The sequence below is a fragment of the Lathyrus oleraceus genome, chromosome 3, assembly GCF_024323335.1.
Source record: "Lathyrus oleraceus cultivar Zhongwan6 chromosome 3, CAAS_Psat_ZW6_1.0, whole genome shotgun sequence".
Lineage (NCBI taxonomy): Eukaryota > Viridiplantae > Streptophyta > Magnoliopsida > Fabales > Fabaceae > Lathyrus > Lathyrus oleraceus.
The window spans coordinates 74,290,448-74,362,536 of NC_066581.1; the positions used below are offsets into that span (position 1 = coordinate 74,290,448).

General features: G+C 37.4%; 2 protein-coding genes across 2 annotated transcripts; one reads left to right on the forward strand and one right to left on the reverse strand.

Annotated features, from left to right (window-relative positions):
- Positions 1-41,918: 41,918 nt before the first annotated feature.
- Positions 41,919-46,528, forward strand: LOC127132658 (uncharacterized). Its single transcript, XM_051061617.1, has 3 exons — positions 41,919-42,572; positions 43,899-44,140; positions 46,078-46,528. The coding sequence occupies exons 1-3, from the start codon at positions 42,108-42,110 to the stop codon at positions 46,322-46,324; spliced, it is 954 nt and encodes a 317-aa protein (XP_050917574.1). The 5' UTR covers positions 41,919-42,107; the 3' UTR covers positions 46,325-46,528.
- Positions 46,529-47,879: 1,351 nt separating this feature from the next.
- Positions 47,880-50,012, reverse strand: LOC127132659 (60S ribosomal protein L18). Its single transcript, XM_051061618.1, has 5 exons — positions 49,890-50,012; positions 49,678-49,767; positions 49,457-49,585; positions 48,976-49,158; positions 47,880-48,279 (listed from the first exon to the last, which is right to left on the reverse strand). Exons 1-5 carry the CDS (start codon positions 49,890-49,892, stop codon positions 48,121-48,123), a joined length of 564 nt encoding a protein of 187 aa, XP_050917575.1. The 5' UTR covers positions 49,893-50,012; the 3' UTR covers positions 47,880-48,120.
- Positions 50,013-72,089: the final 22,077 nt, after the last annotated feature.

Consider the following 72,089-nt stretch of genomic DNA (forward strand, 5'->3'; position numbering starts at 1 on the left):
TACATCAAATTCTTGGAGGAGTAAGATCCAATTGAGAAGTCTCGGTTTAGAGTCTTGTTTAGAAAATAGATATTTCATAGTGGCATGGTTCGTATACACGACAACCTTCAATCCTAACAAGTATTGCCTAAACTTGTCAAACGCGTAAACCACAACCAACAACTCTTTCTCGGTGGTTACATAGTTCATCTGTGCAGGGTTCAACACATGAATAGCATAGTAAATGACATGTAATAACTTCTCTCTTCGTTGTCCTAGGACTTCCCCTATAGCAATATCACTAGCATCACATATGATCTCAAACGGAAGAGACCAATCGGGGGCAAAAACAATGGGTGATGAAATCAATTTGCTCTTCAATGTCTCTAAGGCCATGGTGCATTCTTTTTCGAACAGAAACGCCTTATCCTTAACCAATAGAGTGGGTAGCGGTTTTTCGATTTTTGAGAAATCTCTCATGAACCTGTGGTAAAAACCTACGTGTCCTAAGAAACTCCTGATACCCTTCTCATTAACAGGGGGTGGGAGTTTAGATATCACTTCCACTTTTGGTTGGTCAACTTCAATTCCCTTGTAGGAAATTTTATGACCCAACATTATCCCTTCTCGCACCATGAAGTGACATTTCTCCCAGTTCATAATTAAATTCATTTTTTGGTATCTGTCTAAAACAAGAGAGAGATTAGTTAAACGGTTATCAAATGAGGATCCAAAGACTGAAAAGTCATCCATGAAGACTTCCATATGCTTTTCGAGCATGTCGGCGAAAATGGAAGTCATGCATCGTTGAAAGGTCGCTAGAGCATTACACAACCCGAATGGCATTCTTCGGTAAGCAAAACCACCATACAGGCATGTGAATGTTGTCTTTTCTAGGTCTTCCGAAGCGACAACAATCTGATTATACCCGGAGTATCCATCTAGAAAACATTAGTAATCATGTCAGACTAACCTCTCCAACATCTGGTCAATAAATGGCAAAGGGAAGTGGTCCTTCCTAGTTGTTGTGTTCAACCTTCTGTAGTCATTGCAAACATGCCACCCGGTTATTGTCTGAGTAGGAATTAACTCATTTTTTCATTCCTTATTACGATAGTCCCCCCTTTCTTAGGAACAACATGCACTGGGCTCACCCACGGACTGTCAGAAATAGGATATATAAGATCTTCGTCTAACAATTTCACCACCTCTTTCCGAACTACTTCCTTCATTGCAGGATTGAGTCTTCTCTGCGGTTGGACTACCAGTTTGTGGTCGTCTTCCATGAGAATTTTATGCATACACGCAGTAGGGATAATACCTTTCAAATCTTCAATTTCCCATCCAATAGCATTTTTGTACTTTTCAAGACTTGGATGAGTTTTTCTTCTTGGATGTTCTGTAGGCTCGAGTTTATGATAGCGGGACATTTTCCTTCAGGATCGAGAAAGACATATTTAAGATTCATAGGAAGTTATTTCAACTCCGTTCCCTTCTTTGGCTCTTCATCCTCCTCACTAGATTGAGGTGGACATAAATCCTCCCACCGGTGTGGTCGAGGTCCTTTCCACGGAGGTTGTGCATCTAACAAGGCTAGCACTTCAGATTCCCTGTTGTCCACTTCTTTATCACTATCGAAAATGGACAAACTCAACACTATTTCTAAAGGTGACTGTGGTGCATTCAAAGGACTATCATATGTCCTCACCTGATCCAGAACCTCTATAGTATGACTGGTACAAATATCATCCTTGTACCTCATGGTGTTTCGAACATCGATTTTCAATTCCTCATCATAAACCTTCAAATTCATGGTTCATTCTTCTATGTTTATCAAGCATCTTCCCGTTTCTAAAAAGGGTCTCCCAAGAATGAGAGGGATCTCTTCATATTCCAGCATTTCAAGAATTACAAAATCCACTGGAAATACAAACTTGGTAATTTTCACAAGAACATCTTCAACAATACCATACGGTTTCTTGACCGAATGATTGGCGAATTGGAGTGTCATCCTGGTATCTTGTACAGTCCCTATACCAAGCTTCTTGTAAATGGATAACGGAATAAGACTCACATTAGCTCCCAAATCAATAAGAGCTTTATTGAATGACTTATCTCCAATACTACAAGGGATGGTAACAGCTCATTGATCTTTCTTCTTTATCGAAATCTTCATACCCTGCAAAATAACACTACAAGTTTCGTTAGAATAATCAGGTTGGTGTTGGCGGTTTGCTTCTTCGAAATGATGTACTTCATGAACTTGGCATAAGTAGGCATTTGTTCAAGTGCCTCCAACAAAGGAATGTTTATATCCAACTTCTTGAACAACTCCAAGAATTTTTCAAAGTTTTTCTCATGTTGTCCCTTTTCTTATTCCTAGTGGGGAAGGGAAGCTTAACAACCGATTTAGGCTCAATGACTGTTTCTTTCACAACAGGTTTTGGTGTTACCACTTCTTCACTCACAATGTCATTTTCTTTGATCTCAAGATCCACTTTGATCAATTAATCTTCCTCTTCATCCACCTCCTCGACTACTTCATCCGATTTACCATTTCTTGTTGTCACAACGCTTACATTATTATGCTCTTTAGGATTTGTCATGGTTGCACTCAGTAGAGCACCTTGTGCTTGAGAACTCGAAGCTAATTGCTGAGCGATTTGACACATTTGGACTTCAAGATTCTTTATGGACGTTGTGGTGTTTTTCTGATTGTTCCGGGTTTCTTCTTGAAATTGAACATTATGATTTGCCATCCTTTCAATTGCAACTTCCCAATCAGCTTTCTTAGGAGCCTGTTGTTGTTGCTGTTGTTGATATTGAGTTTGATCTTGACCATGTTTAGGAGCGGTTCCTTTTTTATCTTTCCATGAGAATTTGGGATGATTCTTCCAACCCGAATTATTCGTGTTGGAATAAGGATTATTCTGCTTCAAAAATTTGATTTCCTCCACTTGTTGAGGAGTTGCAAAACAATAATTAGTTTGGTGCGGACCACTACAAATTTCACAACAGAAAGTAGGAGCCAGTTGGACCTACGCCACTTGTTGGGTACCTATATTCATCGTCTTCAGCTTCTTCTCCACTTTAGCAGCTATAGTATCTTCAATACGGATTTTATTAGTTTCCAGCTTTAAATCTATAACCCCTTCTGGTTTTCTTTGACATCTATCATACATCTATCATACATCTATCATACTCGCTACATGTTCGCTTAGAGATGTGCTAGCGAACGGCTGCGGGTTGTGAGTTTAATAATAGTATGATTTCAGCAAGCTCCAAACCCTATGGCATCCATTACAGAAATTACATGGTTAAACATTCAAGATATCCATGCATACTTAAATCCACATGCAAAACCTAAGATACATTTATAAATTCAATCATAATGCCATATGTAAATTGGGAGCATAAAGCGGTAGTGGTAGTGCAAACCTGTTTGCAATTGAATTGCAATGTTGAATTGGCAGATCACTCTTAGGGTTGGTGTCGGATTGAGTTGGGTGGAGGTAACCTTTGTGCAGATGAGTTTCCTTCAGGGTTTCCTTTAGGGTTGTTCTGAATTCTCTTGGTTAGCCTCCAGGGTTTTTCTGGTTGCCTCTGTTAGGGTTTGCTTGTTCCCTCTCTCTCCACCGTCTGTCCCCCTCTTTCTGAGTGAGGTCTTGGTATTTGTAATAGTTTTTGTGACCTAATGGGCTCAGAATGAAGCCCAAAATTTCTGGTATTCGCAAGTTTCGTTAGGCGAGTGGTGCAGCGAAGAGTTCGCTAGGCGAAGGATTTTGCTCGCCTAGCGAGCAAGCCAGTTTAAGTCATTTTCTGGATTTGGCCACCTGTGTGTTGGGTCTTTGTTCCTTTAAGATCAATGTCTTGAAAAATGTCTTGCAAGATTAACGGGCAAATTTTGGGGTATGACAGCTTGTTTGCATCTTCATTCACGTTTCCAGTAAAATGCTTCCTTTCAAGCTGATTAATAGTACTCGGATGCAATTGGAAATTAGCCACGTTCACTGGTTGGTTGACAATAGTTAATCTGTCGGTTGGTGCATTTGCACCTCCATAGTCACCCAACAATCTTTCTGGTGGCGGTGGAGCATCAGCCATAATTTTGATCTCTCTATCAGAACCTGAATCTGAACCTGAATGAATGGAAAGTTGTTCTTCGTCTGATTCCAATTTGGCCAATCAAGCTTGCCTGAGTCTTGCCCGCAAGGTTCTCTCGATTTCTGCGTCAAAAGGAAAATCAGTTGAGGTCTTACCTCGCATACAAATATCAGACACAAATTAGTTGATATAATCGAAATAAATTATTACAATAACGAAAACTAAATTTTAGTTGCAGAGCAACAAAATTTCAATTGAGATAATTTAAACTTATATTTGGCAATCCCCGGCAACGGCGCCAAAAACTTGATCGGGAAAATAGTAAGTGTACTATTTTGCCGATGTAGTAATAATAGGGATGTTTCCCAAAGATCGATCTTGAGGATTGTTCAACAATATATGTGTAAATTGTTACTCAATTGAATAAAACTAATAGTTGGGGTTTTGTAAAAATCACTATAAGAGAAAATAAAACAGAATAAATATTACAGATTATAATAATATGCCAAGGATGGTGTGTGAAAATCTCTTGTAGTGATCTTTAAGTGTATATCTCCTTAATAATGAAAATTGTTTCAATTACCGGATCTTAAGATTGTTTCCCCCTAAGATCTCGGGGGGAAACCTTTGGTATTCAATCTAACCTCTAAGTCCTTAGGTGATTATGATGAAACCAAGTAATTTTAATTTAACAAGAATAACCCGGTAACCACAACGTATCCCTAGTCCTAGGTGATATCTACTAAGGTTTCACTGTATAAAAACCTTAACAATTGCAATCCTGCTAATCGTTAACCATACATCAATCTTGATTTTTCTGATAAAAAAAGCACTACGTAAATTACACAGTGAAATTAACAACAAATAACATGTATTAAGGAAATTATAACATCAGAATCATTACACGATCAATTCAGGGACACCCCCTGGCATTAGGGGGTTTAGCCTCTCATATTATTCAAATAAGATACAAAATAAAATCGAGACATTACAAAAGGATGGGAATTTCGTTGATCTTCAATTGCGTCCGCTCTTGAAGGATCTCCGTTCTTCGCCATTTTGACCGCTTCAATCTTTATCGTCTCCAATTTGTGATCGTAAAAAGTCCCTTCTCCATATTCAAAAATTCCCTAAATAGTTCCTGGTGACAAATTTGATGTTGCAAAAGTCCAAAATATCCTTCGGGATCAGTCGTGCCAAAATATTGCAAAAACTGGAAAATGAGGTGTCCAAGCCAACACTGGTCGTGTCAGGCAATACGACAGGCCGTGTTGGGCTTCTGATGAAAAGACCTTGACACGCCCCTTCAGGGAGGCTGACATGGGCCGTGTCAACTGACACAGGCACCCGTGTCAGCTCCCTGTTTTCTTCTTCCATGTGTCCTCTCCTGACACGGCTCGTGTTGGGCAATACGGGTGGCCGTGTCAGGACTACTGTGTTGCCCAATTTCCTCTTCCGATGGGTCCGGAACGTCCGATTTGCTTGTCTATTCCACCAGTACTCTTGCTTACACCTGCGACCAATAGAACTACCACAAAGAGACATAAAATGGAGTATGATGATGCAAACCAAATGTAATCAACAACTGGAAACAACAATGCAAAACATCTAATTTACTAAACAGAACAATAAAACAAGTAGACTAATGTGTTACCGACTTCGTGAAAAGGTGTCGAATGAGTGTCAGAAAACAAGTAGAATTGGAGACTGATCAATATTCCTTCCACTTCTTCTTACACAACACAAGTGTCTACCTCATATGTTGAAGTTGATATAGATGATGTGCATGTTATTTGTAACGATCATAAAGAAGGCATATGGGAAAATTAACAAGTAAGTATATTAGTCTTTATTCATGATTTATTGTAAGTTATAACTTCTAAGTTTATTTACTAGCAAGTATGATTATTTGAAATTATAGGTGTTTAAAGTCAACATCAACAGACACCAAGATACAATTATTTGATGTAATGATGTGTAAATTATAGGTTGTTTTGTGTCATATTGGTTTTGATGTAATATACAGTTTTTGGATTTGATATAATACAATTTTTGGTATGATACGATTCACAAATGCGTGTTGTTGTTTCTGGTATGATACAATTCACAAAAATATAGGTTAAGAAATGGGAAAATGTATAAAAGCGGAAATATATATAAAAGTTTCACAATGGTTATGTATCACAGTTGTGGTGATAGGTAGCGCGCAATCCAGTTTTCTACAACAAACATTAGACCGTGATTGTAAGTAACACATATACAACCACACGTTATTTAACACCGGATGGTCCTCCATAATTATATAGCTTTACCGACCGTGATTGTATGTGTTTTTCGTAATAGTGTATCAAATATCTTTACAAATATAAACATTATATTACATGAAAAATGACAAATAAAATAAAACTTACAAAGTAAAACAATCCAAGCATATAGGTAGATGAGCACCATTCCACTCCTTAAAACAACCCAACATAGAATCAATAAAACTTCCATCACACGATGTTGAGAAAAAAATTTAAAGGTGCAAAGTTTAGAGGAAAAAAGAAAAAACCTTCACAAAAACAAATAGTATAATCAAAAGGTGAGATCGAAATTGGTAGCGAGATTGGTACCTTGAAGGAAATGAATTATAATGCTTACAAATGTTGGCCGCAAGCTTCCAAGATTAAATTGAAATATCTTATAGAACTTGTGAAAAACATGAAACTTGTGACTAACTTGGTATACTAATGAAATTGATGATTCTGCACAAAATTCAAATGAATATAATTAGTAAGTCACTTTTAAAGACAAGAATATGATATGATTGTTCTAATAAAATATCATCAATGATTAATATTTCTTATAGATAATATTTTCCTTCATTTTTGAGTGATACATACATGCTTGTATGTATTTTCAACTCTCATTACAGTATAAAGAATGCCACCAACTATTCACTTCAACACTAATCCTTAATTGATAGGTAGATTCTATTTAACAATTATAATTCATTTACTGAACTAAACACATTTTCAAACTTTAAGTAACTTTCATCAAAATAATAAAGAACAATTTCATCTAATCTCAACCCTAATTGATGATTCGATGGAGAAATGATTTACATGAATACGCAAAGGGATTTTTTGTCCGCAAGGATCCCATTCCTGAAATTTATATCCCGCAAGAGATTAATTGAAATACACTGTCAGTGTAAAAGGGTTTTACACCATCAGCTAATTATAGACGTTGGATATTAAAAGAAGTTTGACTTTTATTTTAAAAATCTATAAAGTAATACAAACGGGTGATGGTGATGAACCGACGGTGTAAATTTTTTTACACTGACAGTGTATAGTAATTACTCTCATCCCGCAATGCCTTATTTTGGAAAAAAATAATCCAGAATGCCTCATTTTTTCCTTTGGTCTCGCCCATTCAATGGACGAGTGGGTGAAGCGTTGCGTGTGATGGGTAGACTCGGCCAATGGTTGGCCGAGCTTATGAAGTAGATTATTTTTTTATTTTTTTATTATTTTAAATACAATTATATAATTAAATAATCTTATTAAAATTATTATTAAATAGTTTTTTAATTAATTATGTATTTAAATAATAAAAATGATTTTTTTAAAAGTACTAATAATATTTTTATAAAATACTAATAATAGTTTTCTAATTTTTTTTTAAAATATTAATAATAAAAATGATTTTTTTTAAAATACTTATAATTAAACTATAAATATTATAATGAGGCATATAATAAATTGTAATGAGTAATAATAATTTTATTGATATAATGGAAGAAGTACATTTTATTTATAGTGACCGTCTGTTCCACATCTTGTGCCAACTTTTTTGCGTTTTCCCTTGCTCAAGTCTTCTTGTCTTTGTCTTGCGGGAGACGGAGATGAGTCGGAAGACAGATCTTCATGTAGATCTTGTTGTTGATCTTGTTGTTGACTTTGATGTTGTTGTGATGTGTTTTGAGGCATATTCATACCGTCGAGTTCTTGAATTCCAAAAGAATGCATATTCATTAGATGGTCATCGGTGAGGTCAAAGTCGGTAGTGAATATGTGGGTTGTGTGTAGGTGTTGGGTTGGGTGTGTTGGATAGGAGGATAGTAGACATCATCAGGGTTGTATGTATGACTGTGTTGTGCGAATATGGTGTTAAATGTGTGGGGTTGAGAATGAGGGTTTGAGTATTCAAAGTTGGGTTGAGGAATTGGAGTGTATTGTATGGGTAGGCGTAGGTTGATTTGTTGTTGATATTGTTGATTGTAAAAGTAGTTTGTTTGAGGGAATGAAGTGTGGGGATTATGGTGTTGGGTTGAGGTTGAATAAATGGTGTGTTGTTGGGTGGTCTGGGTGTGTCGGTAAGTTTGTTGAGCTGATGATGATGGTTGGGCCCCAAATGGGGATATGTATGTGGGGGTAATGTCTTGATGTGATGGTGATGTTGTTTGGTGGGTTGAAGAAGCTACACGTTGACGGGGATCAGTCAAAAATTGTGTTGGAGCAACGTGCGTAAAAGGAATTGATAAAAACCAATTCATGTATTCTCTACCCGACTTAGACTCACCAATTACCGAGTTACCTTGTAACACCAAATGCCTTCTCCTTTTCCATTCTTTTAGCTCTTCTTTGTTTAAATCTTGCCAATGTTTGTCCCAAGCTTGGACCATAGTCATATTATGGTGTTCACTTAGACATCTTGGTTGAGACGGGATTTGTTGTTCAAATTCAAATTGGAGTTTGACCTGATCCATCTGATGCATCTCAACGGTAAAGAAACATACTATATATGTCGTTGCACTCCAAACTCGGCTGTCACTATAATCAGGCACTGGATATTGTATGTACGACCTCCATATAAACTGTTAAAAGAAATATAACTATTAGAATGTATAAAAGAAATTTAGATAAGTTGAATATTATAATTAACCATTCTTACATCGTTTTCTTCAATGTGTTCAATTGCAACACAGTACCCCGTAGATGGTGACGAGGATTATTTCCATAATGCATACCTCGTTTGCACCATCTTGCATATGAAAAAAATTACCTTAAAGCGACGTATAATTAATTTTCAGAAATATAAATTGCATTTCAATGAAAATTAGTACCTTAGTGCATACGGATGTGATGAAACCTCGTTACTAATTGGGGCTAACAAGGGTATGCGTGTGAATGCACATACACTTAGTAATACAACACAGCCTCCTATGCTCTTGACTTCTTTATGGGCTGCCTTGCACATATGACTATATAGTATCGCCAGACAAGCAGAACCCCAACTGTATGTGTTACATTTTTCTAGGTCTCATACAAAAGGTAACCAAGAAGAATGCAATAAATTGTGACTCTTATCTGGCATTAAAAAAGTAGCAATTAATAGTCAAATATAAACTTTTGAATGAAGAATATTTTCCGCCTCCGTCGGGTTAGAGTTATTTTTCAGCAGTGTTAATATGACTTCTAACCAAACAATTTTGGCAGAAGCCCCATTTTTATCTGAAGCGGTTGGTTCGACGCCCAAATTCTCCATGTAAACAGCATTGGTTATATTTGTTGGGCCATTAACAGCTTTACCATTAATTCAAAGACCGAGTAACATACTCACATCCTCCAGTGTGATAGTATATTCACCCGTTGGTAAATGAAATGTATGTGTCTCGGGTCTCCATCTCTCTAATAATACAACAATTAGTTTAGAATCTACTTTTAAACTTGCTATCTTGGCTACATTTGCAAAACCAGCTAGTTCCAAATACGTTATTATAACTGCACTTGGTTGAATGTAAGTATGAGAATGGACCCGGAACCTAGTGTCTTCCTGAAATTCAAATAAAAATGGTAATGAATATTTGATGTGATACTTACATATTGGATTTGTGAAATAGATTTGAAATAGACTTACATATTGGCGAAATTTAACTACTATCGGGGGGAAATCCGAAGAATAAACAATGACGCTTTATCATGGATAGACAACATCCCTCGGGAGAAGTGGGCAAGGGCATTTGACGGAGGGCAACGCTGGGGTCACATGACAACTAATCTGGCAGAAGCAATGAACTCGGTACTCAAAGAAACCTGAAACCTTCCAATCACTGCATTGGTCCAATCTACATACTATCGATTAGGATCACTATTTGGTAAAAGAGGTCATCAATGGACAAAAATGTTAGTCTCTAGGCAGGTTTTAACTAATAACTGCAACAAGGGGATGGCTGAGGAAGTCATGAAAGCTAACACGCATAACGTCATGCAGTTTGATCGCGAGAGATTCTATTTCATGGTCCAAGAGAAGATTAATCAGAATGATGGTCGACCAACCGGTACATTCAGCGTTGATTTGAGGAAACAACACTGCGATTGTGAGAAATTTCAGGCATTTCACTTACCTTGCTCTCATGTAATCGCAGCATGTTCGAGTATACGCCAGGACTAATCCACTCACATTCCAGACGTCTTCAAAATTCTTAACGTCTTCAAGGTCTATAAGGGGAGTTTCCTAGGATTTCCCCATGAGGAGAATTGGCCATAATATGAAGGATTTACTCTTTGCCACGACGACTCTATGAGAAAGAGGAAGAAAGGGCGCCCAAACAGCATCAGGATTAGAACCGAGATGGACGACGTTGAGAAGGAAAAGAGAAGGTGTGGAATTTGCCGTGAAATAGGACACATGCGTAGAAAATGTCCAAATGTTGCAGGATCATCCAGATGATTATGTTGTTTTTATAATTATCAACTACTATGCATGTACTATATATAAACCATTGTTGATCAGTCACCATTTATGCTAGACAGTCCACTATTTAACCGTAAATAAGTCAGGTAAACTGTGTAAATTGAAGCATTTTTAGTTAGATAGAAGCTCAATTCTATAATATTAGGTGTGTTGTTACTTATGAGTTTCTTGAGGATATTTTACACTTTTTGGTATGTTAGCAGGTAAAAAGCTAGTTTGGAAGCTCAGGAAATCAAATGTAAGATGCGAAATCGAGCCCGAGCAAGAAAACGGAAGGAAAAGCCAATTTTTGGAGAACCTGCTGTCCATACGCGTATGGCCTTGCATGATACGCGTATGGACCTTCCCAGTACGCGTAGCATACGCAAATGACCAGAGGGATGGAAAATTCAGCCAAAAGACCAGCTTCTGGTGATACGCGTACCAGTCTGGGCAATACGCGTACCAGACTGGGCAATACGCGTATCAGAGGCTGTGTACGTGCAGTACGCGTTTGAGACCAGCCAATACGCGTATGGGACAGCTCAATACGCGTATGGAGCACAAAATCAGGAAAAATCCAACTGAAGAGCTATTAAGAGGCCAGACCACGATTTTCCGGGGGTTGGAGATTTTTGGGAGAAAAGACGCGTTTTGAGAGCTGGAGACTCAACGAATATCCAAGGATTCATATGTTCAAGAGTTTTCCGACTATTGAAGATTGATTCCTCACGAAATTCTGTAATGACAACAATATTAATCTTTGTTTTTACTTTTATTATGAGTAGCTAAACCCCCCATTGCTAGGGGGGTGACCCTGATTCTGAATGTGACAGATTTGATGTTTATGAAAGTATTGCTTATTTCTTCTTTTCCATTAATTTGTTCTTATCGCCGTTCTTTGTGCTTTATTCGTCGGACCAACGAATGATGATTAATATGAATAGTGTAAGCTGGACAGCAATTATTCATTGACCTGGATAAGAACTTTGGATAGTAAAAATAACCTAGGACTAGGGATTTTCTATCTGACCGGTAATTCTTGATATGTGAATGCTTGAGTATGAATCTAATTGTTTATGGACATAGTAATTAGGTTACATAATCAAAGGTCTATTACTAAGGACTTAGGAATAGATACCCTTGAGGACCGGAATTAATTTGACAGGAATATTGTCTAAGTCTTCATAAATTATATCTGTTACAGGAAGATTCATTCATCGAACCCTAGCAATCTTCTCTCATTTGTATCTCGTTCAACCTTTTTACTTGTTTTCTTTATTTGAAATTGGTAGGATAATTATTCACCACACAAAAACCAAAGGCTTTTGTCTAATTGAAACAATCTATAAACTCTGTATTGTCAAGCAGTCCTTGAGATCGACAAACGGGGAAATTCCCTTTTATTACTACAGTGAGAAAAATAGTACACTTGCTATTTTCCCATCAAGTTTTTGGCGCCGTTGCCGGGGATTGCCAAAGATAGTAGAGTTTATTAATTTATTTTCAATTAGAATTTTGTTGCTCTGCATCTAAAATTTTATTTATTATTAATTATATTTTTATTATTATTATAACTAACTTCTGTCTAATCTGTGTATGCGAGGTAAGGCCTCAGCTGATTTTCATTTTGACGCAGAACCAGAGAGAACATTGCGCAAAAAGCTCAGAGAAGCTAGAAGAAAGAAACTGGCCAACTCTGACACCGAAGAACCGGTCACACCAGTTTCTGTTCACTCCGAAAAATCTGAGTCAAACACAGATTCACATCCAGACACTGAAAACATGGCTGCAGACCCACCTCCAGCGGAAAGACTTTTAGGTGATTATGGCAGACAGAATAACCCAGCAGTGCGGTTGACCATTGTTAACCAACCTGTTAATGTTGCTCACTTCCAATTACATCCCTCAATTATCCGCCAGTTAGAAAGCAAACCTTTTGCAGGAAAGATCAATGAGGATGCAAACAAGCATCTGCAGAGGTTTCTGACTATGACTACATCATTGAAAATTGATGGGCATTCTGAAGAGGCAAAGAGATTGGTCATGTTCCCTTTCACATTATCTGAGGACGCTGAGGAATGGTTCTATTCACTACCCGCAGGAAGCATTACTACTTGGCAACAAATGGAAACAACATTCTTGAATGAGTATTTTCCTGCTTCTGTGTATATCCGTAAGAGGTATGACATTGTGAATTTTAAACAGAAAGACGGAGAGACACTTGGGGATGCATACAAAAGATTCAAGAGATGTTTAGTTGCATGTCCTACACATAATCTGGATGAAACTGAACAAATGCAGAATTTTGTAAATGGGCTGAAAATGAAAACTAAGCAACTCATTGATACAGCTGCTGGTGGCTCATCTAATTTTTCAACAGCAACCGGTATCAAAAAGATCATCGAAGCTATTGCAGCAAATGAGCATTTGGAATTATATGACCGTACTGTGAATCAGCCAGAGGGAAAAATTGACTTGAAATTAGCAAATCAGGTGGTGAAAATGGAAGACCAGGTTGCTGCTGAGGTCGAAAGAAGATTGAAAGCTATGAATTTAGGTACCCAGACTGTTGCTCAAGTGCAACCGGTTCCGACCATGATTTGTGAGATTTGTAGTGGACCACACTTTACCATGCATTGTGTTGCAACCGCAGAACAAGTGCAAGCTATAAATTACTTGAGGCAGAATAATCCCTACTCAAATACTTATAATCCGGGGTGGAAAAATCATCCTAATTTCTCTTGGAAAGATCAGCAAGGTAATATTCAGAACCAAGGACCTCCACAACAACAACAACCGTACCAACAGCAACCTTATCAGCAACAGGTACCGAAGAAAGCGGATTGGGAGATTGCTATAGAGAAGATGGCAACTCATAATATGCAATTTCAGGAGGAAACCAGGAATAATCAGAAAAGCACCAATGCATCCATTAAAAATCTGGAGATTCAATTGGGTCAGATAGCACAACAGATAACAAATTCCCAAATACCAGGTGCATTACCTAGTGCAACTGTGACAAATCCGAGGGAGCACAATAATGTGAGTGCGGTAACAACAAGAAGCGGGAAATCTGTTGAAGATCTTAAGAAGAAGGATGAAGAAGAAGATCAACTGCTTGAAGTGGACCTGGAAATCTTAGAAAACAAGACACCAACTGAGGAAGAAAGTGTGACACTGCCGGTGGTGCAAGAAAAGCTACCTGAACCAAAACCCATCATTAAGCTTCCATTCCCACAAAGAAACAAAAAGAAGAAGCAAGATGAGAAAAAATTTCAGAAATTCATGGAGTTGTTCAGGAAACTAGAAATCAATATTCCATTCTCTGAGGCACTCGAGCAGATGCCTATCTATGCGAAGTTCATGAAAGACATCATCTCCAAGAAGCGCACCACTGACACTGACCCTGTTATATTAACTGAAACTTGTAGTGCTATTTTGCAGGGTATGAAGATTCCAGTAAAGAAGCCAGATAGAGGTTCTGTGACCATCCCGTGTACCATTGGAGAGAGGTCTTTTAAAAGGGCGCTGATTGATTTGGGGGCTAGTGTTAGCCTTATGCCTTTGTCTATTTACAGGAAGCTGGGAATTGGAAATGTTCAGGATACCAGAATGACACTTCAATTTGCTGACCACTCAGTGAAGAGACCTTTTGGGGTAGTTGAGGATGTTCTGGTTAAAGTTGATAAATTTGTTTTTCCTGTTGATTTTGTAATTTTGGAAATGCCAGAAGATGAAGAGATACCTCTGATTCTGGGAAGACCTTTCTTAGAAACAGGTAGATGCATGATAGACATTGAAGGAGGTACCTTGACCCTAAAGGTATATGATGAAGAACTCAGAATTGATGTCCGGGAAACTATGAAACATAAAGAGGAGATGTGTACAAACCACTCTGTTGAAGTAATTGATCAAATGGTAACTCGCACAATGCAAAGAAAGTTTCCTGAATTACCATTGGAAAGAGTTCTTAGTCTGTCGGTCAGAGAGAGTGAAGAGAATGATGATGAAAAAGAAAAAGAAGTGCTTGCCATGCTGGATACACAACCTCTTTGGATGAAATCCAAACCACGTAGGTGGGAGGATCTGAGATCCTCACCAGAATTAGAAAATGAAAAGGTAAGTAAACCAGGTATAAATTTTGAATTAAAACAATTGCCTGTAAATCTTAAATATGTCTTTCTAGGATCTGGAACAAATTATCCTGCTATTATCAGTTCTGAGCTAAATGCCATAGATGAGGAAAAGTTGATACAGGTACTAAAGAAGCATAAAAGTGCTATTGGGTGGACTATTGAGGATTTAAAAGGTATTAGCCCCACAGTATGCATGCATAAGATACTGATGGAGGATAATCAGAAACCGGTGGTGCAACCACAGAGGAGGTTAAACCCAGCAATGAAAGAAGTGGTAAGGAAAGAGGTTGTGAAGTTGTTAGATTCGGGAATGATTTACCCCATTTCTGACAGCTCGTGGGTGAGTCCAGTGCATGTGGTACCCAAGAAAGGAGGAACCACAGTAATTTTAAATGAAAAGAATGAACTGATCCCAACTCGCACAGTGACAGGGTGGCGAGTATGCATCGATTACAGAAGACTGAACACTGCAACAAGAAAGGACCATTTTCCTCTCCCGTTTATTGATCAAATGTTAGAAAGACTTGCAGGTCATGAGTATTATTGCTTTCTGGATGGATATTCGGGATACAACCAAATTGCTGTAGCCCCGGAAGATCAGGAAAAAACTGCATTTACATGTCCTTATGGTATTTTCGCTTACAGACGGATGCCATTTGGGCTGTGCAATGCCCCAGCTACTTTTCAGAGATGTATGACATCTATATTCTCCGATATGCTTGAGAAGTATATGGAGGTGTTTATGGATGATTTCTCTGTGTTTGGTTCTTCTTTTGATAATTGTTTAGCTAACTTGTCTCTTGTTTTGCAAAGATGTCAGGAAACTAACCTTATTCTCAATTGGGAGAAATGTCATTTCATGGTGCAGGAAGGAATTGTGCTAGGACACAAAATTTCCCACAAAGGAATTGAAGTGGATAAAGCCAAAGTGGAGGTGATAGCTGTAACACCCCAATTAAAATAAGCTAATTATTTAATTTAAATTAATATTTTATTTATTAATTTAATTGAATAATTGGAAGTTTGGATTAATATTATTATTTTGGAATAATAATTATTGGGATTATTATTATTGGATTATTATTTTATAATTGGAATAAAAGTGGAAAATCAGTAAAAAGGTCCCATTTGGTAAAAAGGTTATTGTTTTCACGTGAAAAGGAAAAAGAGACAGAACGTGGAAGAGGGCAAAAAGAGAACCAGAGAACGAAGGTTGAAGGAAGGAGAAGCTTGGAGCTCAGAGACTGCCGGATTAACTCAGGTAAGGGGGGTTTATCGTTGATTGACGGGTATTATATGATAATATGTCATGGGTAGTGATAGACCTTTAATTTACCTTTGAATTGGATGATTATGATGAATTTGTGGAATTACTTGATGAACGAAATTGGGTGATAATCGAAAGAAATTCGTAAGAATTGTATGTGATAATGTTAGGAGTTGTGAAATCGAATGGGGAATGATTCGGGTCAGATGATATGAGTGATTTCTGTGTAAATATGGACTGTGGCAGGGTAGATCGAATAGAACTCGTAGCAGAAAAGCCATTGCAGATCTGAGAATGCTGGTTTCTGGTCATACGCGTATGGCACTAGGCAATACGCGTATGGGATGGCTGGTACGCGTATGGCGCGAGGCAATACGCGTATGGATGAGGAAGATGAAGTTTTGAACGTAAAATGGTCTCTGGTGGTACGCGTATGGGGAAGTGATACGCGTAGCATACGCGTATGGAATTGGGCAATACGCGTATGGCTGGGTCAGGATTTGGGCAATACGCGTATGGGCATAGGCGATACGCGTATGGGCAGGATTGTGATTTCCTGTGCTGTTGTTGTGCAGTTTTTGACTGGTTAGGCTGAGTAGTGAGACTTAGCTGAGGTATGATGTAATAGGGATCATTTCCCGTTGTTTTGAGTAGTATAGGTATTAGTAGAGTGTGCTAATACTGTGTTTGATTTTATGGCATGTTGTGATATGCTTTTGTGATAAATGTATTGACAATATGTTGAGGATAGGTGTTGATATGCATGATGCTGTGAATGTATCAGTTATGTATGCATTTGTGAATAGACTGTTTTGTGGCTTAGAGTGTGAGCATATGTCTATTTTGAGTTGTTGTTGTTGTTGTATGGCTAGGTAATTAGCATGCATGATTAGCCTTTGGGGCTGTAGCTAATTCCCATGGTGAGGAATTAGTGAGTGAATTCTTGTGGAATTGTTGCTGATGTTGGCATACTAGATGAGTAGTGTGCATAGTCTAGCCTTTGGGGCTGTAGCTAATTCCCATGGTGAGGAATTAGTGAGTGAGTCATTAGATCTCAATGAGTGGGACTAGTGAGCTCAGTAGCCGTATCCAGAGGGATCGGTGAGCTTGGACTATATGTTCAAGAAGAGTCGGTACCGCATTTCATGGAGTCTCATTGCATAATGAATGCATGGCATAGCCTGTGGGGCTGTAGCTAATTCCCATTGTGAGGAATTAGTGAGTAAATCGTTGTGTTGTGTTGTTGGTGTTGAGCATGTTTTGATATATACATATGCTATTTGTTATTGTTGAGTATGAGGTTTGCGTTGATACTGCCGTTATGGAGTGGGTAGTCTGGTTAGGGTGATTTGATGCGTTATTTACTTAACATTACATGTTGTTGTATAATGCTTGTTATATTAATTGAGAAACTCACCCTTACACTATTTTTCAGGTAACCAGCTATGAGTGAATAGAAGTTAATGCTTGGAGTCTAGAGTAGTCTCCTAAGGGGTCATGCTCTGATAGATGTAACATCGGGATGGGATGTTTGAATATGTTTGATTTTGTTGTTGATCAACTTTACATGTAAAGTGGTACATGATTTAAATGTTGATTTTTAGTATCCGCTGCGAATTATGCAAAGAACCTTATTTGGATTAAATAAATGAGCATGACAGGTTAATTTGATGAATGTTGTGAAATAATTGTGTGACACCCTTCGGGGCATAATTACTCTGATTAATGTGTTATTATTTTTAATTAAATATTTTGGGGTATTTAGAAGGGTGTTACATTAGTGGTATCAGAGCATAGTCGGTCGTGTCGAGTCGTAATTATTCTGTTTCCCCTGTACGGGATAGGTGTTGTTTAACCCTATCAGTACTTATTGTTTTAGCTTGTTTGGGTTTTCAGAATAGAGATGGCTGGAAGAGGTAGAGATGATGCTGCGATTGCTGAGGCTCTGGGTATGCTAGCTGGAGTCCTTGGAGGAAATCCTAATGTTGTGGGAATGGGAGCTGCTCGTCAGTTGAGTGAGTTCCAGAAGAACAATCCTCCAATGTTCAAGGGAGCATACGATCCAGATGGCGCTCAGAAGTGGTTGAAGGAGATAGAGAGAATCTTCCGAGTAACTGAATGTGCTGATAACCAGAAGGTCAGGTTCGGTACGCATATGCTGTCAGAGGAGGCTGATGATTGGTGGGTTGCCACCCGCACTGAGTTGGAAACTGCTGGAAATGCTGATATTTCTTGGGCTGTGTTCAGAGAGAGATTTCTGAGGAAGTATTTTCCCGAGGATGTCAGAGGAAAGAAAGAGATAGAATTCTTGGAATTGAAGCAGGGTAACAGGTCTGTTACGGAGTATGCTGCGAAGTTCACAGAGCTGTCAAAGTACTATACTCCTTATAGTGAGGCTGCTGGAGAATTTTCGAAGTGTGTGAAGTTTGAGAACGGGTTGCGTCCCGAGATCAAGCAGGCAATTGGATATCAGCGAATCAGGGTGTTTTCTGATTTGGTTGACTGTTGCAGGATTTTTGAACAGGATTCCAAGGCCAGAGCTGAGAACTATCAGCAGAGAGTTGATAGGAAAGGTAAGAATCAGATTGATCGTGGGAAACCGTATGCAGCTGGCAAAGGTTTCCAGAGGCAGAGTGGGATGAAGAGGCCTAGTGGGGGAGACTCTAGTGCTCCTGTTAAGTGTTACAGATGTGGTCGGGCTGGACATCGTGTTCATGAGTGTACCAGTGCTGAGATGAAATGTTTCAAGTGTGGAAAAGGTGGTCATTTGGCTGCAGAGTGCCGGTTGAAGACTGTGACTTGTTTCAACTGTGGAGAGTTGGGTCATATCAGTCCACAGTGTCCAAAGCCAAAGAAAGAGAATCAGTCAGGAGGCAAGGTTTTTGCTTTATCGGGTTCTGAGACTTCTGCAGATGATCGTTTGATCCGAGGTACGTGTTATATTAATGGCTTTCCTCTTGTAGCTATTATTGACACAGGTGCTACTCATTCTTTTATATCCTTGGATTGTGCTGTGAAACTTAAGTTAGAGATATCTGAGATGTTGGGTAGTATGGTGACTGATACTCCTGCGAAGGGTTCAGTGACTACTACTTCTGTTTGTTTGAATTGTCCTTTGAGTATTTTTGGTAGAACCTTTGGGATAGATCTTGTGTGTCTTCCATTAGTGCAGATTGACGTTATTCTGGGCATGAACTGGTTGGTGTTTAACCGAGTTTCTATCAACTGTTTTGATAAGACAGTGATATTTCCTGAGATTGAAGAAGGAAAGAGTTTGTTTCTATCAGCCAGGCAGGTGAATGAGGAAGTGGCAGATGGGGCAGAGTTGTTTATGCTGTTAGCGACCTTGGAAGCTAAAGATAAACTGGTGATTGGCGATCTAGCTGTAGTGTGTGATTTTCCTGATGTGTTTCCGGAAGAAGTGGATGAATTGCCACCAGAACGTGAAGTTGAGTTCTCGATTGATTTGGTACCTGGTACTAGACCGATATCGATGGCTCCGTACCGTATGTCTGCTGTTGAGCTAGCTGAATTGAAGAGTCAGTTGGAAGATTTGCTGGATAAGAAATTTATTCGTCCGAGTGTGTCACCGTGGGGTGCACCAGTGTTGTTGGTTAAGAAGAAAGAAGGTACTATGAGGTTGTGTGTGGATTACAGACAACTGAATAAAGTGACGATCAAGAATCGGTATCCTTTACCGAGGATTGATGATTTGATGGATCAATTGGTTGGTGCTAGTGTGTTCAGCAAGATAGATTTGAGATCTGGGTATCATCAGATACGTGTGAAGACTGAAGATATTCAGAAGACTGCTTTCAGAACGAGGTATGGACATTATGAGTATTCTGTAATGCCTTTTGGTGTGACTAATGCGCCTGGAGTATTTATGGAGTATATGAATAGGATTTTCCATCCGTACCTAGATCAGTTTGTTGTGGTGTTTATTGACGACATTTTGGTGTATTCAAAATCTGAAGAAGAGCATGCTGAGCATTTGAGAGTGGTTTTGGAAGTTTTACGAGAAAAGAAGTTATTTGCTAAACTGTCTAAGTGTGAATTTTGGTTAGAAGAAGTTAGTTTTCTTGGTCATGTGATTTCAAGAGGTGGTGTTGCTGTTGATCCTTCTAAGATAGAAGCGGTATCTAAGTGGGAAGCTCCGAAGTCAGTTTCTGAGATAAGGAGTTTTCTTGGACTTGCAGGTTATTATAGGAAGTTCATTGAGGGATTCTCTAAGTTGGCGTTACTGTTGACAATGTTGACTAGAAAGGGGCAAGCGTTTGTTTGGGATTCAAAATGTGAAGAAGGTTTCCAAGAGTTAAAGAGAAGGTTGACTACTGCTCCTATTCTGATATTACCGAGCTCGTCGGAATTATTTGAGGTTTATTGTGATGCTTCATTGTTGGGTTTAGGTGGTGTGTTGATGCAGAATAAGCAGGTTATAGCTTATGCTTCGAGACAACTAAGGGTTCATGAGAGGAACTATCCGACACATGATTTAGAGTTGGCAGCTGTGGTATTTGTTCTGAAGTTGTGGAGGCATTATTTGTATGGATCAAGATTTGAAGTTTTCAGTGACCATAAGAGTTTAAAGTATTTGTTTGATCAGAAAGAGCTGAATATGAGACAGAGGAGATGGTTAGAATTTCTGAAGGATTATGATTTTGGTTTGAATTACCATCCGGGTAAAGCAAATGTAGTAGCTGATGCATTGAGCCGGAAATCATTGCATATGTCTATGTTAATGGTTAAAGAGTTGGATTTAATTGAGCAGTTTAGAGATTTGAGTTTGGTGTGTGAGAGTACTCACAATAGTGTTAAACTGGGAATGTTGAGATTAACAAGTGGTATTTTGGATGAGATCAGAGAGGGTCAGAAATCCGATATGCTTTTGGTTGATAAGTTGACTTTAGTGAATCAAGGTCAAGGTGGTGAATTCAGAGTTGATGAGAATGGTGTTTTGAGATTTGGTGATCGAGTGTGTATTCCGGATGTTACTGAGCTTAAGAAGAGTATTCTTGAAGAAGGACATCGTAGTGGTTTGAGTATTCATCCTGGAGCTACGAAGATGTATCATGATTTGAAAAGGTTATTTTGGTGGCCGGGGATGAAAAGAGAAATTGCAAGTTTTGTGTATTCCTGTTTGACTTGCCAGAAGTCGAAGATTGAGCATCAGAAGCCGTCTGGGCTAATGCAACCGTTGGCTATTCCTGAGTGGAAGTGGGACAGTATCAGTATGGATTTTGTTTCTGGTTTGCCGAGGACAAGTAAGAATTTTGAGGCTATTTGGGTGATTGTTGATAGATTGACGAAGTCGGCTCATTTCATTCCGATCAGAATGGATTATCCGTTGGAGAGACTAGCTGAGTTGTATATTGAGAAGATTGTGAGTTTGCATGGTATTCCGTCTAGTATTGTTTCGGACAGAGATCCTAGATTTACATCGAAGTTTTGGGAAGGTTTGCAGAGGGCTTTGGGAACTAAGCTGAGATTGAGTTCTGCATATCATCCGCAGACTGATGGCCAGACTGAGAGGACGATTCAGTCGTTAGAGGATCTTTTGAGAGCTTGTGTTTTAGAAAAAGGAGGTGCTTGGGATTGTTATTTGCCGTTGATTGAGTTTACCTACAACAATAGTTTTCATTCGAGCATCGGTATGGCACCGTTTGAAGCTTTGTATGGTAGGAGATGTCGGACGCCTTTATGTTGGTATGAGTCCGGTGAGAGTGCTGTGGTTGGACCGGAGATTGTTCAGCAAACTACAGAAAAGATTAAGATGATTCAGGATAAGATGAGAATTGCTCAAAGTCGTCAGAAGAGTTATCATGATAGGAGGAGGAAGTCACTTGAGTTCCAAGAGGGAGATCATGTGTTTCTTCGTGTTACTCCGATAACTGGTGTTGGTCGAGCTTTGAAATCGAAGAAGTTGACACCTCGATTTATTGGTCCTTATCAGATTTTGGAGAGGATAGGAGAGGTAGCCTATCTATCGCTTTACCGCCGTCGCTTGCGAATTTGCATGAGGTTTTTCATGTGTCTCAGTTGAGGAGGTACATTCATGATCCGTCGCATGTTATCCAAGTAGATGATGTACAGGTGAGAGATAACCTGACTGTTGAAACATCACCTATGAGGATCGAGGATCGAGAGTTGAAGCAGTTGCGGGGTAAAGAGATTGCCTTGGTGAAGGTAGCTTGGGGAGGACCAGCAGGTGGCAATGTGACTTGGGAACTTGAGAGTCAGATGAAGGAGTCTTATCCGGAGTTGTTCGCTTGAGGTATGTTTTCGAGGACGAAAACTCTTTTAGTGGGGGAGAGTTGTAACACCCCAATTAAAATAAGCTAATTATTTAATTTAAATTAATATTTTATTTATTAATTTAATTGAATAATTGGAAGTTTGGATTAATATTATTATTTTGGAATAATAATTATTGGGATTATTATTATTGGATTATTATTTTATAATTGGAATAAAAGTGGAAAATCAGTAAAAAGGTCCCATTTGGTAAAAAGGTTATTGTTTTCACGTGAAAAGGAAAAAGAGACAGAACGTGGAAGAGGGCAAAAAGAGAACCAGAGAACGAAGGTTGAAGGAAGGAGAAGCTTGGAGCTCAGAGGCTGCCGGATTAACTCAGGTAAGGGGGGTTTATCGTTGATTGACGGGTATTATATGATAATATGTCATGGGTAGTGATAGACCTTTAATTTACCTTTGAATTGGATGATTATGATGAATTTGTGGAATTACTTGATGAACGAAATTGGGTGATAATCGAAAGAAATTCGTAAGAATTGTATGTGATAATGTTAGGAGTTGTGAAATCGAATGGGGAATGATTCGGGTCAGATGATATGAGTGATTTCTGTGTAAATATGGACTGTGGCAGGGTAGATCGAATAGAACTCGTAGCAGAAAAGCCATTGCAGATCTGAGAATGCTGGTTTCTGGTCATACGCGTATGGCACTAGGCAATACGCGTATGGGATGGCTGGTACGCGTATGGCGCGAGGCAATACGCGTATGGATGAGGAAGATGAAGTTTTGAACGTAAAATGGTCTCTGGTGGTACGCGTATGGGGAAGTGATACGCGTAGCATACGCGTATGGAATTGGGCAATACGCGTATGGCTGGGTCAGGATTTGGGCAATACGCGTATGGGCATAGGCGATACGCGTATGGGCAGGATTGTGATTTCCTGTGCTGTTGTTGTGCAGTTTTTGACTGGTTAGGCTGAGTAGTGAGACTTAGCTGAGGTATGATGTAATAGGGATCATTTCCCGTTGTTTTGAGTAGTATAGGTATTAGTAGAGTGTGCTAATACTGTGTTTGATTTTATGGCATGTTGTGATATGCTTTTGTGATAAATGTATTGACAATATGTTGAGGATAGGTGTTGATATGCATGATGCTGTGAATGTATCAGTTATGTATGCATTTGTGAATAGACTGTTTTGTGGCTTAGAGTGTGAGCATATGTCTATTTTGAGTTGTTGTTGTTGTTGTATGGCTAGGTAATTAGCATGCATGATTAGCCTTTGGGGCTGTAGCTAATTCCCATGGTGAGGAATTAGTGAGTGAATTCTTGTGGAATTGTTGTTGATGTTGGCATACTAGATGAGTAGTGTGCATAGTCTAGCCTTTGGGGCTGTAGCTAATTCCCATGGTGAGGAATTAGTGAGTGAGTCATTAGATCTCAATGAGTGGGACTAGTGAGCTCAGTAGCCGTATCCAGAGGGATCGGTGAGCTTGGACTATATGTTCAAGAAGAGTCGGTACCGCATTTCATGGAGTCTCATTGCATAATGAATGCATGGCATAGCCTGTGGGGCTGTAGCTAATTCCCATTGTGAGGAATTAGTGAGTAAATCGTTGTGTTGTGTTGTTGGTGTTGAGCATGTTTTGATATATACATATGCTATTTGTTATTGTTGAGTATGAGGTTTGCGTTGATACTGCCGTTATGGAGTGGGTAGTCTGGTTAGGGTGATTTGATGCGTTATTTACTTAACATTACATGTTGTTGTATAATGCTTGTTATATTAATTGAGAAACTCACCCTTACACTATTTTTCAGGTAACCAGCTATGAGTGAATAGAAGTTAATGCTTGGAGTCTAGAGTAGTCTCCTAAGGGGTCATGCTCTGATAGATGTAACATCGGGATGGGATGTTTGAATATGTTTGATTTTGTTGTTGATCAACTTTACATGTAAAGTGGTACATGATTTAAATGTTGATTTTTAGTATCCGCTGCGAATTATGCAAAGAACCTTATTTGGATTAAATAAATGAGCATGACAGGTTAATTTGATGAATGTTGTGAAATAATTGTGTGACACCCTTCGGGGCATAATTACTCTGATTAATGTGTTATTATTTTTAATTAAATATTTTGGGGTATTTAGAAGGGTGTTACAATAGCTAACCTCCCACCTCCTGTGAATGAAAAAGGGATAAGGAGTTTTTTGGGTCATGCAGGTTTTTATCGCAGGTTTATCAGAGATTTCTCAAAAGTCGCAAAACCGTTGACTGATTTGCTAGTCAAAGACAAGCAATTTAATTTTGATAAAAACTGCATGGTAGCTTTCGAAACTTTAAAGAGTAAGTTGATCAGCGCACCTGTTGTAATCGCCCCCGATTGGTCCTTGCCTTTCGAAATAATGTGTGATGCAAGTGACCTTGCTGTGGGGGCTGTCCTAGGACAGAGAAAGGACAAATTATTGCATGTGATTTATTATGCTAGTCATGTCCTTAACCCGGCCCAGATGAATTATGCAACTACCGAAAAGGAGTTGTTGGCCGTGGTTTATGCTTTTGACAAATTTAGATCATATTTGCTTGGTTCAAAAGTCATTGTGTATACTGATCATGCTGCTTTAAAGTATTTGTTTGCTAAGCAGGAATCAAAGCCGAGACTTTTGAGATGGATCCTCCTCCTTCAGGAGTTTGATTTGGAAATCAAAGACAAAAAGGGGTGCGAGAATACGGTCGCGGATCACTTATCTCGCATGTCCCCAATCAAAGAAACTGAGGAGGATCATCCTATTCGGGACACATTCGTTGATGAGAAAATACTTGCTGTTCAGGAGATACCATGGTTTGCTGACTATGCGAACTATGTGGTAGGTGGGGTTATACCTGATGACTTTAATTCTCACCAAAAGAAAAAGTTTCTTTATGATTGCAGGTTATACCTATGGGATGATCCATTTCTCTACAAAAAGGGAGTGGATGGTTTGATCAGAAGATGTGTTCCAGAAAGAGAGCAAGCCGATATTCTGAAAGCTTGTCATAATTCAGAGTATGGTGGACATTTCAGTGGAGATAGAACTGCAGCAAAAGTCCTCCAATCAGGTTTGTATTGGCCGTCACTATTCAAGGATGCAAATTCTATAGTCCGAGAATGTGACAGGTGCCAACGAATGGGTAACATTACAAAACGGAATCAGATGCCGCAAAACTCCATGCTAGAAGTGGAGCTGTTTGATGTTTGGGGAATTGATTTTATGGGACCCTTTCCGCCATCCTCTGGTAAGAATTACATATTGGTTGCGGTCGATTATGTGTCAAAGTGGGTAGAAGCTGTGGCATTACCAACAAATGATGCTAAAGTGGTGGTGAATTTCTTGAGGCATAACATCTTCTCTAGGTTTGGGGTACCACGGGCTTTAATTAGTGACCAAGGTACGCATTTTATAAATAAACTCTTGGAGAATCTGTTGGAGAAGTATAATGTCAAACATAAGATAGCCACACCATATCACCCCCAGACTAGTGGGCAAGTGGAAGTATCCAACCGTCAAATAAAGCAAATCTTAGAAAAGACGGTAAGTGCTTCTCGGAAAGATTGGTCAGTAAAGCTGGATGACGCATTGTGGGCATACAGGACTGCATTTAAAACACCAATAGGTATGTCCCCCTATCAATTAGTTTACGGTAAGGCTTGTCATTTACCACTCGAACTCGAGCACAGAGCTTTCTGGGCGTCCAAATTCCTAAACTGTGATCTTTTTAAAGCTGGTGAATCCCGAATTCTTCAACTTCATGAGTTGGAAGAATTCAGGAATCAAGCTTATGAAAATGCCAAAATTTACAAAGAACAAACAAAAAAATGGCATGATCAAAAGATACGGAAGAGGGAATTTCGGGAGGGACAACTTGTACTGCTATTTAATTCCAGGTTGAAGTTGTTCCAAGGGAAATTGAGGTCAAGATGGTCAGGACCATTCGTCATTAACAAAGTATTTCCTTATGGAGCAATAGAGCTTAAAAATGAGAAGAATGGCGACACCTTCAAAGTCAATGGTCAGAGGTTGAAACCATACAATCCCGGTGAAGGGGGACCGATTGAAACTGTTAAACTCATCTGATGTTGAGGTGTCCCGTCGAGCCATGCGACGTGAAACGAAGCGCTGCTTGGGAGGCAACCCAAGGGAGGTTTGATTGTTAGTGTCATTTTATTTTAGCCGAGTCAGTTTTTCTTAGAAAATCAAAGAAATGAAAACAAAAAGAAAATTTTTTGAAAATGAATCTGCCAATACGCGTATGGGTCTTATGATACGCGTATTGGACACCAAAAATGCACGCCTCTGGTGAAACGCGTATGATACGCGTATAGACGAAGCATACGCGTATGATACGCGTAAGGGACCAGACCATACGCGTATTACCCTATGTTACGTGATCTGTTACGCAGATCATGTTTTACACTTGTTTCAGCAGCGTATGATACGCGTATGGAAGAGTGATACGCGTAAGGTACGCGTAAGGGAGCCTGATACGCGTATTGGCAGCGTATCATACGCGTATCAGTTTTATGGGGCTGCATATATAGTTTTTGTCCGTACGGACTTCATTTTCTCACTTTTTCATTACGTATTTTCTGCGTATTACTGTGATTTTTCTCTGTTTTCTTCTTTTTCCTTCAGTCCACAGATTAATATCATGTCTCAATCACCAAACGAGATCAACACATTCCGTACCACCTACCATGAAGATCGATATGAGCAAATCAAGAATCGCAACATGGTTGAAGAAAAACATTGGATGTATCAGAATGACACGTATCCAGAGGTCACTAATATTCTGAAAAAGCAGAAGCTGATATACTTCAATGACAAAATCCAACCGGTTTCACTGGATCTGATCTGGGAGTTCTATGCCAATGCACTACGGGTAACATCTGATGAGGAAGACCCCACAGGGAATGCATCGTTCGTTTCATGGGTAAGGGGCAAAGTGATAAAATATGATGGGAAGACGATTAACGGTGTGCTGAAATGCAAGTTCTATGATTCTGTTTGCCCATTTGCCGAAATGAAACGGTCTGACAAGAATTACTGGCCTTACACTGATATGAAGAACTCACTGATTAGGCCAGGTCACGATTGGGCACCCACTTCAAAAATTTCTCCGGCGAAGATTATGGTGGTTGATCTCGCTCCGATTCCTAAGGCATTGGCTTATTTCATTCATCACAATTTGAGTACGAATCGGAGCGGGTCAGAATTGATATCCGAACGTGCCCTGCTTCTCCATCAGATCCTGCGTCAGAAACAAGTGAATATTGGACAGATCATCGCTGCTGATATGGATGACATCGCTCAGTCGCCTAAGAAATCCTTAGGCCACGCGACTGTGATTTACCTGCTGTGCAAGAAAGCGGGTGTTCCGGATTTCCCTGATTCGCTGATGTTGCGACCGGCTGCACCGCTGAACGCCCATTGGATGAAGGAGCGGACGATCACAGATGATCCGCCCCGACCTCTGAGGCAACCTCGAGACAGGGAGGGAAGCACCAGTGCTCCGCACCAGGAGGCTCAGCCGAATGCAGCAGAGACACAGCCACCTCAGCCTCCTCCAATTGATGAGAACTCCAGAGAGTACCGGATGCAGATGTCCCAGTTTTGTGTTATGCAGGATTTCTGTTTTCAGTATGGGCTGTCAGGGAGAGTTCTGACGCATCAGACTGATTTGTGGGAGGAGGCACAGCGCTTCAGAGATAGATTCTCCGGACCGCCTCCAGCACCTCATTTTGGCCAGTTCACCTTTCCTTGGTGGAACCAGCCAGTGCAGATAGGGGGAGAGATTCCACAGCAGCCACCGCAGCAGCCACCGCACCAGACACCACCTCAGCAGCAGCATACTCCGTCGGGCAACACAGAGACATTGACGCCTATCTCTGCCTTCGCACGAGGGCACACTATGTTGGATCCGACAGATATGATTAATTTTGATACCCATATGCAGGACGGTGGACAGAGTGATTGATTTTGATTATGTTTTTGTACTTTTGGTTTCTTTGTGTAATTTTTGTTTTTTTAGTTATTCAGTTTTAATTTTTGTTGCTTTGATGTAACCACCTATTATGGGTTGGCTTCTTCTAATGAATTTGATTTGGTTTACCTCCAGTTTCCTGTTTATTTCATTAGATACGTGACTATGTCTGGCTATTGGTTTCTTGATAACGTACACCAACTACTTGGGCGTTCTCTCTTTCAGTCCCCTGACTGTAGATACTGTTGTTTATGATTGGACGCACTGGTTAAGATTAACCTCAGAACCACGAGCATGAGCTTTGAACTCAGAGGTATGATAGAACAAGTCAGCTTAACCCGTCCTGGTGAGTTCATAAAAAGCCAAACACTTATTATCATATGAGCGATATCAGGTATGTCTTTATCAATCTTGGTTTGCGTACGTTCTTTTGTTATTATTAGCTGTACGAATACACACACTGAGGCATGTTTTTTGTTATCACCTAGAGCCTTTCTAGCCATCCCATTATTATTATTATCCATTGTTTTACCCTGTTGAGCCTTTAATCATTTATTGTTGATATACCCGTTTTTTTTTCTAAACCCATGACCTTGGACCTATCTTACCCCGTTCAGAGTATGTGAGAATTGATTTCATATCTATGTTTCTACCTAAGTTTGGGGTTGCTGTTGGTATAGCAACCTTTAAGTTTGGGGTAGCTTTGCAGTACATGAATAGTATGTGAATGTCGTATAAAAAAAAAAAAAAAAAAAAAAAAAAAAGAAAGAAAGGAAAAAAAAAAAGAATAAAAAGAAAGAAAGAGGAAAGCGAAGAACAGCTTTTGAAAGATACTACATTCACTAGAAATAAAAGGAAAAGAGGATTGCATAACCCTACAGGAATAATAACAAAGAAACGTAGTAAGAGAATGATTGCATGTACTCTGAACCAAAAAAAAAAATAATAATAATAATAATAATAAACATAAATCCTAGGGTCCACTTTCATAGCCTACCTAAACCCAAGCCCCGTTACAACCCTAAAAGACCTCAAAAAGTGTGTGTGATTGTACATGTTGATAGGATGAGAGAATTTATTCAAACTGTTGATTTGATATTGCATATTGTGATTTGAGAGTGATAACACTTTAACCCAGAGAGACTTGGTGAGAGTGTGATATAAGCTGACAGGTAAAGTCATATCTCTGAGGGAAAGAGTTTCTAGCTCGTTGGCTATGTGGAAGAATCAGAAAACCTGAAAAACATCAAGAGGTCCAGTGCGAAAAATTTCAGCAGTATTGTGGTAAGAACTGTTTTACAGTAAGTTTGGGGTGACATGATCTTTGATGGTAATAAAATGTTACTTGAGGACAAGCAACAAGCTAAGTTTGGGGTTGTGATCAGTCACCATTTATGCTAGACAGTCCACTATTTAACCGTAAATAAGTCAGGTAAACTGTGTAAATTGAAGCATTTTTAGTTAGATAGAAGCTCAATTCTATAATATTAGGTGTGTTGTTACTTATGAGTTTCTTGAGGATATTTTACACTTTTTGGTATGTTAGCAGGTAAAAAGCTAGTTTGGAAGCTCAGGAAATCAAATGTAAGATGCGAAATCGAGCCCGAGCAAGAAAACGGAAGGAAAAGCCAATTTTTGGAGAACCTGCTGTCCATACGCGTATGGCCTTGCATGATACGCGTATGGACCTTCCCAGTACGCGTAGCATACGCAAATGACCAGAGGGATGGAAAATTCAGCCAAAAGACCAGCTTCTGGTGATACGCGTACCAGTCTGGGCAATACGCGTACCAGACTGGGCAATACGCGTATCAGAGGCTGTGTACGTGCAGTACGCGTTTGAGACCAGCCAATACGCGTATGGGACAGCTCAATACGCGTATGGAGCACAAAATCAGGAAAAATCCAACTGAAGAGCTATTAAGAGGCCAGACCACGATTTTCCGGGGGTTGGAGATTTTTGGGAGAAAAGACGCGTTTTGAGAGCTGGAGACTCAACGAATATCCAAGGATTCATATGTTCAAGAGTTTTCCGACTATTGAAGATTGATTCCTCACGAAATTCTGTAATGATAACAATATTAATCTTTGTTTTTACTTTTATTATGAGTAGCTAAACCCCCCATTGCTAGGGGGGTGACCCTGATTCTGAATGTGACAGATTTGATGTTTATGAAAGTATTGCTTATTTCTTCTTTTCCATTAATTTGTTCTTATCGCCGTTCTTTGTGCTTTATTCGTCGGACCAACGAATGATGATTAATATGAATAGTGTAAGCTGGACAGCAATTATTCATTGACCTGGATAAGAACTTTGGATAGTAAAAATAACCTAGGACTAGGGATTTTCTATCTGACCGGTAATTCTTGATATGTGAATGCTTGAGTATGAATCTAATTGTTTATGGACATAGTAATTAGGTTACATAATCAAAGGTCTATTACTAAGGACTTAGGAATAGATACCCTTGAGGACCGGAATTAATTTGACAGGAATATTGTCTAAGTCTTCATAAATTATATCTGTTACAGGAAGATTCATTCACCGAACCCTAGCAATCTTCTCTCATTTGTATCTCGTTCAACCTTTTTACTTGTTTTCTTTATTTGAAATTGGTAGGATAATTATTCACCACACAAAAACCAAAGGCTTTTGTCTAATTGAAACAATCTATAAACTCTGTATTGTCAAGCAGTCCTTGAGATCGACAAACGGGGAAATTCCCTTTTATTACTACAGTGAGAAAAATAGTACACTTGCTATTTTCCCATCAATTGTGTATTAATAATGTCTTTTGGAAACAAACATTATGAAATACATTTGATAATCAAAGGCTTCTGGTTACAAAGTACGATCACATCAACTAAAATTCTTAGAGGTTATTAAAAAACTAATCAACAACAACAACCAACACAAGTAGACCTTCAACTCCTCTGTTAACTTCACCACTATATGCCAAAAACATACACTGAACATCTTCATCATTTTCTATACGATCCAGGTAATACATGTACGTACCATCGGGGCTTGCATCAGTCAATGTTATGTATGGACAACGATACTCTACTTTCCTCACCTTCATACGATATCCGCCCAACTATTGGAAGCCAGTGTGGATGGCTGAAATCAGTGTTCTGAAATTCCATTGTGGATCGAGGCAAACACTGATTTTTTTCACCATGTCCATAAAATACAAGATCCCAAACAAACATTTTTACCAAAATAAAGGATTTTGTGCTCTGAGTTAATTTTCTACAAGTCTTGCTATTTATAGAAAATTAATACTTGAATACTCGGTCAATCATTGGCTAAGACAGTACAAACACAAAGCAATTGCTCGGTCATTAAAAGTCTTTGATAGCAACATATTATTCAAAAAAATATTAATTCATTATCTTTTTTAAATTTATTAAAAAAACAAAAAAAATACTACAGCATAGACTCGGCCATCTATTGGCCGAGTTCAAGTATGGGAATATAATGACGTGTCTACTCGTCCAATCAAAAGGTGAGTCCATGCAGTCAAATGCAACGCTTCACCCACTCGTCCATTGAATGAGCGAGACCAAAGGAAAAAGTGGGGCATTCTGAAGAATTTTTTTCCAGAATGGGGCATTGTGGGATATAAATTTCAGGAATTGAGTACTGTGGGTAAAAAGTCTACGCAAAGGCCCAGGATGAAGATATGTGTGGCTAAAATGACATCAAAACAATGATGTCAGAAGACAAATATCACTCATCCAGCAAAAGATTCTAGGACCTACCGAGAATGTATAGGCCCGCCTTAAATAGAGCATTTAATCCAAACAAAGTAGAAAAAGAAGGATCATCAGATAATAGAACGAATTATATATTGGCACTTGGCACTATGAACATTCTTGATGGAAACTTAAGAATGGGAGTCAATAAAAATCATAAGAGAATCCTTATAAAATGGGGTTATATATGTCAAATCAAGTACACATAAAAATTACTTAACAATTTCATACCTCTAATTATAACCGTTAAAATGGGCTAGTCCATATGGGTCGTCCACCAAACTCGAAAAATCATAGGATTTGGACCTTAAAAATTAGAGCCCATATTTTTTAGAGATTTTTTAGTTCGGCCTTGAAAAATCTGCTACCCATTAAGGCTAGTTCGTATGACTCACGGGTAGTCCATTAGGCCCGCATAACTATAAATTTAAGAAACTTATACTAATACTTATGTTGTCTCACTCCAAAATAGCATACATTAATTTTTCTACTTGTCTAAATTTTATCTCTATTTTATTCAATCTTCTACTTTTAAATATTATATATTATTATAATCAAACTAATATTCAATTATTTTGTGTTAAATTCACAATTTTTTTATATTTTATTAATTTCTCTTATTTTAAATATTTGATTATTATTATTATTATTATTATTATATAAGATATATATTGTATTTAAAAATATATTATAATATTTATAAAAAATAATATAGTACTTAAAAATATATTATCCATAAAATATTATGATTTCTATTATATTTATAATAAATACTATAGAGTTTTTATTTAAAACTTTATATAAAAATAATTATAATAAAAAAATGGTCTATGGTTGGGTAATTTAAAGCCCATATTGGGTCAGGCTCGTATAGTAAATTTTTAACTCATATTATAAAGAATTTTTTTTACTCTATTTTAAAAAGTTTGAGATCGATCCAAATTGATCCATTTAAATTCGAATAGTCTATTTTGACAACTCTATTTCAAATCTCTAACTATCAGTGATTTGGACGGACTCCATATTTTTTCTAAAACTATTAAGATATGAATAATACACTATATATATATATATATATATATATATATATATATATATATATATATATATATATATATATATATATATATATATATATATATATATATATATATATATATATATATATATATATATATATATATATATATATATATATATATATATATATATATTGAAATTCTAGTTATCAGACTTTGGATGTCACACTGGTTGTTATGACATCCAATTCTGCACAGACAGGGATTATGCAGAACTTAACAGTAAGTGCAGTAAATAACACAAGTAATTGTTCACCCAGTTCAGTCCAACATGACCTACATCTGGGGGCTACCAAGCCAGGGAGGAAATCCACTATTAGTAGTATCAATTCAAAGCTAAACTCACCCGTTTACAACTTATCACTTAATCCCTACCCAATGCAATTTCAATCTTAACCTAAGATCAGAGTTCCTACTCACTCCCCCTCAATCACCTCAGTGATATTAAAGACACTTTGAAGTCACACTTCAAAAACAACTCTTGATTATGCTTCACAACTTAAATCAAGATACACAGCACTCACGCTTAAAAGCTTTGAGTGACACAACACTTACAACTCAATGAACACCCTATGCCAAAGCAATCATCTACTTGATAATGGCTTGGCTTACAAGATACGTCTAATACAAGACTCACAAAATACAGCAGTGAAGTATGATGGACACACTAAATCTTCACGCCTCAAAATCCCCGAAACTGAATGAAGGAATGCCTTCCTTTTTATATTGCAGCACCTGGACTTTTGCACCTGTATTTTCCTGAATTTTAGGTCACACAAGTTCCCTCAAATTCAACATTTAGGTTGCTAACAAATAGGCTATTTGTTAGGTTCATTGAATGTAGCTTGGTTGTTGATTTCCTGGATTTTCTCTCAGCTGTTGAATCCCTAAAGAATAGCCTGAGAAAAAGCTGAAACAGAAAACTGAACAACCTACAATTTAGCATATGCTGTCAGGCACGAATGTCACGACATTCAGCTTGACATCAAGGTCCATATGCTGAGTCTATTTTTCCAGAAAACAGACTGTACAATTTTGCTGACCTGTACATGATCAAAATGACCGTACTACAGTAACAGCTTACATTAATAAATGTCAAAGTGTCCAACTTAACATTTATACATTTGGCCTTAAGTTAGTTCTGTTATTCTCTTGAAGAACAAACTAAGTTTTATGCTGAAGTATAGCAGAACACCACTCTGCCTAATCTTCAGTAGCTGCTGTCAATGATGAATGTCACAACATCCAGTTTGACATTCAGTCAGTAGGCCTTATGCCAGGTCTGGTTCTTCCTTGATAACCAGACTGCAAATGAATACTAAGTTCTAACAGAACTTCTGTTCCTTAGTATCTGTTGACAGGTATGAATGTCACAGCATTCAATAATCCTGTGTTAGCTAGTCCTGCAGTAACTACAATGTAGTCACATATACATGTCATGACATCAGTCAAGACATTAGTGTTTTACCATATAATGCAGCCAATCAAACACCTACAAACTCCCCCTTTGGCAAATTTTTGGCTAAAACACTTTGATCCCCATAACAGAGTTCATAGCAGCGGAATAATACTAGCTAATACACTCAGAGTGGCAACACACTCACACATATGGAAGTTAAATAAAAACTTCACATAGCAGCACACACATATTAGAAGTTGCACCTAAACTTCAACATCAGCTGCAGGGGGAAATCTTCAGATCTGTCATGAGAGTCTGTTGTAGAGACCCACCCTGTTTGTCAGGGGTATTGGTGGTTATTACTCCCCCTTTTTGTCAAAAATGTTGCCAAAGCCAGCAACATAGCCAGAGCACACTGACAGAGTTCCAGACTTGGTTTTACTTCACAGTTTCAACCAAGTTCACATCCACTTGATCTTGCTGCACAACTTCGATCAAGTAATCACCCACTTTTGCTTTACAATAGGTACCACCATATCAGATGCCATGATTTTGTTTCTGACATCCAGAACCACTCCTGCATGAACAGCATCCTTGAACTCCTGCAGGTACAGTGGCCTTCTCTCTGTAGGGTGTCTCCTTACCCTCTTGTCTCCACACTTGTTGTAAGCAGCATAGCTATGATCTGTTGACCCATCATAGCCTAGTACAAATTGTTTAATAGGCAGAGATATTAAACAATTTATCCCAAACATCAGTGGTTGCTATAAGGTCTCAGAGAGACATATTCCCAGTTTGCTCCTTAAGTTTTCAAACTGAGTAGCATCCAGAGCCTTTGTAAATATGTCAGCCAGTTGAAGATCCGTGGCTACATGTTCCAAAGTGATCACCTTGTCTTCCACCAGATCTCTGATGAAGTGGTGCCTAATGTCAATATGTTTGGTCCTGCTGTGTTGGATGGGATTCTTGGAGATATTGATGGCACTGAGATTATCACAGAACAATGTCATGACATTTTGAGAGACATTGTACTCAGTGAGCATCTGTTTCATCCAGACCAGTTGGGAGCAACTGCTTCCTGCAGCTATGTATTCAGCCTCTGCAGTGGACAGAGAGACACAATTCTGCTTCTTGCTGAACCACGATATGAGGTTTTCTCCTAAGAAGAAACATCCACCTGATGTGCTTTTTCTGTCATCAGCACTTCCAGCCCAATCAGCATCACAGTACCCAGATAGGACAGGCTCAGACCCATGTGAATACAGCATCCCATAGTCACACGTCCCATTGATGTACTTGAGAATCCTTTTGACTTGATTCAAGTGGCTCACCTTGGGCTCTACTTGGTATCTGGCACACACTCCAACTGCATAAGAAATGTCAGGTCTACTTGCAGTTAGATACAGCAGACTACCTATCATGCTTCTGTACAGGCATTGATCGACACTAGGTCCTCCATCATCTTTGGTTAACTTCAGATGAGTAGGAGCAGGAGTCCTCTTGTGCCTGGCATTATCCATACCAAACTTCTTAACTATGTTCTTGGCATACTTGCTTTGGGAGAGAAACATAGAGTCCTCCATTTGGTTTACTTGCATTCCAAGGAAATAGGTCAGTTCTCCCACTAGACTCATTTCAAACTCAGACTGCATCTGGTGAACAAATTTGTTAACCATTTGTTCTGACATTCCACCAAAGACTATATCATCAACATAGATTTGAGCTATCATGATTTTGCCTTCTTCATCCTTCACAAACAAGGTTTTGTCTATGCCACCCTTTCTGTATCCATTTGTGGTCAGAAATTCGGTTAACCTTTCATACCAAGCTCTGGGTGCTTGCTTCAACCCGTACAAGGCTTTCTTCAACTTGTATACATGCTCAGGTTGGTTAGGATCACAGAACCCTTTGGGTTGTTCCACATAGACTTCTTCATTCAGGTAGCCATTCAAGAATGCACTCTTCACATCCATTTGGAATAGCTTAAACTTCAGGATGCATGCTACCCCCAACAGCAATCTGATGGACTCAAGTCTAGCCACAGGAGCAAATGTCTCATCAAAGTTTACTCCTTCAACTTGAGTGTATCCTTGAGCTACTAGTCTTGCTTTATTTCTAGTAATTACTCCTTTCTCATCAGATTTGTTTTTGTAGATCCACTTGGTACCAATGATGTTGGACCCTTCAGGTCTTGGAACCAGCTCCCATACTTCATGCCTTGTGAACTGCTCGAGTTCCTCTTGCATGGCAATGATCCAGTATTCATCAGTCAGGGCTTCTTTCACATTCTTTGGTTCAACCTTGGAAACAAAGCAGGAATTTGAGTTTATTCCTCTTGACCTGGTAGTTACACCACTGGTGGGATCCCCTATGATAAGATCCTTAGGGTGGTCTTTCTGAATTCTGATAGATGGCACTTTGGTGGGTGCCTCTACTTCACATTCAGGAGAAGGTTCCTGTACTTCTTCAGACTTGACTGGACTGTCAGTTGGACTGTCAAGGAATGTTTCAACATCCTCCATGACATCGGTTCCTTCCTCTTTATCATCCACAATGACATTTATGGACTCCATCAGGACATTGGTCCTGTAGTTGAACACTCTGTAGGCTCTGCTGTTAGTGGAGTATCCCAGAAATACGCCTTCATCACTTTTGGGATCTAGCTTCCTTCTCTGTTCACGATCTGTGAGAATGTAGCATTTACTTCCAAAAATATGAAAGTACTTCACAGTGGGTTTTCTGCCCTTCCATATTTCATACAGAGTGGAGGAGGTTCCTTTTCTCAAGGTGACTCTGTTGTGAACATAGCACGCGGTATTCATAGCTTCAGCCCAAAAGTGCATAGGGAGCTTCTTTGCATGAATCATTGCTCTGGCAGATTCTTGAATAGTTCTATTTTTTCTTTCAACTATTCCATTCTGCTGAGGAGTTATAGGGGAGGAGAACTCATGGCTTATTCCTTCAGATGAGCAAAACTCATCAAACTTGGAATTCTTGAATTCAGTACCATGATCACTTCTAATCCGGACCACACAGCTGTCCTTTTCCCTTTGAAGTCTTATGCACAGATCTTTGAAGACATCAAATGTATCTGACTTCTCTCTGATGAAGCTTATCCACGTGTATCTGGAATGGTCATCAACCACCACGTAAGCATACTTCTTCCCACCAAGACTTTCAACCTGCATAGGTCCCATTAGGTCCATGTGCAACAGTTCCAGAACTCTGGAGGTTGTGGAATGTCCCAGCTTCGGGTGTGACATCTTGGTTTGTTTGCCCACTTGGCATTCTCCACAGACTCTTCCTTCATCAATCAGAAGCTTTGGTATTCCTCTGACTGCTTCCTTGGATATGATCTTCTTCATTCCCCGTAAGTGGAGATGTCCAAGTCTTCTATGCCACAGCTTCACCTCCTGTTCTTCCTTGGCTGAGGAGCATGTTGTGGAAAAGTTAGAGAGATCAGGTTCCCACAGGTAGCAGTTGTCTTTGGACCTGGTTCCTCTCATAACTTCCCGATTGTCACCATTTGTTACAATGCACAGCTCCTTAGTAAACTGAACATGAAAACCTTGATCACACAGCTGACTTATGCTGATGAGGTTTGCAGTTAGTCCTCTTACTAACAGCACATTGTTCAGTTTTGGCACTCCAGAACAGTCCAGTTTGCCCACACCTCTTATTTTTCCTTTGGCACCATCACCAAAAGTCACATAGCTGGTAGTGTGAGGTTGAATATCTACCAGTAGATTTTCCATACCAGTCATATGTCTTGAGCATCCACTGTCAAAGTACCAGTCTTCTCTGGAAGAAGCCCTTAGGGCAGTGTGTGCTATCCTAGCATACCATTGTTGCTTCTTAATGGGAACACATCGCTTACGTGTTTTATGCTTAGGTCTGACATGTGAGGCTCTGTTAGGGAAACCATGAATCCAGTAGCAGAAGGCTTTTATATGTCCAAGCCTGCCACAGTGGTGACACCTCCAATTCTGGTATTTCCTCTTCTGATGATCATTCATCCTAGCTCCTCGATGTTGAGACATTGGCTTTGACATCTGCTTGAACTTGTGAACTCTAGCCTTTGGGCGTTTGTGTTCAGCTCTTTTTCCAAATCCTAGCCCAGATTTGGTTCCAGACTGCTGTCCCACTTTTAGAATTTCTTCCAAGGTGTCAGTTCCCTTATTCATCATTCTGATGGATTTGGTCATCTGGTTCAGCTTGGAGGTCAGCAGGGCTATCTCATCATTTAGCCCCTTTATGGCAGACAGTTGCTTCTGTCTCTCATCTTCCATTTCCTTGATGAGTTTCTTCTGCTTTTCTCCTTGTGCACGCACTTCTGCACTGGTGGTACACAGCTTCTTATATGCTGCAGCAAGTTCATCAAATGTCAGCTCATCTGCACTTGTGTCATCTTCAGAGACACACACACTGGTTAGTGCAGTAACATGTTTGGCAGATTCTCCTTCAGATTCACTTTCAGAATCTCCTTCAGACCATGTGATAGCTAGCCCCTTATTTTGCAATTTGAGGTAAGTAGGACATTCAGCTCTGACGTGTCCATACCCTTCACAACCATGACATTGGATTCCCTTCCCATGGTTGAACTTCTCCTCAGAAGTTGATCTTTTCTTAATGTCAGACGGGATGTTCTTGACATTAGGTCTACCTCTTTGATCAATCTTCTTCATGAACTTGTTGAATTGCCTCCCAAGCATGGCTAAGGCTTCTGATATACTTTCATCACCTCCAGTATATCCTTCTTCTGACTCCTCTTCAGCATTAGATATAAAGGCTATGCTTTTCTTCTTCTCAGCATACTCCCCTAAGCCCATTTCAAAGGTTTGGAGAGAACCAATAAGCTCATCTACCTTCATATTGCTGATGTCCTGAGCCTCCTCTATGGCAGTGACCTTCATAGCAAACCTCTTAGGCAAGGACCTGAGAATCTTTCTTACAAGTTTCTCTTCAGTCATTTTCTCACCTAGTCCACCAGAGGTGTTTGCAATTTCAAGAATATTCATGTGAAAGTCATGAATAGTCTCATCCTCTTTCATCCTCAGATTTTCAAACTTGGTTGTCAACATCTGAAGTTTGGACATCTTCACCTTGGAAGTACCTTCATGAGTTACCTTGAGGGTATCCCAAACTTCCTTAGCTAGTTCACAATGGTGCACCAGCCTGAAGATGTTCTTAGTGATTCCATTGAACAGTGCATTCAAGGCTTTGGAATTTCCAAGAGCTAATGCCTCTTGTTCCTTGTCCCAATCTTCTTCAGGAATTTGCACACTGACTCCATCTTCATCAGTCCTCGTTGGATGTTCCCATCCCTTGTTGACAGCTCTCCAGACTTTGCTGTCTAGAGACCTTAAGAAGGCTATCATGCGAGGCTTCCAGTCATCATAATTAGATCCATCCAACATGGGTGGTCTGTTTGAGTGTCCTAAATCCTTGTCCATGATACTAGAAAGTAACTTCCCTAGATCTCACCCAGAACTTCACAGGCAGGGTGCCTGCTCTGATGCCAATTGAAATTCTAGTTATCAGACTTTGGATGTCACACTGGTTGTTATGACATCCAATTCTGCACAGACAGGGATTATGCAGAACTTAACAGTAAGTGCAGTAAATAACACAAGTAATTGTTCACCCAGTTCAGTCCAACATGACCTACATCTGGGGGCTACCAAGCCAGGGAGGAAATCCACTATTAGTAGTATCAATTCAAAGCTAAACTCACCCGTTTACAACTTATCACTTAATCCCTACCCAATGCAATTTCAATCTTAACCTAAGATCAGAGTTCCTACTCACTCCCCCTCAATCACCTCAGTGATATTAAAGACACTTTGAAGTCACACTTCAAAAACAACTCTTGATTATGCTTCACAACTTAAATCAAGATACACAGCACTCACGCTTAAAAGCTTTGAGTGACACAACACTTACAACTCAATGAACACCCTATGCCAAAGCAATCATCTACTTGATAATGACTTGGCTTACAAGATACGTCTAATACAAGACTCACAAAATACAGCAGTGAAGTATGATGGACACACTAAATCTTCACGCCTCAAAATCCCCGAAACTGAATGAAGGAATGCCTTCCTTTTTATATTGCAGCACCTGGGCTTTTGCACCTGTATTTTCCTGAATTTTAGGTCACACAAGTTCCCTCAAATTCAACATTTAGGTTGCTAACAAATAGGCTATTTGTTAGGTTCATTGAATGTAGCTTGGTTGTTGATTTCCTGGATTTTCTCTCAGCTGTTGAATCCCTAAAGAATAGCCTGAGAAAAAGCTGAAACAGAAAACTGAACAACCTACAATTTAGCATATGCTGTCAGGCACGAATGTCACGACATTCAGCTTGACATCAAGGTCCATATGCTGAGTCTGTTTTTCCAGAAAACAGACTGTACAATTTTGCTGACCTGTACATGATCAAAATGACCGTACTACAGTAACAGCTTACATTAATAAATGTCAAAGTGTCCAACTTAACATTTATACATTTGGCCTTAAGTTAGTTCTGTTATTCTCTTGAAGAACAAACTAAGTTTTATGCTGAAGTATAGCAGAACACCACTCTGCCTAATCTTCAGTAGCTGCTGTCAATGATGAATGTCACAACATCCAGTTTGACATTCAGTCAGTAGGCCTTATGCCAGGTCTGGTTCTTCCTTGATAACCAGACTGCAAATGAATACTAAGTTCTAACAGAACTTCTGTTCCTTAGTATCTGTTGACAGGTATGAATGTCACAGCATTCAATAATCCTGTGTTAGCTAGTCCTGCAGTAACTACAATGTAGTCACATATACATGTCATGACATCAGTCAAGACATTAGTATTTTACCATATAATGCAGCTAATCCAACACCTACATATATATATATATATATATATATATATATATATATATATATATATATATATATATATATATATATATATATATATATATATATATATATATATATATATATAATTTTAACAAGATATTTACGGCTGCATTTCCCTATCCTAACAAACATTGATTTGAGTATATATTGGTAATTAAATTATGAGTAATAATGATGTTTCTAGTTTTTTTAATAAATTTTAAAATATTTAATTAATAACCTTACTAAGTAATTTAGAGAGAAACATATGACTATTTCTTTAAGTGTGAGTACGAAGTGTTATCATATGATTATCAAATAGTACATGATATTATATTTGCTAACGGCCTATCTTGTTCTCATCTTATTATATTTTTATTCAATTCTTAGTTAAAGTCTTGTATCCCTTATATTTAATTTCTTCTAATTTTTCTTTTATACACTTGACATGTTTCTTCATAAGAATCCAGAATCTCTGAACTAGAAGGTTGAAACTCAAAGATGGAAAAAATAGAGCACACAACCGTTCACACCAACGGAATAAAAATGCACGTTGCATCAATCGGTTCGGGTCCAGTCATACTCTTTCTCCACGGCTTCCCTGAGCTCTGGTATTCATGGCGCCATCAGCTTCTTTCCCTCTCCGCTCTCGGTTACCGCGCCGTCGCGCCTGACCTTCGCGGATACGGTGACACCGACGCACCGTCTTCTCCTTCTTCTTACACCGCTCACCACATCGTCGGTGACCTCGTCGGACTTCTCGATGCTCTGGCTGTGGATCGAGTGTTTTTGGTTGGTCATGATTGGGGAGCTGCTATGGCGTGGTATTTTTGTTTGTTGAAGCCTGATCGTGTTAAGGCTTTGGTTAATATGAGTGTTGTTTTTCGGTCTAGGAACCCTAGTAGAAAGCCTGTTCAAACTATGAGGGCTTTGATGGGTGAGGATTATTATATGTGCAGGTTTCAGGTAAACTAACTTCAATTTCTTTAGGATATTTATTTTGTTCATTGCTTAATTGAAATTAGGGTGCTAATTGAATCAACTAACATAGTAGGATAGTAATTGCTCGTTGAAATTGCTTATGATATGGTAGTAATTGTTTAAGGTGGTAATTGAATCAACTAGCCTAATAGGATAGTGGTTCCACAGTGATTACATTATAAGTGGCGAGGTGAGCATCTCTTGCAGTCTCACTTTACCAGCCGATTTTGTATCTTAATTCTGAGATGATATCATAGTTTATTTTAGATTTGTTGGATCATAGGTAATTAAGTTTGCAGGAAGGGTGTTAAGAGTTATAATGGTATTGTCCGAATTATGGTTATAAACTTTTGATGTCTCTTACTTTACTGATGTTGATTTTGTGGAGTTGAGTTTTACTGAAAGTTAAATTATGGCTAATGGCTATAGATGAAAAATCGCTTTGCCTTTAGCTATCTTCTATAAGAGAAGTTATTAAGAAAGATCTAGAGAACATTATGACGGCAGTTGATCCATGTAGCCGACCCCACTTAGTGGGATAAGGCTTGGTTGTTGTTGTTGTTGTCGTCTTTTACTTTGCTGCTCCACTGTTCGAATCACAATTCCATGTTTGTTATAGAGTATAGACATTGCATCACTTTATGTTTGATGAGTCCCCTCCTTACTTGATAATTGAACATAAAGTTTTTTTGAATAACTCTTTGATAGACTTGTTCCTCACAACAATGCAAGATCAATTTTGGTTCAAATGTTGGTTGGTGGTTAGGGTGATAGAGTGGAAAGGAGCAATAAGGACGAGAATGTTTGATCTCCAGTCCCAACATAAATGATGTTAACTATACAAATAATATTGGTTTGAGTTTCATGTATGTGAGAGTGAAATCTGTGCTAGAGTCAGATCTCTGCTTGATCTAAGTATGGTTATGAAGAATGATCGGTCCCACGTCAAAGGAATAATATATTAGCAATATGTGCTCAAGACATGAGATTCTGTTATGTTTTATTGTTCCCAGTTCTATAAATTTATCTTATGATCCTTTTGAGATCAGTGTTCAGTCAACAATGTTAATCAATACTTAGTGTAGCCCATCTCAACTGATCTTCCTCTTTTCTTTTTTGAATATAAAAATAAATGTTGCTTCACAATACAAGCTTCTGAATCAGTTTCTGGTTTTCATGAACAGTAGTTATCCAGACAAGTTCAATGTTGCTAACAAGTTTCAAATAATTTTTATATGTATTGATGATTTGACAGCTCAAAGATATATGTATATCAAGTTAATATCAAGTTGATATTTGGTTGTCCTGCAGAAACACGGGGAGGCTGAAGAAGAGTTCGCACGTGCTGGTGCCTCAAGAATAATAAAATCATTTCTTACAATCCGTGATCCACGTCCACTTTGTGTGCCAAAGGAGATAGGATTTGGAGGTTCCCCTAACACTCCTATTACTTTACCTAAATGGCTTTCCGAAGAAGATGTGAGTTATTATGCTACCAAATTTGAGCAGAGTGGCTTCACTGGTGGGCTAAATTACTATCGCGCTCTTGACCTGTAAGTTTCATCTATTCCTCTATTGGAAACAGAACTGAACATATTGCAATGAACCCTCTATATGTATTTGAAACTATGATTGAGAAAACATTTTCTAACTTTATTTTACTTCTAGTTACAAAACTTTAACAAAATCATTGATTTTAACTTGTACTGCTGTAATTATGTGTAACACTCCAATCGAAATATCTAGAATGTCAATGGAAATATTATACATACTTGGTACTGATACATGCATAGTAGTCTGAAAACAACATAAGTACATAAGTACATAAGATAACACAATGGTGCTCCATCGTTTTTGTATTTAATTCAAGTACAAAATGTCACAACGTACACAAATAAACGCACAACAAAAATAAAAGGGTAGGGTAATCAAATCGGACATGTCACGTGCTTCACGCCACCTGCCCTTACCGGCCACCTGCCCATATGTAAAGAAAAGAAACATGGAGTCAGATGACAAATCACAGCGAGTCCTCAATACTTATAACCGAGATACTCATGATCTCGAAAGATACCAAGACATAATTCATCCCATGCACTACAGAAACAATGACATACTATCTCATATACCTATATGAACTCACAGATCATGACCATTCCGGTCCCCCACAACCCTAGCCTAGATCTTATCATAACTATCCTACTACAACTATGTGAGACTTCGGTTCTGTTTCCGAGTCATACTACCGGTACATGTAGTGAGATATGTCATTTCCTACTTGCGTACACATTAGATTTGTATTGTCCTTTACACTATAGGACTAGGGTTATCTTATAATTATTACTCGATTCTGTTCTCTAAGTATAGATTCATTAAACGATTTATTCTAGAGACGTTCAGCTTTACTTGATCACTTGAGACTTCCTTTGATCGAATACGGTAATCACTTCCATTTCCTAATCCTAAATCATCACTAGCCCTATTGATTTCCCCTAAGTTATACCATCAAATCCTAAGCTATACTTCATTCCTGGACCATTACCTATTTGCAAGGCCTATACTACCTCGCATACAGAATCCGGAGCTTTAGATTATGAACATCACAAGCGGGATGGGGAAGCTGGGCTCATTACGGTCTGGCCGTAATGTGGGCTATGGCCCATAATGTGCCCAAGCATCCCTAGTACATTTTTCCCGGGGCTGTTACGGCCCACCTGTAATGCACGTTACGACCTGTAACACGCCCAGGCTCGAAATTTCATCTTCTTCCTCATGTGTACCTGCAAACACAGTTTTCCAGCTCTCTTTTCTTCCATGCATTGCACTGCACGCATGATCAATCACTGTAATAACAGTATAAGGCAACATGCACCCAATCTAACACATACTCAGGAGTTATTTCATGCATTCCCGTCATTGCTATCTAGCATGCAATAATTCTATTTCAACTACCCAAGCATCAAAGCCTAAGAGAACCCACCTTGAGGATGATTCTGAGCTCAAAGAGGTTGAAGAGAGATGTAGATAAACCCTGGATGCTCCTTCCTTGATGTTCTAGCAAGACTCTCTCTTCTACATGCAAGGTGTATGGATGTGGACTTGAAACCTCCTTCCCTCTTCTCTCGCTCCTTCTTTCTCTCCACCTTGGCTCTCCTCTCCTTCTCACACTTACAGGTTCTGATTGTGAGGTGAATTATGTGAGAAATCTCTCGCATCTTGGTAAAATATGGTGAGGTAGTAAGTAAAACTCCTAATGCCCTCAATTTAATCAATAATGCCAAAACACTCATCATGTTTCTAACTAAGTAAAACTCTCTTCTTTAACAACATAATCACTACTAACTTAATTTACAAAATAGGAGGTATTACATTTTGTATCAATAAAAGAAGTTCAGAATAGAAACGTTTTCATTTGCAAAGTGGGGATTGTTATTAAGCTTTGAATGCTTATTTTATTGAACAATTTGGGTAAATATTGAATTGTCTGCAGAACCTGGGAACTGATGGCACCATGGACTGGAGATCAGATAAAAGTACCTGTCAAGTTCATTGTAGGAGACCTGGACCTTACATATAACACGCCAGGCGTTAAGGAGTATATACATAATGGTGGCTTTAAGAGAGAAGTACCATACTTGCAAGAAATGGTTGTGATGGAAGGAGTAGCTCACTTTATAAATCAGGAAAGACCAGAAGAGATCAGCGCGCACATATATGACTTTATCAAGAAGTTTTAACCTGCTTCGTTCTTCACATGAATGTTGTGTAAAAGTTATTTATAATTCATATTTTGGATTGCACTGTCCCACACGGCACACGCTTCCAAGATTGAAGAATTTGCACAATTTGGAACAAGTGTAAACACACATGTAGGAGATGAAGTTGTACGTGAGACCAAAAGTGGTTATGTTCAAAATATAAGGCAATGATTTGGTTTAAAATTTGGTTCCGTTATTTTGGTTCACATATTAGAGTTTGGTTTTAAAATTCTTCTGAACACCCCTAGTTGGCGCTTGAATCCTTTCCAAATCTAAAATGGTAGATTTCATTTTATCTCTATTGTCATCAATATGTGCTGGTAGTTGTTTTGTGAATGAACTAAGCTAGCTTTGGTAAGCTGTGAAAACCATATAGGTTTGTAATGGGAAGCAAAACAACATGTAAACTCTGGTGGAAAGAATGGATATCAATTTTGGGCAGAGTTTGTGCTATTGGGAAGACGATAGAACCTCCCCCCTTCTTTTATCTTTTTAACTGAAAGAAATTTAATATTGGTCTATTAATGCTTTGTAACCCATGATATTCCAAAAGAATGGAGGACACATTTTTCAATCTTTTTCAATTTATTGACATCTTTAAAGCAATATTTTTGGAGTATTATTTATGTTGATCCATGATTTTTTTAAATTAACATTGAAGAAATTGTCTAGTCGAATCGCGGATTAGGTGATTTTTTTAAAGATTTTTGTTCATTGTGCAAAGCAGGCACTCAACCGTTTACTATTTGTAAGGTATATATTTTGTCTAAAATTACACCCTCTTATGGTACTACGGCGCGAAGAAGTCACTAAAAAATAATAGCAGAAAGGAAAATTATAGATGAAGCACAGGCATGGGAAGGAGAGAGATTTCGGAAAATAATAGCAGAAAGGAAAATTATAGATGAAGCACAGGCATGGGAAGGAGAGAGATTTCGGAAAACAAAAATCTGAAGTGAAGAGAATGGGACGAGAAGGTCTCTATTTATAGGCAGGGCCAGGCAAACTCGATCAACAAATACGGGGACAAAGGTACAATGTAACCTTTCATTATCATGAATTGTGTTATTAAATAAAAATCAAACGAAACCATCTTTACTTGTTCAAGGGTTATTAAATAAAAATCAAATGAAACCGTCTTTATTTGTTCAAGTGGAACAAGTGAACTTAGTAATTAGTCTACCACTTACATGTTGAAAAGATGTATCAAAAAGTGAATAAGTAAGGGCTTCTTTTAAAATAAAAAATATCATTTCTATAAACTGACCTTTACAATTCTAAATCAAACTGAGTTATATAAAAGAAGAAAACAGAATATTTCTACCCTAACAACCGGAAAGATAATCGCAAGATTGACACAAATACTGATGAAATCATATTCCACTTAAACCACTAATGTCAAATAAGTATTGCAACTCAAGTTGACACTAATGATCTAAACTAAATGTGAAAATTCTGTTAAATAGAGAATTGTTAACTTAAAAAGAGTTAAATGCTTCACAAATATTAATCTTTCTAGAGAAAGATCAGAACGTTATGTACCAGAATGCACAAGATATTTTTTAAAATAACCAAATACTCATTAATTCTCAAAAAAAAAGTTCAGAAGAGTTTGTGCTTAAACAAAATTGTAGGGCAGCTGGTTCATTCATTTTCCCCTTGGGGAGAAGGAAATATAAAAACAAAACAAATTGTTCAAACTCCACAAAGGGAGAAAACAATATATTAGGATAACAAGATAAAAGGAAAGGCCATTCATGTTTGAACTCCAAAACTTAAACTCTAAAGCCTCTGCTCTTCCTCTTTCCTCTGGCCTTCTCAAACTTGCGTCCTTTAGAACGTACATAGGGCTTGGTGTGGCTGTGTGGCACACCAGGAGCTCTTCCAAAGTGCTTGACAGCCTCCCGAGCATTTTTGGGACCTCTAAGAAGAACCTGAAACATTAATTCATGGAAAAAAGTGTTACCACACTTATATGTATGCCTTCTTCAACTTTTCAAACAAAAGTGAATACTATATATAAACAAGACTCAATTGCCTGCCAAAATTGGTCAAACTTTATAACAATAGATAGGTCTGAAAGTGGATAAACAAATAGTAATATTTAACAATACAAGTTAGAAACAGGAAGTGCATCAGCTTTGAGTCAAATATCCACGTATTCTTTATTCCTTCTACAATTTTTAATAAAATTATACCCAAAACAACAATTAACCAATTTGACCAAAATCAACTACACTATAGTCGTATGGACGTGGCCGGACAGATAAGATAAGTTAGAAAGAGTAGGCACAACAGTCATAGCATGAAAATATAAAAGAACATGAAGTACCATCACAGTTCACCATATGAAGAAATTAAACAGAGGAGAAGAGTCTAGGTACATCCACATACAGCATTCTATAGATATACCCATTCACAAAGGTGACAATAAGACCACAGAATAGTTCCATGTTCAGAAACAAAAACACTGGTAAACAAAAAGGACTTTTACATCAAGACTGGTACATAAACATGCTGATAAGAAGTTAATCAAAACTAACATAAATCTATAATGTATGCTCACATGAGCTAGCCAATATCTCCCAACTAATGAAACTAACAAAATTATAACAGAATAAAATACATACCGTGTTCTGGCCTAGAGGAGCTTCAATAGCCAGCTGATCAAAGGTAAGGCACTCCCCACCAGCCTTCACAATTCTAGCTCTGGCAGTTTCTGTGAACCTTAAAGCAGTTACTTTGATTGCAGGCACTTCATAAACGCGAATATCGTCGGTCACAGCCCCCACAACTACAGCAATCTTACCCTCCTAATGAAACAACAGAATACCCAAATTAAGCATTATGTATATATTTAAAAATTATTTCAAAAGTAACAAATTTTCTTCTCGAAAATAAGGGCATGTTTGGATTTCTTTCTTCAAACTAATCTAATGACATAAAAACCAGTAAAACTGCTTTAACAGCAAATCATTTTCACAAGTCTCCGCGATAATAAACGAAATCAGCTTATAAGAAAAAAATTGAAATAGTTTATACATAAACATCAATATGATAAGTGTACTAGACTTAACAATTAATCCAAACAGAGCCTATGAATTAATATACCTTTCCCTTCATGTAGCGAATCAACCTAGAGAGAGATAGCGGTGGCCTATTGACTTTGCTCATGAAAAGACGCTTAAGGATAACCGCATTGAAATTACCTGGAGCCCTCCGAACAAGGAAACGGTAAAGCTGAAAATTTCAAACACACAAGGAAATCGCTTCAAACAGAGATCCATTATTCGCAATCACAGTAACAAGTGTTATATAGAGATGGAAAGTACCTTGACGAGAAGCTTGAGATAGATATCATCAGATTTTGGTGCGGTTCGTTTTGTCTTCTTGGACTTGCCCCCGGCCTTCAAATCGATACCCTGCAATACGATAGAAGAATGAAGTTAGGTGAAAAGATGTTGGAGTTAGAGGAAATGGTGGTGGTGGTGGTGGTGGTGGTCGTGGTCGTGGTGGCGGCGGTGGAGATGACAGATGAACGTACCATTGTGGATGGAGCTTCTTGCTGCTGCGAGTGAAAGGGGCTAGGGTTTTGAGTAGGGTTGAGTGAATTTATTTATGGATTTGGATTTCATTGCTCCAAAACCCGAGTTATCTTGGATCACATCCATGACCCATTTTTTAAATGAAACTAAAAAATGACCCGTTTTTCTTACTTAAGGCTATTTGATGGACAATATGCTCTTTTTAGATACTATTTAAGCATGATTTTTTTTATGTTTAATTATGGTTAAATATCTAATATCTAGTTCTCGAATTTTCTTAAGCGTCCTTTTTTAATTGTTGCTATTTTTTAATAATCTGGATTATAAATTTTTTTTAAAAAATTATCCATTTTTTAAAGAAAATTCCCAAAATACCCCTGATTTCAAAAAAAAATCCAAACTATCCCACTTTTAGGAGGAGTCGCAAATTGAATTGGAGACTCCTCTTAAAAATTGAATAGAGGCGCCAATTGGATTGGTTAGGGCAGGTGTCCTAGCCAATTGGATTGGTTAGGGCAGGTGCCCTAGCCAATCCAACTGGCGCCCCTGTGTAGGACTTAAGAGGAGGCGCCAATTCAATTGGTGCCTCAGTGTAAAATGCAATTTTTGTGTTATAAATAAATGTGTTGTGTGAGTAATTGTTTCACATCTCATACAATCATTTGACAATCATGTTTAGTGTTCGTCGCCGATACGGTAAGGTGATTTATGCGAGTGAGACAAATCTCAGATGCTGGTGTTGTTCTAGAACATCACTACGTTCGATCAACTGAAGAGGGAGTTGGTTCGTTGGTTAGATGGGAAAATACCAGAAGGGGAAAAATTAGAAGTATTGAGAGACTTGACAGTATCTTTGGTTGGGTGCGAATGAAGATTGATAAGGATGCTAGGGAAATGGTGTTCGGTCGAGACGACATCAATTTGATTGTGGTAATCAATTATAAATATTTCTGTTTTCGGATAGCTTATTTTGTACTGATGTTTGTTGTGAACCTCGTTGTAACAAAGACTTAATGGTATATAATGATTGAAGGTTACAGAAATACAATGTTACAAAAAGCTTAAGACCTAGATGATGCTCCTCGATTGAGACAATTGTTCTTGTTGTGTCCTGGTTGACGACAGATACTACATAATCTTATCATTTTATCTGTGGAATCTGTCTCTGTTCTGATACGTGTGCTGTTTGGCCTTCCTTTTTTCTTTCCATGCATCTCGTCATTGTGTCAAACAATGTCACCTTCATATGGAGGCCAGTAATCCTCCATTGGTAGTACCGAGAAGCTTTGATTATATACATTCATGACGGTGTCGGCCTTGTACACATCAGATAAATGGTTGTAAGCATCTTGACGAGTATAAACGCGTGCTGCAATGACATGGGAGCAAGGTATGCGGAAGGCCTGGAATTTTCCACAATCGCACCAACTTCTGTTTAGTCTAACAGCGTAGGCTAAATTTGGTCTCCCCTCGTTGTGGTCCATTGTTTCCTGGACGCTGAAATTTTGCCTATGACGGTCAAAGACTGTTACAGCGTGTGTGCTAGCTTTGATGCTCTCCTCTTTCATGACCTTCATGCAACACTCACTGAATACTTGCCCGGACATTAACACCGGACTCCATCTTTCACCTTTGGTTGTGAACGTAGAAGTCAACCTATAATAGGTTGATCTTACCAAGGCGGTTATCGGCAGATTTCGAATTCCTTTGAATACCCCGTTCATGCATTCCACAAGGTTTGTTGTCATATGGCCCAATCGACAAACTCTGTCAAATGCCCTTGTCCACTGCTCTACTGGTATATTATTTAGCCATCTCCCTGCGTCTTCATTAGACAGTCTAATTTCATCACGATAATATTGAAATGAAGGCTGAGTTAGAGCATACCCAGCATTCACCACCTTTTTGCGAAGATTCTTATCTTTTATAGCTCGCATGAAGTTTAGTGCAATGCGTCTGATGCAATAGACATGGGTAGAAGGAGGATCATGCCATCCGTTGTCATGGTTGTTGTAGGCACTCTCAATGGCAGCATGTCTATCAGAAATCAAACAGAGATTGGCTTATGGAGCCACATGCGTTCTGAGATGTCGAAGAAAGAAACCCCATCCACCAGCTGTTTCACCTTCAACAAGAGCAAAGGCAATGGGAAAGACATTGTTGTTGTCGTCTTGTGCAACTGCCATGAGCAAAGTACCCTTGTATTTTCCGTATAACCAAGTGCCATCAATTTGAATAATAGGTTTGCAGAATGCGAAACCTTTGATGCACGGGTCAAATGCCCAAAAGAGACGGTGAAAGATTCTATTACCTGTAGCACAGGTTCCGTCTGGCATCATTGCTGGCAATGTCTCCATAATTGCCACAGTTCTTGGGATATATGTTTTTAGTGCCCATAAAAACCGTGGCAATTCCTTGTATGAATCCTCCCAGTTGCCGAAAACTTGTTCAACAGCCTTTATCCTCGCAATCCAGACTTTCTTGTAAGATGGAGTATAATCATATGTTGTTCCGATATGGGATATAATTACACTCACCTTCACTGATGAGTCTTTATTAATCAACGACAGAATGTCTTGACATATCAACGTTGCGCTTAGTTTACAATGATCTTGTTCAACGTTAGTTGCAATGCAACTGTGAGGTGGGCCTATTGAAGCGATCTCCCAAAAGTCATTTTTCTTCTTGTAAGACGCAGCCAAACGAAACTTACAAAGCATGTTACGACATTCGATAACATACCTTCTAGAATCAGTGCGTTTCACTATAAAATCAGCAGAGTTGTTCATGTGAACTTTTTTATAGCCATAACACATTCTTCTTTGGTACGAAACATGTCTCCCACCTTTAATTCGCCTTCTGATCTCGGATACGGATTATAGAAAACACTGTTGGATGTTTCATCGTCGTGCAGGTCCATATTTGTCATATGTTGAGGCGGGTTGTAGACATGACTAGGAGGTATTAGTGGTGGTTGATCATCATCTTCATCGTCGTTGTTCAGCATGTGATCAACCTGTATCTCGGTCTCCTCTTCTTCTTCATCAACGAAGTCCACTTCTGCTTCTGCTTCTGGGTTGACGTCATCTGACCATTGTGGATCAAATTCACCAGATTCATCCTGACTGGTTAGTTGAGACTGTTGAGATGGTATACATGGTTGAAGAGTAATGTACAACTCAATACAGTTGCAGCCTGAATGTTCATGACTAACAAACATGTATTCAACATCTTCATCGTCTCGTACCTTAGGGGGGAAATACTTGCATTGACTATTCTAAAAAAATATTGGATTTTGATATATGATCTTTGACACAATACCCGATCCTATACAGGATTGTATTCTTTTTTTTCAAATGAAAAAAGGTTGCATTTCTCTTGATCGTGAGTCTAATGGTATCGATGTTTCAAAAACAAAAACCATATAGCTCAGACTCGTATGTTTCACCGTTGTAGTGAACGTTGACACTGTATAATGATGAAGATGACTCACATGTAGCTCAGACTCGTATGTTTCGTCGCCGAGGATATGTACTTGTACGACCCACGCCAGATGACTTACACACCTGACACCTCAACATCAAACCCCCAACATCAGCGTCAGACCGGATACACACAACCCATTGTCCGTCAATGTTCCGTTCAACCAACACACAAACATACAACCAAAACATTCCATACACCCAACCCCCAATACCAAAAGCATACCCCATACCACCAACAACAAATTGACCATCAACCTGAGACTCAACATCGCTTCACACCCACCCCATCACCCTACCAAAGTCGCCTAAGCCAGAACACCCAACGATCATTCAACATCAACCGCCCCTCCTTCTATCATAGCCAAGAAGCCCAAACCTCACAAAACCAAAACATCCAACAACCCTATCTCTACCAAACACCCCAACGACCTTTCCAACCTTTCCTCGATGCATCGTTCACACCCATGTCTCCCATCAACTGTCCTGATCGCCCATAAATGAGTCAACCACATCTCAACTTTTGTGGCATGGGTCATGAGCTCAGCTACGGCGGTACACCATCGATGCATACTGAAGACTATGCCGACTTGTCTGACTACCTCAACAGACCTTCTCCTGTAGTTGGTAGTGACGCTCCTGGCCCCTCAGATGCTCAAACACCGGTATCGAATCATCAACGTGGGTTAGGGCCACGGGTTAGGGTAGCTAGAGGATGTGGGACCGGAGGTCGGTTAGGTGATCCTAGTCATCACCATTAGGTTTCTTTATGTAAACGGCAAATTTCATTAATATCAATTGGTGCTATATCAAATTTATCTATCATGTATACCATTTACCCAAAAAACAACGTTTTACACTGAGTCTCCAATTGAATTGGCGCCTCCTCTTAAGTCTTACACAGAGGCGCCAATTGGATTGGCTAGGGCACCTGCCATAGCCAATCCAATTGGCGCCTCCATTCAATTTTTAAGATAAGTCTCCAATTCAATTGGCGACTCCTCTTAAAAGTGGGGTAGTTTCGGATTTTTTTTTTAAACCAGGGGTATTTTGGGAATTTCCTTGAAAAAGTGGGTTATTTTCGTAAAAAATTCTCGGGTTATGTCTAAACGCACGTAATTAATTTAATGATTGATTTTCACTTATTTACCATACTTTATAATATTTATTTATCAAAATGATTATTACTATAGAGCAATTACATTCACGTATTTATCATACAAAATTATAGTCACCTTTTTCACTTTTCAATACAAATTCAATTTCTCAATGTTCAATGCAACTTTATCTGGAAAGTCGTGCGGGAAGATGCAAAGTCGATTATAGCATGCACAACTCCTGTCGAAATATCAAACTATCCATGTCGAAATTAGAGTTTGATCTAAATTCGCACAAATCTCCACCCTAGAACAATCTCTACAAACATCAAGGGAATAAACTGGATTTTTTCACTAACAATCATACTCTATCATAAAGAGTATTAACATGTATATTTTCAAATCTAATAAATTTAAAATGGGATGTAATCTCCTACCTACTATCAATCTTCTATCAATTATATTTTTTCCTATCCTCAACCTTTTCCTTTGTTCTACGTATTGTTATTGGTTAAATAATCGTTTATGCTTAAATACATTGTATTGCACCACTGTCATACTTAATGTATGTAGTCTGAGTGATCAACATTGTACTGCGTCAATCCATTTACTGTGCCATTGTCATACTCAAGTTATAAATTTTATCAATTCTTTTATATAATAATAATTTTTTACATTTTTGATATTGTTATACACCTTCATCATGGTTACTTCTACGTGTGACTTTTCCTTTTCCCCATGTCATCTTTTAACTTCAAGTGTATTGTATTTATTATTTGTTGCATAAGATAACATTGAGCATTGAAACTCATTATTATATTAAACCGTTATTACAATTTGTAAGCAGTGGCTCCAATATGCATGGTAATTAATATTACTATGTATTATATATTATACTAAACTATTATGATATTTCATAAACTCATATACTTCAATCGGCAAACTTTATAAGGATATGGATGACAATAACTATGATATTTCGTAAACTCATATACTTCTATTGTTGAGTTGCGCATCATAAAATCTCTAAGGACAAGGATGGTGAGATTTTTTCTATACATTATTGTCGCGGCGCAAAAAATATCTGAGCGTAAGGAAGACTCAAAATATGAACAAAACAGAAGTGTCATCGAACTTTATTTATTCCAAAAGAGGGAAAGGGAATAATATTCACTCCGTCACGATATCACAATCTGCCACTGATCTTCTACTTTTCTCACTCGATAAATAGAAGATCACAAACGATATCACGATAACACTCTTACACAAAACTAACTAGATGTGTCCCATCAAATACGATGGATGTGAGGGTGTTAATACATTTCTCTTGCATAACCGACTCCCGAACCCGATTTGGTTGTGAAGGCCATTTCTTTTTGTTTTTCGTGGGTTTTATCGATATTTTCCCTTTCCCTCTTTGAGAATAAATAAAGCTCGGTGGCAACTCTATTTTGTTTATATTTTGAGCGTTCCTTACGCTCGGGTATTTTTCGCGACGCGACAACGAGTATTGAAGAGAGAATGTCAACACTGATGAGAGTTGAAAATCAATACATACGAGTATTAAAAAGAGAACATCAACACATGTGAGTGTTGGGAATCAATACAGAAAAGTATTAAAAAGGTTTTAGGAAAAAACACATACGAATGTTAGAAAAATATGGTCAACACAGACGAGTGTTAAAAAACGGTCAACACAGATGAGTGTTAGAAAGAAATAAGGTCAACACGGACAAGTGTTTGGCTTATGCTTCATATGCAAGTTTGATTTGTATGGTGTAATGCTCCATCTTGATGGATATGCTACGCGTTTTAAACATCTAATGTTTTATGCGATGATGATTACTATATGCAAAATGCTAGTTGTTAGGCTTTATGGAGATGCCAAGCAAAGTTGAGCTTTTAAAGGGACCGAGCAAGGTTGGGGTTTATGGAGGTGCCAAGTATGATTGGACTTTGAAGATGCCAATAAAGATTAGGTTTAGCTTTTCTTGTGTGTTTTATAAAGCTTTATGATATGCTTGTTGAATGATATGCATGAGTGAAGTGATATGACTAATGCACGACAATGATCTTTGCGATGATGATATGCATGCTTTATTGTTAAAGCGGAGCGACCTGACTTATGCATGATAATGATTTATGCATGGTTCACCCAATGCTCGTGTGGAGAGATATGAAAGATTTAAGGATGGGAAAAAGGGTATAAAGACATGATTCTCTGATTCCTGCTTTAGGCTTAACGATTGTTGTTTCACTTTTGCACTTGACTTGAAACATGGAGAGATCTTGCACCTTCTTAGCCTTTTTCTGCCCCAGTCTGTTGGGAATTTGCATGGATTGCCCAGTCATAAGTTATGAAGTAGTCTTATCATATGACGATCTCGATGTGACTTGCCCTAGTGTCTTGAAAATGTATGCCCTTGATTAATCGTCTTTTGGAGTAGTTGACTTCTTATGCTCTTGAGATGGTTTGCCCTAGTACGGTCGTTGAAGTAACTTTGCCCTTAGTTGGTTGATCTTTGAGGGAATACCCCTAGTAGAGTGATCTTTGAGGAATGCCCCTGGTTAACTAATCTTGTAAGAATGCCTATGGCTAACTAATCTTGAAATAATGCCTATGGATAACTGATCTTGGAAAAAGGCCCCATGGTAGGACCATATGTTACAGCTTATCAATGCAACCTCCTTGACGTCGTCTGATGATTTATGGATGAAAATTGTGTACTCAAAAATGGAAATTTTAATGCGACGCTCATGCAAGTTTTTAGATCAAAACCATTATGTAAAATGTGAAAGACGATGTGGGAATTTGGTATCAACACAAATGTATTTAGTAAATCTTTAGGAATCAAGTTTACGTAACTTTGTTGAAATATGGCTTCAGAATGTCTTTGCGTCAATTAGGTCTTATGCATGTTATAATATGGTCTGATTCACGATTTGAGAAACAGATGATATAAGGCTCAAATTTTGATTTTAGCCCACCCTTTTCTTCTTGATGTTCTCTGGTCTTACATTTAGCTAACTCAGCAGATGCATTTAATTCCCAAAAAGAAATTTTGATGATTTTTGGAATCAATAATTTTTTTTCACTTGAGTGACAATCACTATTTTTATTGGTAGCTACAATGTTTTCCTCTTGCATTCTTTTTGTGAAGATTTTTTGATTCTTTTGTTAACCCTAATTTTTGTCTGGACTGATTTTGTTGAGTTTGCAGTCCACCGGGATGCCCCAGTTTTTGCCCAAATCAATTGTTTTCAACTTAGCGGGGCATTTCTTCTTCTTTTCTTTCTTCTCTTTTTTGATTTTGAAAGATCATGACTACCATGCTAATTGTTATTGGGAGACGACCATTGCGAACTTTTGGATTTTCAACCTCTTTGACATCGGATTATGCATATGATGTGTTTGATTCCTTGATGTGATGTTCTTTTTTGGAACTTGAATGCACTGGCAAATTAACTAATGATTACCCTGCCTCTAGTTAAGATTAAAGGGTTTTTTGTACAAAAAGAAACACCAACTTCTAGGCTCAAGGGGGTGACAAGGGATTATCTTTCTTATATCTCCAGTGTTTAGGAAATGAAACTATCGTACCATACATTTTGCATAACATTCATATGTTTTCTAGTGCCACTTTAGTTTGAATAAATGAAATGACATATTGGATAAGAGAACATGTGTAAGAAGCACAATCATATATATATATATATATATATATATATATATATATATATATATATATATATATATATATATATATATATATATATATATATATATATATATATATATATATATATCATTTGTAAGAATGGTCAAAAGTGGAAATAAAGCTTACTCAGCACATGCATTCAATTCCCCAAAAGAAATTTTGATGATTTTTGGAATCAATAATTTTTTTTTTCCGTTCACTTGAGTGGCAATCATCATTTTTATTGGTAGCTACAATGTTTTCCTGTTGCATTCTTTTTGCTGAAGATTTTTTTATTCTTTTGTTATCCCTAATTTTTGTCTGGATTGGTTTTGTTGAGTTTGCAGTGCACCGAGATGCCCCAATTTTTGCCCAAATCAATTGTTTTCAACTTAGCAGGGCATTTCTTTCTTCTCTTTTTTGCTTTTAAAAGATCATGACTACCATGATATTTGTTATTGGGAGACGACCATTGCGAACTTTTGGATTTTCAACCTCTTTGACATCAGATGATGCATAGGATGTGTTTGATTCCTTAATGTGATGCTCTTTTTGGAACTTGAATGCACAGACAAATTAACTAATGACTACCCTGCCTCTGGTTAAGATTAAAGGGTTTTTTCGTCCAGAAAGAAACACCAACTTCTAGGCTCAAGGGGGTTGACGAGGGATTATGTTCCTTATATCTCTGTGTTTAGGAAATGAAAATGTCGTACCATAAATTTTCCACAACGTTCATATGTTTTCTAGTGTCACTTTAGTTTGAATAAATAAAATGACATATTGGATAAAAGAACATGTGTAAGAAGCACGATCATAGGGTCTTGGGTACGGGTCCCAACTTTCGTTTTAGCACATTGTAATTTTTTACCTTTTTTTTTGTCTTTACAAAGAAAAATAACAAATAAGTTGCATTTTTTTAAATTATTTTTAAGTTTTCTTCTTTAAACTCATTTTTAAATAAATAATATTTTTTATACATTTATAAAGAAAAAAGAGGATATATATATATATATATATATATATATATATATATATATATATATATATATATATATATATATATATAGTATTAATATCATTTGTAAGAAGGGTCAAAAGTGAAAATCAAGCTTACTCAGTATTTGCATTCAATTCCCAAAAAGAAATTTTGATGATTTTTGGAATCAATAATTTTTTTTCGTTCACTTGAGTGGAAGTCACCATTTTTATTGGTAGCTATAATGTTTTCCTCTTGCATTCTTTTTGCTGAAGATTTTTTTATTCTTTTTTTATCCCTAATTTTTGTCTAGACTGGTTTTGTTGAGTTTGCAGTCCACCGGGATGCCCTAATTTTTACCTAAATCAATTGTTTTCAACTTAGCGAGCATTTCTTCTTCTTTTCTTTCTTCTCTTTTTTGCTTTTGAAAGATCATGACTACCGTGATATTTGTTATTGGGAGACGACCATTGCGAACTTTTGGATTTTCAACCTCTTTGACATCGGATGATGCATAGAATGTGTTTGATTCCTTGATGTGATGTTCTTTTTTGGAACTTGAATGCACAGGAAAATTAACTAATGACTACTCTGCCTCTAGTTAAGGTTAAAGAGTTTTTTTTTATACAGAAAGAAACACCAACTTTTAGGCTCAAGGGGGTTGACGGGGGATTATCTTCCTTATACTTTTGGTGTTTAGGAAATGAAACTATCGTACCATACATTTTGCATAACATTCATATGTTTTCTAGTGTCACTTTAGTTTGAATAAATGAAATAGCATATTGAATAAGAGAACATGTGTAAGAAGCACGATCATACGGTCTTGGGTTTGAGTCCCAACTTTTGTTTTAGCACATTGTCATTGTTAATATATATATAGTGTTAATATCATTTGTAAGAAGGGTCAAAAGTGGAAATCAAGCTTAATTAACATATTACTCTTTGGATTCAATTTTATTTTAAATGTACATGATAAACCATTTGATAGAAGAGCTTGTGCAAAGAGTATAAAAGGAAAATCTTGAGTTTGAATTTCATTTTCCTTACTTTTAGTGTTTTCTTTCTTTTTCATATGTTTACTTTCTTTTATATTATTTTATAATTTAGAATTATACCTTTTTATTTATTATTTTCTTAACTTTTATTAATTGATTTTTCAGGTATTTTAGTCTAAAAATTAAGGAAAATCAATTTAAAATCCAAAAAAAATAATCAAAGTCTTTTTTTATTACCTTTCTTATATTATTTCACTATTTTTATTATTATTATTATTATTATTATTATTAGTATTTATTAAAAAAAAATAGTTAATTGTTGTTACATTTCACCAAAGTCATTAATCCATCAATATTCATTGCCTTAACCTTTAAGAAATTGATAAAATCAGATCAAAAAATATAAATAGCATAAGTTTTACCATTATTTTACATCCATAATTCGCAAATTTAGTCTAAAAAGGCTCACTGAAGAACAACAATATTAAAATCCTAAAAGCCTTCATCATCATCATCATCGATCTTTTCAAAAAGAAGAGGAATTATAAGGAGGTCGAAACCAAAAACACGAAGAGTAAGAGAAGAAAGATAAATCTTTTTTATACCGGGGACAACCTCATTCCCGTAGGTTGGTTTTCTTTAACTGCCTCAGTATTTATTTGATATACTATTTTTAGTTTAATGCCTAATACTTATAATTTTGGTTTGTTGTGGACGGTTTGGTACTCAGTCTTTTTGTTTGGTGATTTTATTATTTAATTTTTTAATTATCATTATTCTACTTATTTAAAAATAAATTACATATAATTATTTTTTTATTCTATGCTAATAGTTAATTTATTAATTATCATATTCTAATTAAATAAAGATAAAAAATATAACATTACTTGATGCCTTTTATATATATTGGTAATTTGACCAAACTTCTATTTCAAATAAACAATATATATCTATATATCTATCTCTCTCTCTCTCTCTCTCTCTCTCTCTCTCTCTCTCTATATATATATATATATATATATATATATATATATATATATATATATATATATATATATATATATTATCCTAGTTTCTAAATCATACTAACTATATAATTTTTGTAATAAAATCAGTCTAAAATCAAATTCAACTCACTCAAACATCATGTTCTCTATCCTGGTGCATTGAGAAATTTTTATCAAACTTTTCTCCGCCCCTGGTGCATTGAGAACTTTCAATAATCTAAAAACAAACAAAACAAACAAACATTTTCTAGACGAACTACGCTGCTCTGATCCTTCAATAAACTTGAAGGTACATAGGTATAAAGTTTTAACACTGTAGCGAGTACAATAATAAAAAACATTTTTTTGTCCTCTTTTCTTAATTAAACATTTTTCTCTTAATAATAACATAATTCTTTGTAAATAAATGAATTAAGCAATTAGTAGATGACATAAACAAACATCCCTTAGACAAACAAATTAACCTTAGATTTAAAGGAGGATTCCATTTAGTACAATGGAAGTGAGGGGTGCCTAACACCTTCCCCTTACTTAACCGACTTCTGAATCCTAGTCTCTCCCTTTAACTATAGGTTTTGTCTCACGTTTTGTGGTTGTCTCTTTTTGATATTGTCAAAGGGGGAGAAGTTAATGCAAGACACAAAGTTTAAGATGCACATATTCAAGGGGAGCTTTGATGTCTAAGATGCACATATTCAGGGGGAGTTATGATCAAGACATCAAATACTTTGTACTTTTTTCCATCATAAAAAATGGGGAGCATGTGAGTGTACTATCCTCTTAGAAATATGTTGATTAATGTAAAAACTAGAACACTTAGTATTTGTGTATATTGGATCTTATTATCTATGTATAGATGTGCATTTTCATCTTATGACACTTAAAAGTAGGTTATAAATAAGTTTACAAGTCAAAATTATAGTTTTATATGAAAAACAAGGTTATGGGCCGACTCGTGCATTATGTGGATCGACACATAACATCTGGGAGTCAATACATAACATATGGGAGTCAATACATATTGAAGGCCTTTTAAAATCAAAGTTTATGCCTTATATGTGTCGACTCCTGCACCTAGTGAGCCGACACATAACATCTGGGGGTCAATAGATAACATTTAGGAGTTAATACATACTGAAGGCCTTTTAAAATCAAAGTTTATGTCTTTTATGTTTCGACACATAACATATGTGGATCGACATATAACATATGGGAGTCAATACATAACATCTAGGAGTCAATACATTTTGTTTCAATTTTTCCAAACTTGTAATTTTGCTAAAAATATATATTTTTCTATTATTTATTTCTTTCACACATACACGCATGCGCGCGCACACACACAGTGAGTACAACTTTCGTTAGATGTATTTTGTATGATGTTAAAATTATGATACTTTAGCGTTACTGTATATTGGATGGTATCCTCTGATTCTCTATGTGCATCTTAGTATTATGAAGCATAAAAGCATTTGGAAACAACTTTGAAAAGGTCTCATGCATAAAAACTGGATGAAAAATTGCATCATAGGTCGACACATACATTTACAGGTCGACCTGCAGGTCGATCTATAGAAAAAAATCATCATCAATAGGTCGACACATGCATTCCATAGGTCGACACTCATGATGCAATATTAAAGCATATAACTTATATTTCATGTGTCGCCTCTTCAGGTCGACACATAGACAACACATGACATTCACATGTCGACACATGAATTTATACAGGTCAGCCTATGCGTCGAACAGGTCGGTACATGACTTTCATAGGTCGACCTATGCGACGAACATTTTAAAAAATTCATAAACTTTTCAAGTCATTTGCACTCCTTTACCTTCAAATGTGCATTCATATAAATACTTCATACATGCATCATTGTCTCACAAGGTTTCTAGTGAGTAAAACCTATATGAAATCGAGATTTCAAAGCATTCTCATTATCTTCAACCTCTCTTCTATGCATACACGTAATCAAACTATGCATAATCATTTTTTGATTGGGTGTCATCTAGATATTGGTTGATAACGTCCAATTAGGTTGATTGTACCGTTGATATTGGGTTGACAACTTTGAGTATTTGAAATCATAAAACCAATGAGGGGTTTTCCTTTAAGATAATTAGGATTTGAAGGTTTTGGACAAGATTATGCAATCCGGATTCGACCAAGTGAAGTATTTGAAGAACGAAAGGTTCTTGGGCAAAAGAGTAGCGTGGACGGTGGATCGCATTCGTAAATCTTGGGTTTCAATAAGTGTACACTTGGAATTAATTTGACGTGGTGAAAGATTTGACTAACAAGGGGTTTCTTTCAAAGAAGTAGCGTAAGAACAGTGAATTGAAGCGACATTATTGGTTACTTGATCAATATTTGATAAAAGGTTTTCGAGGTGGTAGAACCAACATCAAACCTAGGGTTTATAGGCTAGATTTATACATCTCTTGTATTCGCATATTTGCAAAGTAAAATATAATATAATATCTTAATTAGTATTCGAATTGAGGGCAGATGTACCCATAACAAGATTGATCGAGGAACTTCCTAAACAAATCCTTGTGCACTCATTCTCTCTCTCTCTCTCTCTCTCTCTCTCTATATATATATATATAATATATATATATATATATATATATATATATATATATATATATATATATATATATTTATTTATTTTTAAATTTCACTTCACAATTTGTCGATTACATTTATCGTTTGATCATTTTTGTTTGGATCATAATTTTCAACATATTTTGAAATTGGTGTTGTTGTATAGATCACAAACCATTTGGTTGTGATTGGATTTCTAGAACAACAATACTACATAGAATTTCAAAAATTATTTATCGCACACTAAGTGTTCGACAAATTGCCTCACTTGTATTTCTGTGTGAATTTTTCACCGGAGATAGACTTTCGCTATTACTTTTCACTCAACTAGTTCTGACTAGTTGTTTTGATCGATTTGTGAATCATTATCATATTGTTGCCTTTAATACGCATATCTGATCTTTTTGATAGCGGGTTCGGTTAGACGATTTTTGATCTGAGATATCTGTAACTTGCTTTTGCGTCATATATTTTTAAAACCTGTGTTTTTGTCAAGTTTTTAACTCAGGATGTATTCACCCCATATAGATACAGGCCTCTCTCTCTCTCTCTCACACACACACACACATACACACGCACACATACACACACATGCACATGCACACACACACACATGCACATGCACACGCACACACACACACATGCACACACACACTCACACCCATGCACCCCCCCTCCCCACACACACGCACCATTACATACACACACATACATACACACACATACACACATATATACACACACACACACACACACTCACACACATACACCCCCCCCCCCACACACACATACATACACACACTCTCTTTCTCTCTCTCTCTCTCTCTCACACACACACGCATACACACACACACACACACATATATATATATATATATATATATATATATATATATATATATATATATATATATATATATATATATATATATATATGTGTGTGTGTGTGTGTGTGTGTGTGTGTGTGTGCATTCCTTATCATCTTCAATCTTATTTTATGCATAAACACAACAATTACACATAATCATTTTTATTGGGTGCCATCAAATGTCTAATTTAGGATTATTGTAATCAAATTGGGTTGAGAATTATTTGGGGATTTGGTTGGTAAAACCAGTTTGGGTTTACAAGATTTCGCAACGAGGATTCAGCTGAGTGAATGTTTTGAAGATAGGATTTTCTGTCAAAGGAGTAGTAGTACCCGGAGGATCGAATTGGAAATTTTGGGTAACTTGATCTTGCTTAAGATAAAGGGGGAGAGAAATGAAGGTGTGAAAAAACACAAGAAATGAGGGGTTTGAATTGGGTTTTAAAAACAAAAGTTTTTTGCCAACTCAAGAACACCACTTAAATGTTAATAACAAAGAGATAAAAAACACAAGTATTTTTATCCTAGTTCACTTGAAAGTCAAAGCTACTCCAGTTCGTCCACCAAGGTGATTTTGCCTTATACACAAAGACTTAATCCACTATAATCAACTGGTTACAACAATCACAAAGAATAACCTTCTTTGTCTTCTCAAGGATCCGACTATACCATAGTCTCCTTAAGGACTCACAAAGAACACCTTTCTGTGTCTTCTTAAGAATATGACTATACTATAGTCTCCTTAAGGAATAAAACAAATAGTTTGAGTAATATTTTGTGTGTTACAAGTTGCGTTTACACAAGCAAATTTTACACAAATGATAAACAAACATTTAAAGAAAATTTGTGTATAAAAATGATAGCTTTTCACAAAGAATTTAGGCTTTGTCAAATATTATAGCACTTCAGCATTTTTGTTTTTCTTCAAGTCTCCAAGTCCCACTTATATAACATAAGGATAAGACCACTGAAGGGCAAAATAGGGAAACCAAATAGAGAGGTTGTTCACTATTGGATGGTGAAAAGAGTGACATTGCATATTATCCTTCGCCCACAAATTCAGTGACAGGTGTAATGTATAGTATTGTCCTTGCCCATGAAATCAGGTAGTGGAAATAATATTTGATTTGTATTATGTGTTATTTGATCACGTAGCCATTTGATCTTATCTTCAAGTTCATTGGCTTTTGATTAAAATTGATGAATCATGAATGAAGAAACATATAATTGGATTCAAAAACTTCAGAATCCTCAATCAGAACCTTGACAACATCAACAGTCTGGCTTGAGATCTTTAGTATCTTCAGAATCTTTAGAACCTTCAGACTCTTAAGTCAGAACCTTGATAACCTCAACGTCTGGCTTAAGATCTTTAGAATCTCCAGCTAAGTAACACAACTTCATAAGTTTGCCATTCTTCAGAAGCTTAACTATCAGAGTCACGTCTAGAAGCACAAACTGAGAGAGCATTGCAACATCAACATATCGTATCCTCATAAGCTTCTCAAGAATGAATCAACACAAAAGCAGAAAGATCATTGTAGGAACAACTTTGAACATCTTTCATAACTTCTTTTGATAGGCGCATAAGCGAAATTGGAACTCATTATTCATAAACTGATGATGTTGCACGTCATATACTCAGAATCAGAACTGGCTGTTAAAGCTACACAATAACAAACCATTAGGGTGCCAAAATTATTCTCACACAAATACAACATTTTTATCATCAACACTCAAGGTATAGATGCATAACCAAATCTTGTTTTAACAATATCCCACTTTTTAATGATGACAAAAGCATGTATTTTGATAAACAATTTTATACATGGTAATCACAGAAGGATACATCTTACAGAAGCACAAAGCTCCCCCTGAGATGTACAATCCTAAAAAGATAAAATCAAAATGAAAGAGTAATTTCCTGATTAACCTTTTTGAAGTACCAAAATGATCTTCCATCAGAATCTGGTTTATCTTTAGAGATTCCTTGATGTTGTCCAGAGCACTGGTTTGTTAACATCGACATTTTGATGAGCTTCACTTTAGAGGCCTGGTTTAATTATTTTTTAAGAAGCTTCAAAGCCTGGTTATCTTCAAAAGCTTAAATTCTGGATCTCTTTGAAATTCTCTTTCAGAGCTTAGTTACCCTTAGAAAAAAATCTCTTTGAAAAAAGCTTTCAGAATCTGGTTAAGGATTCTTAAAAGCTTGATTTCCAAGTTCTAAGTTCAGAGCCTGGTTTTTAATTCCTTGAAGACTCAATGTTTGTATTTAATTCCTTGTTGAGATTCTTCTCAAACAACGTTAAAGCTTCCGATGTTTGAACTTATCCTTGTAAGACACTTAACAAACTATTCTTCGAAGTAGTTATTAGCAGAAACATTAAACAATGTTTGGGTTTTGATTTATGAATATAGGTATATCAAATAAATTACAATTCCCCCCCTTTTACTACGTTTATCCTCATTTGTCATAAATCAAAAAGACATATACAAATAAAATAAAAATGATGGAAATAAATAAATATGACTTCCATTAAGTAGTGCCAAAAGGTAGAAAATGAGTACAAATAAGTTATAAGCAAAAATAAAAGACACAAAGTGTAAAACAATTTTGTTTTTAAATATTAAGGGTTATGAGGAGGAGGAGGAGGAAGTTTAGATAATATCAACTGAAAAATCATTTCCTATTTGTACAGGCGTTCTTTGACCAGGGTATTCTCAACTTTCATTTCCTTGATGGTATTTAGAAGCACATCAGGAATATCCCCATAAGAGGTTCCAACAGACTGTTGATTATGAGAAACCTCAATCTGATGGTCTTCAAAAGAAAATGGTTGAGGAACAACTTCTTCCATGACGCATTCTGGATGCCCAGAATCTACCTCAACTTTTGGAACAACTTCCTTAATCTCTGGAGTAAGAAGACACAATGGAGTATTTCGTAACTTCCAGATTTCCATTAGGGGTACAAACCCAGAACGAAGGTTTCTTTCAGATACTTTGTACCCAGAGTTCTTTAGCTTGGAGATTTTAAAGTTTATCCAACTTTTGTAGTCTTCTCAAGCTGAGTCACTTTCAGCAGGATTAGCTGATGAATGACTAGTCGTCATAGCTGCATGAAGGCGACTTCTTGAGTCTGACTCAAAATTCTTCAGAATCTTACCAATATTTGGGTTTAGTTTGGGGGGTTTAGAGATTCTGACAAAAAGATCTGTGATGGTTTGATGAGGATTCATACCATAAATAGTTGGAAGAGAAGGGGGAATGACCTTGGGTGTTTCTAAATCAGATACCTCTGGTTCAAGTTTAAAATTAAACATGACTTTGGGAGTACCCTCATACACTTGGTTACTAGAATCTGTTGAGGGAGATCTTTTAGGTGTTGTTATAGTCTGAGATGACTTTTATCCTAGTCACTTCAATGTGGGGAGCAGAAATAGTCTGAGATAGATGTCGAATTGGTGATGAAGGTAATTGTGAAGGAAGGTGATATTGGTGGTATTTTCTGTTGTTGTTGTTGTGACTGGGTTTTAGAAACTGTTGAAGTTTATGTAACAGGTTCTAAAATAGATGTTTATGTGGGAAGTGGTTATGAAAAAGGAATGGTTTGAGAAGAAGATGAAATTTGTTGTGAAATGGGAGGTGGATGAATTGGTAAGATCCTTTCAGAATTAACAGAATTAGAAACAAAAAGATTTATGGCCTTAGTGTTAATTCCTTGTGGTTTTGATTGACAGTAATTTTGGTAAAACTAACTTAGTTGCAACATGTTGAACAAGATGTCCTAACATGTGGTTGTAACATCTTATCTGAAATAGGTTTTACACTTGGTAACGTTCGTTGGGTTAACTGTCTACAAAATATTCTAGGAATATTAAGTAGTCCCATGTGACGTTCGTGATCGAGGAATCAGAGATTCGAATTATGGTTAACAAATTTTGTTTCCTAAATGTTAAGACATTTTAGGAAACTTTTGATTGATAACCTAATGTTGTGCAGCTGGTTCTCGTGGAATACAAGGCCCAAATCTAGTGCATTATATGGCTATAAATAGAATGTCTCAAAACATAATTATACACAGAGGAATAGAAGATAATTGATCGTATTAGGGTTTAAGTGTTTGTGTTATTTGTGAGCCTCTCAAATATCATCTTGATATACGAGTAGGACCGTATTGATTGGTTGTAAGCATTGAGTGATTGTGTGTCTGTGAAGCACGTATTCTGAATTTCTTGCAAATGTTTAAGTATCATTGTTGTGATTGATAGGGCGGTGAGAAGGGTCTCACACCTAGGAGAGTCTTAGATAGAAGTTAGGCACGGGTAGTGATTAGGTTGTTAAATGTAAATTGGAGATAGTTTACAAAAGGCCTACAAACTAATACTATTTAGTGAATTTCCTCCCTGGTTTGGTATCCCCTAGATGTAGGTGTTGTTGCACACTGAACCGGGTTAACAACTTTGTGTGTTCTATTATTCTATGTTCGTCTATATTTAATTTATCATATTATTATTCAGATATCAGTGTCTCGACATCTCATAGGACATCTGATATCTGCATACCAGAATTTCAATTGGTATTAGAGCAGGTATCATGCTCTGTTTCTAGGTGAGATTCAGGGAAGATACTTTCTGGTACAATGGACAAGGAAGGAGGCTTTGTGAATAGACCACCCATTCTTGATGGAACTAACTATGACTACTGGAAAGCACATATGGTGGCTTTCATCAAATCCATGGACATCAAGGTATGGAAATCTGTGGTCAAATGATGGGATCAACCAATGATTAGAGGCAAAGATGGTAAGATTACTGAAGAGATGAAGCTTGAGGAAGACTGGGATGATGAAGATGACAAATTAGCTCAGGGAAACTCCAAAGCTTTGAATGCTCTATTCAATGGAGTGGACAAGAACATCTCAAGACTAATAAACAAGTGCATTGTTGCTAAAGATGCTTGGGAGATCTTGAAGACTGCTCATGAAGGAACCTCCAAGGTTAAGATGTCAAGACTTCAAATTTTGACCACCAAGTTTGAGAATTTAAGAATGAAAGAGGATAAGAGCATCCATGACTTTCACGTGAATATCATTGAGATAGCCATTGCCTTAAGTACTCTATGGGAGAAGATGTCATAAGCCAAGTTTGTCAAAAAATCCTCAGGTCTCTTCCAAAGAGATTTGACACAAAGGTTACTGCCATTAAAGAAGCTCAAGATATGAATAACATAAAAGTTGATAAATTGATGGGATCTCTTCAAACCTTTGAGTTAGGAATCAGTGAAAAGTCAGAAAAGAAGAAAAGTATAAACTTTGTTTCTAATATTGAAGACCTCGAAGATGAATGTGACCTGGATACAAATGAAGGGATATCTAATGCCATTGTCTTACTTGGGAGACGATTCAACAAAATGATGAAGAATATGGATTGGAAGATAATAGCTAATGTCAAGAACAAGTCATTCGACTTCACCAAAATCAGGAGTTTGGCAAAAGGCCCAAAATTGAAGAAAATACTAACCAAGGAAAAGGAATACAATGCCATTAATGTGAAGGTTTGGTCACATAGGGGTTGAATGCCCCATATTTCTCAAAACATAGAAGAAGGGTCTATGTGTCTCTTGGTCAGAAGATGATTCTGAAAGTGATCTAGAAGTGGAACCTACCAAACAGGTTACTGCCCTGACTAGAAATTATGACTCAGATGAAAACTCTGACTATGAAGAACTAACCTTTGAAGAACTTGTTAAATCCTACAGAGAATTGTGCCTAAGAAGTGAAGAAGTTTGTAAACTGGGAGAATATAAAAAGAAAACTATTGCTCAACTACAGGTTGAGAAAGTGAAGCATCTCTCTATCATCTCTGATTTGAAGGAGGAAGTTGTACTGCTTAATTCAATAATTAACAATATGACTAAGTTTGTGAGAATGCTTAACAATAATTCAAATGTACTAGATAAAATGAAGGAGAAGAGCGATCCAAAATGCAGCGGAATTTAAAATTTTCTCCTTTAGTGATCCTTATGAATGGGCATGATCAATGATAGAATCGTTACCTCTTGTGGCGATTGAAACCTTTGATGCAGATCTACGGAGCGATCACAAACGTTGAATGGTGACAACACCTCTACTCAATCCACACGAACGAATTCCTTCAATCCCAATGCTAGCTGCTACGAATGAAGGCTTTAAGTGTATGTGTGTGTATGTGTGTGTGTGTGTGTGTGTGTGTGTGTGAGAGAGAGAGAGAGAGAGAGAGAGAGAGAGAGAGAAACAAAATTAAAACTCCACAAATGCTTCTGCATAAGGGTTCTATTTATAGAACCACTTGTGTGGGCTGCAAGCTAAAAAACCCACTTAAGTGTATGTAGCTCATATCTTATAATATGCCAAAATCACTTAAGCGTGTGGTACCTTACCATATTTCGTATTCTACTTAAGTACACCGTACCTTACGATGTTCTTCAATTCACTTAAGTGCACTGTACCTTACGGTGTTCCTTAGTTACTCTAACTTTCATCAATCCGTCCTTTTGTGTGTGATCCTGTAGGTTTTTGCAGCACTGGTCATTATTTAAATCACATATTTAACATAATAAATAGTGAGCGGTATCTAGCAACACATCACTGCTACCCAAGACACAATAATGTCATGTGATCTGACAAATCCTTTTGTGATAATACTTATATGTACAATTACCATTTTGCCCTTATGTCTATATTGAACACAAGACATAGACCGTGTCATCCTTGTCTAGTTCAATATTGGGCCCGTAGACATTTATCCTGTTATGTAGTATGGGCAAATTCCATCTAGGTCACTCATGTCCCTCAGCATGCTTCGTGGAGTACCCATCAACTGTCTTTATGGTTATCGAGTTACAGACAACGTTTGATCACCAATAAGGCACTCGACTCTACATATAGGGTCCATAGTGGTTCCAGGTCGAAGGATGGTATAAACCATTATCACCATGAGAATAACTTATGACACTTTGCATAACATTATATATAGTATTCTCATAGCGGGTCAATCCAGTATAAATATTACTCTTAATATTCATACTTATGTTTAAGACTTTATAACTCCTTATCCATGATTGATGAGATGTGATCATCAGTCTATATACATAATAGTCTTAATGCTTTAATGTTATCCCATTTCACAATAAAGCTCGGCTACGGATACTTTAAGAATAGTGTCCTTATGTTTAATGGGATCTCATGATTAAGTCACACTTGATACATTAAACAGACTAACTATTCTAGGGACTTTTTTAAACAAACATAATAAAGAAAAAGCCTTTTATTATTAATAAATAATTCGATCCAAGTATTAAAAGTATTGGCCTCTAGGGCTTACACCAACAATCTCCCACTAGCACTAGAGCCAATCAGGCATAGCCCTAATGCCCATAGATCTAGTATGGCCATCATGCTTCTGTTGTGCAAAGGGCT

Coding starts and splice junctions, on each gene's coding strand:
- LOC127132658 (XM_051061617.1), top strand. CDS start 42,108: ATGGAAAAAATAGAGCACACAACCGTTCACACCAACGGAATAAAAATG. Junction 42,573..43,898: donor ATTATATGTGCAGGTTTCAG/GTAAACTAACTT, acceptor GTTGTCCTGCAG/AAACACGGGGAGGCTGAAGA. Junction 44,141..46,077: donor TACTATCGCGCTCTTGACCT/GTAAGTTTCATC, acceptor AATTGTCTGCAG/AACCTGGGAACTGATGGCAC.
- LOC127132659 (XM_051061618.1), bottom strand. Junction 49,586..49,677: donor ATCTCAAGCTTCTCGTCAAG/GTACTTTCCATC, acceptor TGAAATTTTCAG/CTTTACCGTTTCCTTGTTCG. Junction 49,159..49,456: donor TTCGCTACATGAAGGGAAAG/GTATATTAATTC, acceptor TTGTTTCATTAG/GAGGGTAAGATTGCTGTAGT.